Here is a 64,073-nt window from a genome sequence, read left to right as displayed (position 1 = left end):
TACATTCCATCTCACAATATCTTATTTGTGATCACCCAGACACCATGATTTCAACATCATTAGTCCCCCCTCACCTGTTTTTCTTTTCTCTCCCTCCCCACTGCTTTTTCTAACAACTTGCCTGATGAAGAGATCTGGAGATCCCAAAAGCTTACATATATTCTGTGAACTTTTGATTGGCTAATAAAGGTATTACATTAATATGGATTTTGGAGTTTTGCTTCCGGCCAACATGGCTGGCTACCTTTGCTTTTTATAAAAAATCTAGACAGCTCTGTTAGAAAGTAACTCTTAATTTTCTTTTCTCTCTCTGTCTCTGTGTGTACATTTGCATGGCAAAGAATTACTTGCAAAGCAAGGAGTTCATAAATAAGATGTGTAAATACAGCCTGACACAGCACGTCCCAAATTTACTATATAATATGAGTTTCCTTGTTGTTTTCTTCAACTGAAGTAATGCAGTCTGCTCAAAAGCTCTTACAATGAATCCACTGTTAAGGCAAAAATGGACAGCTCTTGACACGTGTTTCCCATACCATCTACTGCAACGAATGGCTGGCAGCACAAATAGCGGTGATTTGTGTGTATATGAGTTCTTCCTCCCCTGAGGTTTTTACAAACTGAAAATTGAAAAACAAAGGAAATTTTGGAGCTATAGATTCTTGGAGTGTTTTTGAAATGTATTCTCAAATTGGGCGCATACCTTTTTTCCTGTCATTCAAATCAAAGGTATCTCAGAATTAGGGGCATTTCCACTAGGAAAAAAATCTTAACACTACAGCAAACAAGCCATTTTGTCTTCACTTCCACTACCCTCTATTCTGCACAGGAAGGAGAGTTTCCTGAACCCGCTGGAAAATTCCAGCCTCCTACAGGCAGAAATAGTGAGGGAAACTATACATGAAAAACAAATTACCTAACACACATGGAATTATGTGAATATTTTGAAATAAATGAAGGGACTGTTACATCCAAAACCACCCTATGAGAGTCAAGGAAGGCCTTCATCAGACGCAGAGTTATTGCCTATGCAGCATATAAAAAGAAACACAGGGAGTTTACAAAGTGAGTCTTCGGGGAACAAATGTAAGCTGTCTTTTGCTTTACTTCACCTCCCACCAGTCCCCACAATAATATCAGACCCTGACCCATATGAAACATGACCTCAACCAAACTCTATGGCTTCAAGGTTGAATTTGCTCTTGCCAACTCTAGACGGCAACACTGGGCATTAGGAGAGCAACAAAACAAATATTTGGCCTTCTGGTTGAAGCAATCCCAGTCCAGAAATAGCATTATCCTTATATGAGCTGCTGCAAAAATAACCCGAACCACACCAAAACCAATCAATCACCTATTGGAAAACAAAAATATTCCATGGGGTGCAGTGGAGGCTGGTGGCTCCGATGTCAGCAGGGGTGTGAATCCGCTCCAGGTTTCAATCAGAACTCTAAAATACCTATCCAAGGAGCTATCCAATCTATCATGGGCATGATAATGGACTGGATGAGGGACAGCAAACAGACTCAATCCAGAAAAGATGAAAGTATTGTTAGTGGGTGATTTGTCTGCCTGCCTAAGTGATGTTCAACCTGTTCTTGAAGGGGTTGCATTCCCCCTAAAGGATTGGGTTTGTAGTTTGGCGGTGTGTGTGTGTGTTTAGATCCAGAACTGTCACTTGAGGCACAGGTGAACTTAATCAGGTTAGGCTGATATACCAACTATGCCCTTATCTGGACAGAGATGGCCTAGCTACAATTATCCATGCTCTGATAACCTCTCGTCTGGATTATTGTAATGCATTATACGTGGGGCTGCCTTTGAAAATGGTCTGCAAACTTCAGCTGGTCCAAAACCAGGTAGCAACGTTAAAGGGGACTAGCCAATGAGTCCACATTATACCAGGGCTTTTCCAGCTGCACTCGCTGCCAGTCAATGTCCAGGTACAATTCAAAGTGCTGGTATTAACATTCAAAGCCCTAAATGGCTTGGAGCCAGGATCGTCTCCTCCCATATGTTCCTGCCTAGACCCTAAGACCCTAAGATCATCTTCAGGGGTTCTTCTATGTGAGCCCCTGCCAAAGAAGTGAGGTGGGTGGCTACCAGGATGAGAGCCTTTTCTGCTGTGGCACCCCAGCTGTGGAATGAGCTCCCTAGAGAGGTTCACCTGGCACCTATGTTGTATTCTTTCTGGCACCTGGTGAACGTTTTATTTTCCCAGTATTTTAACATTTTATCATCCTAGGTTTTTTTAATTGTGCTGTTTTAAATCTGTATTTTAAATCTGTAAAATCTCTGCCTTGCTGCTCGGTTTTATTCTAGTTGTACTTTTATATTGTGGTTTTATATTGTGATTTAAATTTCCATATTTTATACTTTAAGCTATACTCAATGGTTTTAATTTTTGTGAACCACCCAGAGAGCTTCAGTGATTAGGCAGTATAAAAATTAAATAAATAAATAGAGTTCTGATTGAAACCCGGAATGGATTCACAGTCCATTCCATCCATTCACAGTCACCAGCCTCTTTCGCTTGGTGAGACTTGAACTTATCTATATTAATAACAGAAATAACACTCACCATTAAGAACACTGTGACTCTGTTCAGACGGCATGGTAAGCCATGGTGGTTAAGCATTTTGAGTTAAATATTATGGCTTAGCATGTCGTGTGAACCATTCATAACCATGCTGGTTACATAACCACAGTTTAAACACATTCACTAACCATCTGCTTCAAAAGGATTAGCAGCCTAACCATGGCTTAGTATATTGTCTAAATAGGCCCTTAACATGTTATCTGAACCGGACCAAAATGTTGGAAAGAGCAAGGTCCTGACGACTGGACCTGTTTATACCTCTACATAGACTGGTATAAACAGTGTAGGCAAATCCTCATTTCACCCACCTATATTATATGAAGCTAACATATCACTTTGTCACAAACCAAGTAAGGATCTTATCAAGGATAAGTGGATTTTCTTTTTAACACTGATCTGAAAATCCTAACCACAGGTTCAGCAAATGGGATGCACAAGATCATTGATACAATAAATACTAATTGAACAGGCTTCCAATAACACCAGACTTCCTAAATTCAAACAAACCAACTGCAGAAATAGCCTTAGATGCTGAGATTCATAATCTTAAACACTTTTGCTTCCCTGAACAACATTGGATTCAGATTCTGTACAATTCTCATCAGTCTTGAATGATTACTAATATCATGATCTCCAACCCCATTCCACTACAAGGGAGTGCAAGTTCGCATTACTTATTTTGAGTGTACTCTATAGCAACATGATAAAATCAAAGAATGCAGGCTATGCAAATAAGTTCCCAAACTCCTGCTGTAAGCAGATGGCACCCTCTTTTACATTGATGACCCTATTAGATCCATACCAAACCTGACTAAGTTTCTTAATTGCTTCCAGCACCTATTGGGATTCATAGTTAAGTGAACAAATGTGGAGGTCATACCTTTGGGACTGTGTTCCTTCCAATGTGGACTTCCAGTGGCAGCCTACTAAAATCACTTATCTAGGCATTAGGATTTCCAGGTGTGTCACTCAGGCTTACAGTTTGAGTGTATTCTTGGGACTCAGCCCTGAACCTGGAAGTCCAGGTCTCAGCAGTGGCTAGGAGTGGTTTGCACAGCTGAGGCTAGTGAGCCAACTGCACCTGTTCCTAGAGATATCTTATCTGGCCACAGTCACACATCTTATAGCATCTTTCTTACCCAGGGCTTTTGTTTCTTCATTCTTTGGTGAGATTGTTTTGAGCTGCATTACACAGGTGGAGAGGGGCAACTACGTGCTTTGAATTTAATACTTCCTCTCTCTTCACTTCTATTGAGACAGAGCCATCTAGTGGCAGAAGATCCCGCTCCCCCCACCCACCCCACGCTATTACCTTTTTAAAAGTGGTTCTTTTTATACCTGGATTTCCAGAGGATACCATGGGAGACGTCCTGGTCATGCACGACATCATGTAATGGACCCAAAAACCTCTGTGAATGGCCAATCAGAAGGATGCAATAAATTACTGGTTTAGAGAAGCCCATAGTTACATCCTGTTTGGACTATCGTAATGCATTCTATGTGGAGCTGCCTTCAAAAACTGTTCAGACACTTCAGCTGCTTCAGAACGCATTTGACTCCTTTGTTACAGCAGCTTCACTGGCTACCAGTCTGTTTCCAGGCAGAATTCAAAGTGCTGATTAGGATCCATAAAGCCCTATAGAGCTTGGGACCAGGCTACCTGAAAGACCACCTTCTCCTATAAGAGCCTGCCCAGTTCTTAAGATCTTCTGGAAGGGGCCTTCTTCCTTCAGACGTGTATTTGGTGATGACCTGAGAGAAGGCCTTTTTGTTCTCAGGCTGTGGAACTTCCTTCCGTTCCCTCTTTGCTGTCCTACTGCCAGCAGGCAAAGACTGCTTTATTCAAGAAGGCATTTGGCTTGTACGTGGGCCTGGTGGTTTATTGCTGCTTTTTATTTTATTTTTATTCTGTATTTTTTTTTGTATTTTAATGTATTGTTTTAATCCATTTTAATTGTGCCTGTAAGCCAACTAGAGTGGGGTACAAACCAATCAATCAGTCAATCAAACCCAACCAACCTTCTTTTTGGTAACATCTTGCCTGATAAAGAGATCTGGAGATCCTGAAAGCTTGCACATTTTTTGTAATCTTTGGTCGGCCTAATAAAGATATTACACTATATGGATTTCAGCATTTAAAAACTTAACTTCAGGAAGACACTTACCATACCAAGTGACATACACAGAGAACGTTGAGAAGTATTTCTTCACAGAGCTCCTGACCAGGACCTGAAATACAAAATATCATGTTAACCTCACTTACAAACACTGATCCTTCCCCCTTTCCTTCCAATACCCTCTCATTTTCCCATCCTTCTCCAACTATGTGTTACCCCCTCTCACAGCAGACATACTCTGCTACACATTTATGATCCTGTTTGTAACATTTTTGAAGTAGCAAGGAACACTCCAGGGGGCTGCCTTCACGGTACCAAGTTGGTGCCCCCTTCCCGCAAAACCCCACAGTTTCACTTACCCAGGTTGGTGTCAGGTAATCCCTACGCCAAGGAGGGAGCACGGGGTTTCTGGTGTGCATCCGAGTACTAGAGCCCCCACCCCACACCCTTCCTGGTTTCCGGAGACCAATCCTCAGTCGCCTTCTGCCAGGACTGCTCCCCGGATCAGCCACTGAGCGAGGTCAAATGACAGAAAAGCTGGGGTGACCTCGCTCCCATTGAAAAAGTCCCTGTCTTTTTTTCTGCGCAGCTTCACAGGAAAGCCTGGTGGTGGCTGCAAAACAGCTGCATCATATAACAGACGCAGCGCAGATTTGCAGCCACCGCGGGGCTTTGGGCGCATACACTTGAGAAGAAGGCAGATTCTAGAATCAGTCTGTCCGGCTTGTTATCAGACAGCCATTCCCCAATTTCATTTCTTTTACCCTTTCAGTATCAACCTAATTTGGATCACCAGTTTTGCACAATATAACAAGGCAGAAGCCTTCTATCCATTTGTAATAGCAATGTTTCTCTCTACTTGTTCAACATGTTATGTTCATGGGTACAATTGTTTACTCCAAAAATGCTTCCTACATTTTATTTACTCATTTTATTTCTACCCCAGTCTCTTCCATGGAACACAAGGCAGTATACACAGAGTCTCTAGGCAGCCTTCAGAGTCCCATCCAGTCATTAATAATACCCAGACATGCTGAGTTTCAGCAAGGTATGCCTATCAGCTATGTCCTGAGACTATGCTGATACGTATTATGGAGATATAAGATACAGAAACAGTCATCCAAATCCATAAATGGGAGCCCCTTCACATATTACAGAATTCCTGCACAGAAGGCTCACTCTTGCATGTTGGAATTCATGTGAAAACCAAACGTAAAATATAATGGGTTTTTTCCCCTGTGTGCACATATGAGATATATGTACAGACAGCAACTAACTAAATAACAGATAGATAAGCAATGATTTTATGTAACTATATGCAGTTTTCACATTAATTCCTACAAAGAATTGCATGTGTAAATGGTGTAGCAATTTCAAAGTACTTCCATGTGGCTTTAAGTACTCTACCTGCTACTTTCAAAAACATTGGGATACATACAAAACTCTTCTTTTGCCTGATTTCTAACAGTTGATAAATTAACAGTGTTATTATATACATGTCTACTCAGAAGTAATGCCCATTAAATTCAAAGGGGCTTACTCCAAGATAAGTCTGCAGAAAATTGCAGCCTAACGTTTCACTGTTTCACTGTTGCTGTGTGTGTGTATGTGTGTGGAGAGGAGGGAGGGAGAGAGAGAGAGATGGGGAGGGAGAACAGGCCACTACTGAACAACAGTTCATTCAGCTCTCTTTTCACTGCACACACGCATACCAAGGAAACTCACAAGATTCTGGTAGGTGAAGTGTTTTCATCCCAGGATTTTCTTTGCTTTTCCAGCTATACTTTACGTTCCCCAGTCTTATTCTCAAGGGAGAAAGGAAGCAGGTAAGTTATGGGTACATTGGGAAAAGATAAGATAAATTTACTTTTCAGATAAGAGATTGTCAGTCATAGTTTAGGTTTACTGTTCATAAACCCCTTTCACTGCTAAAGTGAAACATCCTGGTTGAAGAAATCAAGACTGTTTCATTCCAGACTGGATATTTCTCCACATCATGAAAGTAGAAACTAGGTAGTTCTAATGTTGTAAAATCAGTTGCTGGGCCTGAGGTCAACCTGGTTGTGTGAGAGATTAATCAGCAACTTGTATATTGGAGTGTCCAAGGCTTTCAATATTTGATGGAGAACTTGGAGGGCTTATAGATACTTTTGTGTCCTGCCAGCTGCACTGCTCAGACAGACAAACCAGACACAGTAAATGTGTGACACAGGAGGTGAAGGTGTTGAGAACGAATATCACCAAGAGCATTGGGTCTCAGCTCAAATTAAATCCCAGGAATTTCAGGGAACATTACCCTGTTTCTATGCTCAGAACAGAGCAGCATTCTTCATTAATATAGAATTCCAGCAGAAGTGGCAGCCACTAACCTGGGTGGCTTTAAAGGGGGCTTAGATAAATTCATGGCGAATAAGGCTATCAATGGCTAATAGTCAAGATGGCTATATAATACCAGTTGCTGGAGAACTTGGGAGGGTGCTATAATTGTGCTCATGTCATGCTTGTGGGATTCCCACAGATAACTGGTTGGCCACTATAGGAACAGAATGCAGAACTATACTGGCTTTTGGCCTGATCCAGCATGGCACTTCTTCTTACCAGGGCAAGTAAATCCTCTGGACTTGGAACAGGCAAGAATACTCAGAATGGAGGTTGCAATATTCATGAGTATTTAGTTCAACTAAAAGTAAAGGTAAGGTTAACTGTTTGCTGTGGCAAAGAGCACAAAATAATACCAACAATTCCCCAGGACACCATGGAGAAGACAAAAGGGAAGTCATGTGTACATTTAAGAGGCATGTGGTGAAAACTGGCCTGAAAATGGTTTGAAGGCACTCAAAGCAATTCTTCTACTGAAGTTAAATTGCTCTTATTGAGCATGCTACATGAATGGGAGGCTGACTAGCACTGACCAAGTGGTTTTGCATGGTGAGTGACATCCCCATAGAAATGGTGTGTGAGGCATGAAGCCAGGTGCATAGCTGGAGGTGGGAGGAGGAGCTGTTCTTCTCAGCACTGGCTAAATCCCTTTCTCTGTGCTGAGCGAGGCACGGAGCTCTCAGCACAGAGAAAAGGAAAATGGGAGAGGGGATGATGTCAGTGTACAAGGCCATACCCACTGATGCCATCTGGCCCATGGAGGACCTAAGGGGAATTCCCTCTCCACTCCCCAAATTCTGATTCTGCACCCTTGTCTAACTACACATCCTTCTCTTTAAAAAGAAAAGAAAAAGATGTTGTGCGTATCACAACACTTTCCAGGACATAACCACTACTATATTAAATTATGTTTGTCAATAAAATTATACTCCTGCGATGTAACAGAGAGTTTGCTAAAAATAAGTAATAAATATTTTTAAGTTTCCACTTATTCCTTAGCAAGCTGATGTTGCATTATCAAGGCAGCTAGTATTAATTACTCCCAGTGTAGAACTAATGAGGAAGAAGGAGGAGGAGGAGGTGATTGTGGTGGTCTGTGTAAAGATTCTCAGATTGTAAAGAGAAAGCAGAATGCCAATAGAGGGAGGCCTTAAGCCAGATAATAGAGGGAAGTTAAAAGGAACAGAAAATAACCAAGACAAGATGTTGTTTGAAAAAGGATGGGCGAAGGGAAAGCAAAGAAACAAACTCCAAGCTATGCCATTCTAAACAGGATTTTATTATTTAAATCCCTTGTGCACTGATTATATTTTGTTGCATTATGTGAAATACCCTGAGCATCAGTGGAAGCAGTGATGGATGAAGGGGAAGTTGTATAAATTACAGTACTCTACAAGTGACAGATTCTGTATTTCTGTTTTCTTGTGTTCCATTTACGTAAACTAGTCTGCAGAGATTTCTTCCTCCATTTTAATTTGGTCTAAACTTCCTTGTTGCTGCTGCCTCCCATCTCCACCGCCACCTCTTCATTTTCTCCCTCCTTCCCACCCCCTCTCTCAACCCCTGCTGTTCTCTCCTCTTTAGTTAAGGGGCCTGACTAAAGGTATATTAGATTCCCTTCTAAGAAATGGGACCTTCACTTTTTTATTTTTGGAAAAGACAAATGTTAAGATAAGCAGGAAGCAGCAATATTAAAGCAGCATAAACACCTTAAAGCTGCCTTCTCAAAAAAACAGATGATTTTAATAAGTATCAGTTCACAAGAAATACAAATCACCTTCATAACCGTAATTTCAGATGGGGTTGGGGGGGGGGAGGTTTCAGGGGACGAGAGTGACTTTAATTGGATAAATTAAAGTTATACTACTAAAAAGGCAGAGCAATTTAAAAACATTTATTGAGGTTATACTTTATTACACCTTTGTATTAATAGTGAACTCATTCTCTGAATGTGGATTCTTATGTAGTCAAAATGGCACTGTCCTCACATAAGAGGGAGGGTTGCGTGAATCCTAAGGTTTGCGGAAGTACACATTATTTTTAAGGAAAAAACTTCTCAAGGATAGGAAATGCTTCCAAACAACTCAGTGAGGACCCTGCATGCTCAGTGGGCACAAAATGTTGGCTGGCTGTTGGGCATGAGGGGAGTGGGGGAGGGGGAGGATGAACGGAGTGGAATATCAAGGAAGAGGACAAATCTGGCTGGCACCCTGAAGAGGGGCACTCCACACTGTAACATTTTGTTGCAGGTCCCACTTTTTACTTTATCGTGACAATATCAAGGTCACCCATGCAGGACTCTCTTTTTTAAAAACAAACAAACCCCTAAGCGAAAGGTTTTATGCCATCAGCATGCACACCATTTGTTTAACTGTTATTAAATAAGTACATTGGAAGCATATGCTAACCATTCACCTTCTGTTTTCTAACACATTTGTGTTTCCCAACACAAATACGTAATTGCCTTACTAAGTCAATATTGGACTGCCTGCTGTGCATTTGTGATGACTAATACTAATAAAAGAAAGTTGAAACTTCAAGCCAGTATTATAGCTTAGTCATAAAACAACCCCATTCTTTTATAATACTTGATTTAATCTTCTTTGGTCTCTTTTATACTATTTCAGAACTACATCTTCTGTTGACACACAGAAGTTCCCAAATCCATGTTTGCTGAAGGAACCTGAATGCAGCTGTGTGGGGGAGAAGTGGGGAGGAAAATTTACAGGAGAGAAAGAATGATCATGGATGTGTCACTTAATACTTTCCCCATCTAATAATTCCCAGCAGGGCTTATTTTGAGTCTTGGCCTTTGGGATCCTTGTTGAGAGGAGGAAATAGGTGAAAATGGTTGGGGGAGGAGGAGTCATGGGGGAGAATGGGCAGGTGGCAGAAAAATTAAGCAGCTACTGATTCTTCCCTACAAATGCAGACTTCTGTGTTAGTGTTCTGAGAGAAACACAGATTTGGGAAGCTCAGGTTTTCCTTAGAACAATACCACTTTAGTCCTTGGCCATAAGAGCAGAGACATAGAGAACCTTGTGCTCATGCCTCCCCAGCATCTGATAGTAATTAAGCTCAAATAATGGTAATTTATGTGTGATTATTTTTATAATCATATCAAGGCTGAAATGTTACAACTTCAATCACCTTAGAATCCATCACTGTAAAAGCATATTTCTGATACGTAAAGATAGGAAGGCTTTTTCATTTGTTAATGTTTACAAATAAATATTACAGGATACATTTTAATTTAGTGTTTTAGATTTTGTAAATGGCACATATAGCAGCTTATTGTTAAGTTAGGATAACAAAATGTATCTTTCTACACTGGCGATTTGGTCTAGAGTAGGGTGACCAACTGTCAGGATTTCCCCGGATTTGTCCTGGTTTTTGTTCTTTCCATGGTGTCAGGGGGGATTTTCTATAATTTTCAATAATGTCCTGGAATGACACACCTTCCTCTTTAAGGCTGCCATTAGCATGGCAGGAGGGAATGACATGCTTTCTTGAGGCACATCATTCCCCCACCCCGAGCTCCAATTGAGGTCTTAAAGGGGAAAGTGGGTCATTCGTGGACATTATAGAAAAGGCCCCAACTGGAGTGGATGGTGGTGGTGCAGAATGAAATCCTTTCCCCTCCTCCACTCCAATCGGGTTCTTTAAGGTGGCGGGGGAATAACGTACTTTCTGCAGGACTCAGAAATCTCCTTCCCCCCCACACACTAGGTGTCCTCCTTTTGGGTTTCCCAAATATGGTCACCCTAGTCTAGGGCTCTGGTTCCTATGCACTATTAAAATGTGTTAGTCTTCATTATAAAAATAAAGTGTCATTGCAAGTATCCCATTTTGTTTTTCTAGTTCTCCTCACATATTGTCTAGCATATGATACAAGTTGTTTGCATGCTCCCTGGTTCAAGGGTCAGACCTCTGACAAATTTTATACATTGTAATAAATGTATAAGGCCCCCAAGAGCTTCTCTGCCTCAACTTCTCTGAGGTAGAATTCGGCCCTCAGGCTTAAAGAGGTTCTGCAGCCTTGGTCTAAGGACTTACTTCTTTTCGTTTCATCTTTCCCACTCAGCCACTTCCCAAGATGTGGGCCTCTGTGAGCCTTCTCCTGATTTCATCTCTCCTCACGGGAAAGCTGCTGGCTGAACGCTGCCCACGGATCTGCATCTGCGATAGCATCAAGTATCAAGTTGTGTGCTTGAAGAAGAACCTCACCGAGGTGCCTGTTAACATCCCACAGGTCAGTCTGTAGGAAGCACTGAGGCAAGTGCAACACGAGGTAGTAAGCATACTTCTAGAAAGTAATTATTAGCTTTTGTGATTCCTAGATTGAACAAACTGGTCAGATTGGTTCAGGTGTTGGAAGTGTGCAGTGGATCACTCTGATTTTGTCCATTTATGATGGAACTGTTATATGGTTCATGGGTACTGAGTGCAGGCCTTGGATATAGAAATGTCAAATCATAGGGACTAATCCTCTTGACATCTCACTTAATAGTTTAGTAAATTTATTTAAGATGTCTTTTTTTGAACTTGATTGCAATTGCTGAGAAATTGCCTTCTCCAGGATAGGCCTCCCCGATCTCTACATTCTGATGGGGATGTCTTGCTTACTATACACGGTTTGGCCATAGTGCAAAGGAAGGTCTTCCTACCATGTGGAATGATCTCACTGAGATCAGGTGGGCTCCACCAACAACTAAAGATACATTTGTTTGCCCAAGTGTTTCCATTGCCAGCTATCCCTGTTTATTTTAATGAGATTTTATTGTTTTATCACTGCTTTATTGTTTTAATTATTGGTTTTATTGTATTTTATCATGCAAACTGCTTTGGGATTATTTTTTAAAATGAAAAGTGGTATAGAAATTCTCTAAAAAATAATAATGAGATTGTTCTTCCCAGATACTGGAAGATATAAACATATTCACTGGGCCTCCTCCAAATTAAAACAGACCAAAAAAGTTCTAATAAAGTTGTGAATGACAAAGCACTTTCAGAGATGTCCAAGAATTCAAGACTCTGTTCCAAGTTATTTTATAATAGTCCTTTTCTTCAAAACCACATAACAGGTTATAAATCTGTGAAATCACCTGTTTATTAAAAAGTACAGTGCTGTATAAGCACTTTCCCAAGTAGTTAGGTGATGGAAGTTTAAATTAAATCTCTCATTTGAAGATATTGGTTTGGGTCCAGTTTTAATCATTTATAAGAGTATGTCCATTGAAAACAACCCATTAAGTTAGTAATTTATTCGAATGTGTGTTGGTCCCAGATGTATGACTAAATCTGAAACCAACCTCATGAAACCAAGAGAAACCCCAGTTTTGTGATTTAGCAAAAAAAAAAGATTGACCAAGTTATCTAAATTTCCATTTGATATCAAGTACATCTCTCTCTCTCTCTCTCTCTCTCTCTATCTGTTATCCTTTTTTCATCTGTAGAAGGTTCCTAATCTGTTTCTTTTTCTGGGATTAAAAATTGAAATTTGTTGGTATAGGCTCAAAAGGTGAGACCTTTTGGCTACATTTTCTTCCTATATTCCAAATGTGTGATAGTTTTAATAAAGAATTGGCATATTACTACACTAACACACTGGGAAACTCTTCAGTGGTCTTGAGCCAAAGAAGCAAATAGGGCAATAAATTGGGGATAAAACGAATGTTTTATCTGTGTAATCTACAGGTCACTCAAAGATTGGACATACGAGGTAATGAAATCAAAGTCATCCCTGCGGGAGCTTTCTTCCCTATTCCATACCTCACCCACTTGAACCTTCAGAGATGCAAAGTAGAAAACATTGATGAAGGGGCCTTCAGAGGATTAGGACGGCTGGTCTACCTCAACCTGGCTTCCAATAATATAGCTTTCATCTATCAAGAGTCTTTCGATGGCCTGTCTTCTCTCCAGCAACTTATTTTAGAAAACAATCGCATTGAAGAAATAAAGCCAGGGGCTTTTGGACAACTGGGCTTCCTCAGCTTTCTTAACCTGGCCAGAAACTCCCTGGTTTACTTACCAGATATGGTCTTCCAGGGACTTCAGCTGATCAAATGGATCAATTTGTCCCATAATTTGCTCCATGTACTTGCTAATGAAGCCTTTGGTGGATTACCGACCCTTAGAAGGTTGAGCCTAGATCACAATGAGCTGCAGTTCCTTCCAACTGAATCACTGTCTAGACTATCTGGCACAAACCGCCTGGACTTTGGACACAATCCCATTGCCTATATTGGGGAGGAGGCCATTGAGATGGCTTCCCTGAAACAGCTCTTCTTGGACAACATGGCCCTTCAAGACATTTCATACAGAGCTTTCATAAAGAGCCCCGTACTACATACACTCAGCCTGAACAACAACCAGCTGTTTGTGCTGCAACCACTAACAGGAATGACCCACCTTAAAAAAATCAACTTAACAGGGAACCCTGTGCTTTGCACTTGCTACATGCGCCCCTTCAAAGAGTGGGCTGCAAAAGCAAGAATCCATGCTGACGTGGTGTGTGCTGGCCCTGTTGCTTTCAGGGGAGAGCACCTAGAATCCCTGAGGACATCAGATATGAAGTGTACAGATCATGCTTTAGAAGAGAAGTTGCTTCCCAGCATGGCCACGGTCACCAGGGAACCAGAGGAGGCTGCAATAAAGTGCCCAGAAGGATGCAACTGTTCACCCGATTACCAGCATGGAAACTGTGACAGCAGAAATCTCAAGAGCATTCCCAAGGGATTTCCTAGTAACACCCAACTCCTGAACTTGAGGCACAATGAGTTCCGGTCCATACCAAAAGGCTCCTTCCCTGGCTTGAAAAACCTGACATCACTCCACTTGCAGAACTGCAAGATAGCTGAACTGCAGCCTGGTGCTTTCCAGGACCTGAAAAAATTAGTCTATCTTTACCTGTCCAACAATGACATCTCTTCTATAGATGCTGAAGTTTTCAAAGGGATCACCCAGCTTGCCTATCTCTACCTGGACCACAATGGATTCATCCACATGCCCAAAGGGGCCTTCAGTCTCTTGCCTAACCTCTTCGCCCTCCATTTACAACACAACCGCATCGGTCAGCTGCCAGATAATGCTCTGGCTGGGATGGAGAAGTTACGCTGGCTCTATCTAACAGGAAACCACATTGCCCAGGTGTCTCTTAAGGCTTTGAGTCATGCCAAGATGCTGGAGAAACTGCACCTAGATGAGAATTCTTTGCAGGAAGTTCCCACCAGGTCCCTCAGAGGTTTGTCCATGCTTAGTGAACTGAAGTTGTCCAAGAATCCCATAAAGTACATTGGGAATGGTGCCTTCCTTCCAGTGGCAAGATCCCTACAGCACCTGTACCTAAATAATATGGGGCTAGAACAGGTAAGCTGGTGTGGGGAAGACAGAAATTAAGATTTGCATTCTGATGCTGTATTTCTAAGAACATCTCTCTACAGCTATAGGAATGTTCCTTTGTTTAATGTTATTAAATAGAAGTTAAACTCAGAGAATACATAAATGTGTCACAGGGTCATAATCAGACTGTAGGCCATAGTTTGCTACCTTATCCTAAGTACAAGCCTCACTGATGGTGTAAAGCTTAAAGGGGATAAACATAATCAAAGAATAGTTCCCTGTAAGGAATATTAGCCATGCTGGCTGGGGATGATGGGAATTGTAGTCCAAAACATCTGGAGGGCACCAGTTTGGGGAGGACAGGTTCACACTGACTGGCCATGGCTCTCTGGTGTTATCAGATAAATTTTTTGGTGCCCTACCATGATGATGCCAGGGACAGTTGTTGTAATGCTGACTTTGATGGACTCGGTATAATGCAGCTTCCTAAATACAGCTTGCATTCAAAGTAGATGCACAATATATAAATATAATCCCAGAATTATTGCCACTTTTCTCCTAAGTAAGGACACCATCAACCGAATGATTTCAAAGAGATTGGGAGAGGATGCAGTGCTAACCTTTTTGTACGAGAGAGATTGCACCTGGATGAGAAAAGCTGAACCTAGAGCTAATTCCTTCACTCTCTTTATGCCTATAGGCTAATCAAGCCCAGGTCTGGGGAAACAATTCCATTTTTTCATCCCACAAAATTAAGTTTTGTTTATATTATATAGCATCTATAATTTGAATGGTCTGGAATGGGATTGGGTACCTAAGATATTTGGATAAGTAGAAGAGCAGCTTACACAGGTTTATGCTGACACTAGTTGGATACACAGTAGACCAGCATGAACTGTAGTTTTGGATAACTGGACAAGATAAGGATGCTAATTCACTGTTGTCATCCTTGAGCTCCCACACATCCAACCTCTTATGTGTTCGCAGATTTCTCCTGGTACCTTCGCTGGCTTGGGTCGAAAGATAAAGAGTCTGTACCTGGAGAAAAACAAAATGCACAGCTTGCCTGACTTACATGGTTTTACAGCTCTAGAAGTCATCAACCTGAGTGATGTACCTTTCAACTGCAGCTGTCAACTTCTCTTGCTGCGCAAGTGAGCCATGAATTTCCACTACTGCACATGGGCCTGTAGAAGATCAGTGGGTGGAGCGCTTGTCCTCCTTATTTGGCAGAATTTAGAACTCATCCTAACAATGTGCACTTGCCAGCCATCTCAGCAAAGCGATTAGGGACATTTCTCTAGCTTTTGCTGCCCAGTCACATAATTGACAGGATTCTATCTCTACTTATATGGTTGCGTTTATTATTTCTCCAGTACTATCAACATACATGGCTTTTTCAGAGTTGGAAGGGACCTTGGAGATCACCCCCTGTTCAATGCAGGTTCTGCAATACTGGATGCAGCTACACCATCCCTGCCTAGGCTCTGTTTAATTACGTCCAGTGCAGAACCTCCTGAGCAAGTCTGGTCTTCAGCTTATACGATTAGATAGCTTACCTTAATGCAGGGATGAGCAACCTCTTTTGGGCCAGGGGCCAGCTTTCTCCACTCCTGGACCAAGGGGACAGGGCCGGATTACACCAAGAAGGCCAGCCCCCTCCCATGATGCCATCCAGCCCTGCCCACTTCCCCCTTTTTGCCATGCAGAAAGGCATGGAGCTCCTTTCTGAATGGGGAAAGGGACTTGGCCAGGGTTTGCAGGAGCAGGCCAAGTCAAGTTCTTCCTTCCCATACTGGTCATGTCTCAATAGGAATGACAAGCAGTATGGGAAAGAACTGAGTTCAGGCTTGTAGGAGCCAGTCCTGGGGAATCCCCATGTTTTCTCTGACCAGAGATTGGAGATAACATGGGGTTCTTTCTCCTCCACTTCCTTCCCAAGCTTCCAGGCCAGGGGGCAGGGCTCAGAGTGGGCTGGATTGGGCACTTCTGTAGGCCAGACAAGGCCTGCAGGCTAGAGATTGCCCTCCCTTGTCCTAATGTTTAGACAAAATCTGCTTCCCTGCAATTTCTAGCTAGTGTTTCTAGTCCTGTCCTCTGGAGTATCAGAGAACTCTGCTGCATCTTCTGCATTACAGCCTCTCACATATTTGAAGACAGCGATCATGTCTTCCCTTGCTATAAAAACAAAAAACTGGTTCTGGTTTACAACCTAAATCTTATAGTTGCAACTGCACATGATTTGAGAGTTCTGATGTTGTAAGGGATCCTGGGATGTACCACTTGAATTTTATGGCACAGCCTCAAAAGAGGCTAAAGTGGCTTGGGCCAACTATGTGAAAGAGTAATATGAGAGAAGTATCAAGAGTAATTGGGACATGGCCCTCTTTTTATTGCAAAGAGATGAGTTGGGGGAGGGGGGAAGCCATGACAGGTTACCTACCCAGAACGCTGCCCTTAACAAAAAAAGGTGGTCTCTCACTAGCCTGGTCCAAAACTCTATTGAAAGGTAGGGGATATGCAACGGAAGTTGATGGATGGTCCAGTGGTTGTGTCAAGCTGATCAGCTGCATTACGTACTTGCCTTAGAAAATTATAATATGCTAAAAATAAATTGGTCTAAATCAGAGATGATGTTGTTTAACTATACTAAGAAGGAAGAAAAGGATTGGGAATTTAAGGGAATGGAATTGAAAGTTAAGAATGAGATTAAATATTTGGGAATTAAAATTACAAAAAATCTAGAGAATCTAGAAAGGGAAAATTTAACGAGGTTAAAGAAGGAGGTACTAGAGAAATTGGAGAAATATAAAAGATTAAATTTATCTTGGTTTGGGAGAATAGCTTTGATAAAAATGAAGATATTAGCTAAAATTAATTTTGTATTTAGGATGCTACCTATAAAAATATCAGAAACCGAGATAAAAAGTTGGCAAAATATTATTAATAAATATTGTAATGGAGAAAAGAGAGCAAGAGTGAATAAAAATAATTGGTACCTAAGCCAAAAAAAGGGGGGAATGGGTCTCCCAAACATAAAATTATACTACGTAGCAAATAGATTAAGACATGTTGTAGAAGCAATTATGGGAGTAGGAGATTTATATTGGATGGAAGAAAAAATCATAAGTAAGGTAGAGATGAATCTGGAGAATGTTTTTTTTAAAGATGGAGGAAGAAAGTGGGTTGGAAGTATAGATAATCCACTCCTGAGGACTCAATGGGAAATTTGGAGTAAATTTAAAGGGAAGCTGCTTCCGAGCAACTCTCCCTTAGCACCGATAATAATGTTAAAGAATTTCCCAGAGGATCTAAAGGGCAGATTATGTAAAATATTAAAAGAGAAAAATAAAATAAAATTAAAGGATTGGGTAAGAGATATTAAAACAAGAGAGGATATGGAAAATTTGTTAAAGGAGAAGAAGCTATCTTGGTTAGAATATGGTCAATTAGAACAATGGAATAAAAAGTGGATTAAAGATAATAGAATGTGCAGAAAGATGACGAGGTTTGAAGAATTAGTAGTAAGTAAGGAGAAAGGAAAAGGAGGTAGTATAGTTTCAAAAGGATTAATGAGTGAAATATATAAAATATTGTTAGAGAAGGAGTTTAGAGAGAATACAGAGAAAATGATTTGGGAATCAGATTTGAAGATACAAATAGGGCGACAGAGCTGGGAGGGACTATGGAAACAAAGAGTGTTGAGAAGTTTATCAGTAAGAATAAAGGAGAATTATTTCAAAATTTTATGGAGGTGGTACCTAACCCCGGTTAGATTGAATAAGATAAGTGATCAACATTCAGCAAATTGTTGGAGAGGATGTGGGGAAAAAGGAACGTATTTACATATGTGGTGGCAATGCAAATATGTACAAAGATTATGGAAGATGGTGTTCTCAGAAATTGAAGAAATAGTGGGAATGAAAATAGAACAAACACCAAAAATAGCATTGCTGTCACTATTTGAAGATATAAAGTGTGGAAAAGGAACTATAGAGCTGATATCGAGTTTGTTGGTTGCAGCACGATTGATGATAGCTAGGAACTGGAAGATCCAAGGGGAATATTCTATTGAGGAATGGTATAAAGTAGTATGGGACATAGCCATTAATGATAAACTGACATGCAATATTAAGTGGAGAAAAGGTGTAACTAAAATAAATGAGTTCGAAGGAATCTGGAAACAGTTCCTAGTGTTCGTGTTTACTAAGGGAAGTGGGAAACCACCAGCAGAAGAAATGATTAGATTTTGGACTCAAGAATGATCCCGAGGTGGGGGGTGCACTTTTATGTTAAGAATGAAGATGTTGTAGTGTGATAAGGCATATGTAATAGTTTTTGATATTTGTACTCAACAATTATTCAATATGTATGCAGCAGATATTTGATGTATTTTTTTTTCTTATTGTGTTTGTTTCAGTTATATTTTGGAAATGTTTATCTATGTTTATATAGTGTTGAAAATGAATAAAAATTATTATAAAAAAAAAAGAGAATGTAAATCTTAAGTAAAAAGGTAATTGAATGTAATAGCAAACACAGCACGCGGGCTATGTTAATTTTAGCTCTTCCCCTGGATACAAGGGGCTGTATTAGTGTTTTATTACCATTTTGTTTGCTCTAATAAAATAGTAAAATTTAAAAAAAAAAAAAAGAAAATTATAATATGGGTTAAGTTAACGGAAACATCATATCCAAACAGCTTTCTTACCCATTACTTTGTGCATTTCACAATAATAGAAAGAGCCCTCAGAAATTTATGAAAATGTACGCTAGTTGAGTGACTAGATGTGGGCTCGGTGTCAAGTAGATTATAATTTCTTACCTCTGTTTTTCAGGTGGCTTGACAAGCTGAACCTGAAAGTAGGAGCCACCTGTGGCTTGCCAGCGGATGTACGTGGCCAAAAGGTGAAGCTCACAACTGCCTTCCAAAACTGCCCAGGGTGGATTACCAAGAAGGCCAAACGAACCAGCTCAACTAAAGCCAAAACTGGAAGAAACTCCAATAAGACCCAGCGAACAGGAAACATGCAAGTTAGGAGAAGCAGGAAACGCAAGGCTTGAAAAGAGGGAAGCAAGGCTACTGCAAGAACCATGGTTCTCATCTTCTCCGCTATTAGAAAAGCAGGGCTAGAGAGAGAAAAAGAGCGTATCCATTGGTAGATGCATTTATGGCCTGTAAATCTATATCACTACAGTAAGTGCATTTTCAGTGGAAGAAAGCAGACCCGATTTTACCAAAAGACAAGTGATCTCAGGATGTTAGAAGATGCGGTCAGCAGAGATGTATGCAACAAAACAAAACACACATTCAGAATTCTACACCAAGTATAATTAAAATCCATGAGGTGTTCAAATTAGTCAAATATGCATGTTTAGTGTTGTTTTTTAATTATTATTCTGCTCATTGAGAGGCAGTGCAAGGAGCTGAGCAACTCTCAAATGTGTCTCACACTTTCAGGCCTCTCTTTATACCCTAAAAAGGGCTTTTCTAAAAGATTAAAGTTAGCTTTAAAAAAACCCAGCTTTGATCATCATGATTGCCAAATTCTTTGCCATTACTGAATTCTGTGCTGCTGTCACATTTGCTGAATAGCAAAGTCCTGACTAGAAGCATTTTGCTGGATGAAGTACAAAGGGCAATACGTTCCTTTTAGGAAGACAGCAATAATCAGTAAGGAAATTATATGTAGTATCTTCACCATTTATAGTAATGACTTTGTAGCCCTTTTCTTAGGCATCAGAACATTTGACTGCACTGCAATTTGGCTACTTGTTTTGCCTCCTGCCACACAACATATTGTTTGCCAAGTTTATGCATTGATGTAGCACCATTTAAGCTAAGAGATGGTTATTCCTACTGATGAGCAATCAGCCTTTAGGCTGTATATTTTTGCTTTCAAGTCGGTTTTATTTTTGGTTCCTTTCCTAATGATCCCCAACATGGAATTCACCTATTCAACAGCTACCACACCCACAGACAGCCTCAATATTTTTATCCACCAAAACATCACTGTTTCTTTCCTGATCAATTACTGTCTGCTTAAGCTCCATCACTGTATGTGAAGTTAATTTTTTCTTTGCTACAATACTTTACCTTATACATGCTTACATTGAATTACCTTTGCAGTTTTAATGCTGAAATGTCTGTTCAGGCTCAACCCCAAAATATGGCTGATGTGAAAAAGGCAAACTACATGTTATGCATCATTTGGAAAAAACAGATCAAAAATAAAAATGCCAATATCTTAATGCTATTATACAAACCTATGGTGTAACCATCCTTATAATCCTGTGTACAGTTCTGATCACTGCACCTTCAAAAAGAAAAGGGCAGCCAAAATGATCAAGAGGCTGAAACATCTCCCCTAATAGGAAAGGTTACAGCATTCAGGACATTTTAGCTTAGAAAAAAGGCAAATAAGTGGGGACATGATAAAGATATATAAAGTTATGCATGGTGTGGAGAGGGAGAAGTCTGAAAGTGGTAAATATTTTATGGAAGATAAATTGTAGAGGATTCAATGCAAAGAAAAAATGTAATGGGTTTTCAAGGCATGTGAGATGGAAGAAGTTGAAAACATGTTGAATTTGGGAGAAATGAATAGGTCATATGATAACTTCCAAAGAATTAAAGTTTCCAAAAAACAACTTACAGGGGAAAACACAAGCAGCATGGGTGCAAGCTATAGCACACCAGATTTACAATCTGATCCTAACCATGCTTAAGTAGTTGAAAGCCACTTATTAAGAAATGTCTTATTGCAAGAACAGACAGACAATGGAGCAAGTTGCCCTGGAAAGTTGTGGAATTTCCTCTGGGGTGGATGGGTTAAAACCAGGGTGGTGGAAGAGCATATCTAGTAGATGGGGTTTAAAACTAGGGAAGCTGCCATTTGGCATGAAGCTGGCCTTAAGTATTCCTTTCTTTTAGTTAAATCCTCTTACAAGTGATAAACTTAGCACAAAGACTGGAGATTTTAACTATAAGTTTTCAAATGGCAGCCATCTTCTCTTGCCTGTCTTTTCTGCTCCCACTGTACTAAATGTTAAGGTTGCTTCATGTGTTATAGTGGCAAGGTGGTTGCTACTGTGAATATAAGTCATGTGAGTGTCTGATAAGGTACTTGCCAGAACAATTCCCAAGTGGTTTGGGCTGATTTTAACCACACTAGGAAAACTCCCTTTGCCCATCACCAAAAGAGAAAGTTGCTTTGCATTAAGAATTTATATTCTTAAATAGGAAGCACACCAGCCATGTATCATATGATGCAGACCTTAAATTCAACCTTAAAAGCAACTATGTATGCACGTCTGTGAAAAAGTACAAAAATGAAGCCACATTGAAGTCAAAACAGAAAAACCAGCACACTGTTTCAGTCTTTTGCCCTACATGTAACAATTCTTACAGTATAGGTCACCCATTTCTGTTGTTTATAAGCTCTGTATTTCTGGTTCTGTTATAATGAATATAGTTTTATAAACAACAAAAATGAAACAAGCACAAGTGCAGCTATAGCATTCTTTATTAAAAGAAAATACATACAAAATACACCTTATTTTGAAGGAAATAACTGCACAAGATTCCAAAGATATTTAAGAACGGAGGTGGTAGAAGAGGGATAGAATTTTTTCAAAAAATTCAGTCAGATTTGGGAGGTTTTCTGTGCCAGTGTAAACATTTATTTTCCGGGAAATGGGGATGAATAAAAGCTGCCATCACATTGGCATTAGGCCTGAGAGACTGGGAAGAAAGCATAACTTCACTGGGCAAGTCCAGAGTTTGGGGCTGTTGTAAGTCCCCTAATAGCCTTCTTTCAAATCCCTTGTCTTGATCAAATTAACACACTTGATGAATAAGCCCATCAAGATGCCCAGTGGAAAGAGTGTTACAAGGATGTCTGAGAATCCACTGCTGGTGCTTTAAAAATAGATGCAGAATAATAGTACAGTCCAATCCCTTTTGATTCCAGAAATCCATCTGAACACTTAAAAAGCTCAGTTTGGGAATGATTGCATGAATCTAGTGGGAAATGAACAGGAGGTAATTGAGAGATTCAACAGCAGTGAGGAGCATGGGAATTCTAAAGCCTACAAGCCCCACTCAAGACTTCTAGTGTTTTACAGCACATTGTCAACAGGTCTTCAAGCTTCTCTCAAAACACCACGAGCTCAGCCCCTGAAGAGGAAAACTAGAGCCATGCCATGCACATGGTTCCATCCTGTGTTCATATTGTATATGCTAAAAATGGTGTTCTAATTTTAAAAGGCTTACTTTAAAACACATGTGATGTGGGAACACAATGAAGACCTTTCAGCAGCTGTGGCTCTCTGCTACATCTACTGTTCAAACTACCAGATTCCAAGGGACACAGGGTTTTTTAACTCTTGTGGCATGGTTATGACTCTAGGAACCATTTCACCAGTCACCACTTGCAGACAGAGGATCTTTCAAAGAGTGAGGACAGGTGTGCTTTAAAACTTGCAAACAATGGGCATCTTGCTTCTGTGGGGATCCTGCCCTTCGGAACCATATTCTCTTAACTAGAAAAGACTTTAAATTTCATTCAAAGATGCTTTATTTACAGTTTTCATCAATTTTTTTGAGTTGATACGAAAAAGGGGCAAAAACAACACACAATCGCAATGTCCATTTAAAAAAAGTTTACCAGTAAATGTTTTCCTCCCCTCAGTCAAAAATTTGTTTTAGTTCACAGTAAGGAGAGAGAAAAAGCAAATGCCCACTAATAATTCCTACTCCGGCAATTGGTTCCTCATCTCCTTCTAGTGATAGGCCATGATTAAGAGTCTTGGATATGTGGACGCTTTCCCTTTCTTCTCTGGGAGGCAGGTTCTTCCAGGGTATAGACAGGGGTGGTGCAAGAAGTCATACTGCCTGAGGGGGCAGTTCTTCAGTGTTTATTTACAGGCTCAATCAATATACATCTGAACTGCTGATAGCTGCTCCTCTCTTTCGTATAGAGTTCTGAAACACAGACAGTCATCCCCAGTTTGTCATCTATCAAAATAAACTATTATTATTATTTACATTTATATACCGCCCCATAGCCGAAACTGTCTGGGCGGTTTACAAAAGTAAAAAACAGTGAACATTAAAAACAAATATACAATATTTAAAAACATAAAAAGCATAAAATACAAACAAAAAGCAGACAATATCCATTTAAAACAACTATTCTGGGGTCAGTTCAAAAACTCAGCATCTGCTGTTAAATGTTGTTAAATGCCTGGGAGAAAACTCTTGACCTGGCACCAAAAAGATAACAATGTTGGCGCCAGGCAAGCCTCGTTGGGGAGATCATTCCATAATTGAGGGGCCATCACTGAAAAGGCCCCCTCCCTTGTTACCATTCTCTGAGCTTCCCTCGGGGTAGGCACCAAGAGGAGGACCTTAGATGTTGAGCGTAGTGTCGGGAGAGGCGTCCCGTCAGGTATTGTGGTCCCAAGCCATGTAAGGCTTTATAGGTTAAAACCAGCACTTTGAATTGGGCTCGGAAACTAGTTTTGTAATTTACAGCTCAAGTTCCCAAATGAGGCCAAATCATTTCTTCAAGGACTACCGAGTCTTTTTGCTCCCTGAAGCTTTAATCCACATCCTCATCCTTTAAGCAGTTTATCAGTACAGGACTTGCTGGAGCTTCTGGTACCATGTCCTCATCCTTGAAGCAACCGAACAGTAGAGGGTTTGTAGGAGCTTCCAATTCCACCTCTTCGTTCTTTAAGCAGCCAATTTGCACAGGACTGGTTGAGGCTTCCGGTTCCATGTCCTCATCCTTAAAACAGCTGATTGGAACTGGAAGCTGTGGAGCTTCAAGTTCCATTGCTGAGTCATCAAGGATTTCTTCTTTCACTTGCACAGCAACAACTGCTAGGAAACAGAGAGAGGGGCTACATTCACATCATAAGACACAATCCTCTGAAATCTCACACAGTCAAGTTGGTGGTAAAATACACAGTCGCAAAATCCCATCAATAAACCACATCCATATATACGCAATAGTTGCTACTGACAATAGTTACTGGGCAAGATTACAATGGTTTCCTTCGCCATTACAGTGATGGATCCATGCTATGTTAGAACGTCACTTCATATGGGCTAGAAACTACGTGAAAGCAGAGGTTTTCTGAAGCAGCAAACAGGTTCTGCACTGGAAGTCATATTTCATCGTAGCATGTTTGCTGCAATGCTGGTCTCCAAACTGCTTGGGTATAAGCAAAGTTGCAAAAAATCTCCAGGTCAAGATAGATCTTAAGGGCCACGACATTTAGGATCTACATGGTTACTTATCGAAATATTGATACTAATGCAGGATGCAGTAGTTCTGAAATACTAAGTCTGACTTAAATGAAAACTAGTACATGGTTCCATACAAAATCTTGGAAGGACTTGGGGAAGTTGTCTTTTAATGCTTTGCTAATCAAGGTGCATGGTCATGGAAGAATTTCGCTACTCAGGAAGTAGCACTCTTTTACTTTGGCATTATATGCAAGCCCACAGGCTGGTTGGACACTGAATGGATGCCAGTGTTCAACCAGCCCACATAAACTGTGTTGTCAGTTGGGCACTCATGCATCAGATGTGCAACTACTCCTCACAATCTGGATTTCAGAGCGGTCTGATCTCTGCAATGCTCTAACAGAAATTTTGTTAGGAAAAATAGCAGCATGGGACCATCCTACATTGGACAATTCCTTTTTAAGAAATCCTCCAATACAATTGCTTACACTGAAGCACCACTGATGGTGTCATGGGTGCAGTCACACCTTGGTGAAGGTCCCTGGCTCTTTTGCCCTTGCCTTCCAATATTTGAAGCCAAAACCCTCCTGGCACTAGCCTATGAAAAGTAACTGGAACGACAAACAAATAAAACCAACACTACCAGGCAGTGCAGCTAAACAAAAACATATGCATCACGTATATACATTTATACATCACTATGGCCCATTATGGAGACACATACAAATAATAATAAAAATTCATGCAGAACCATATTGTTGCCTATTGAAAGGGAAGGATGTTTCATTACATAATTCATCCCAAAGGTATAATCTGAGATTATTGGTACAGGAACTCCTGCTTCTGGCAATCTATTCCACTCCAAGTAATAGAAAGCCTCCAACATCCCTAGAACTGATACTGCATCATTTTCCCAGCCCACAGGAAACTCTTTGAGCTAGTGGGCCTGAGTAATCTACCTATTTTCCTAACACCCTCCTCTTGCTCTGCTCTGCAGATTGGGGTGGGTGGTGGTGGTGGTGGTGGTGAACAGGCATGATTAAGTTTCTTACTTTCATCAGAAGCTGGTTTTGGTGCGGCCTTGCTTGCAACTTGCATTTCCTGCTTCGCTTTTGAGGCAGCCGTGTTTTTGGCAGCCTGCGTTTCCTGCTTCGCTTTTGAGGCAGCCGTGTTTTTGGCAGCCTGTGTTTCCTGCTTCGCTTTTGAGGCAGCCATTTTCTTAGCCACTTGTGTTTCCTCCTTCGCTTTTGGGGAAGCCATTTTCTTAGCTGCTTGCTTGATAGAACGAGCTTTAGCGGTCATCTTTTTTCCTTGGGATACAGAAGAATGAACATCATATATCCACTTTCCTAATGATTTTTATTTGCTGTCATATTCCTATCCTGTTCTTCTTTCAAAGAACTCAGAGCAGTAACAGTTGCTGAACAAATAAACCTGTGCCTGGATTGCGCCATTTCCTCTGCAAGTAAAGTACATATAACTAAATAGTCCTCATATATATATATATATATAGAGAGAGAGAGAGAGAGAGAGAGAGAGAGAGAGAGAGAGAGATCAGGGAGAAGGGCTCTAAGATAACCTCCTTGAGTTGCTAGTTTTAAGAACATAAGAAGAGCCCTGCTGGATCAGACCAAGGGTCCATCTAGTCCAGCACTCTGTTCACACAGTGGCCAATCAGCCATCAGGCAGGGATGAACAAGCAGGACATGGTGCAATAGCACCCTCCCACCCATGTTCCCCAGCAACTGGTGCACACAGGCTTATTGCCTCAAATACTGGAGATAGTTTTGTATTTGCAGGGATGTTTTGTATGGCAGAACACTCAGTCAAGTGAGCCCCCAATTGCAACTGAAGTGCCACAGCTCAGGCTGGACTCAATGAGAACCTAGCCTCATAATAGTCTTGTGAGGTACATTAGGCCACTGAGTGGAACAATGCTTTGTACTTATATTCTTACATCCAATCCAAACATTGACCACCGTTGTCACCACATTGACACAAATACTATTGAATGTGATTTTTTTTACTTTAAACTACTGGGAAGTCCCACGTACGTTCAACCTACCTCGCTGGACAGTGCAACAGAAATATAAGGAGTTAGCAATCAGATCACCGAGACATTCAGGCAGAGGGTCTTTTTCCACCATTCTAACAGAGACCTTTTCAGTGAGAGATAATCAATGCCGTCAACATGCAAAGTTTGTAGCCTGCCACTGATAGCTCATCTTGGGTGTCCCTTCACGGTTTAGCTCATGGCATCCTTGAGGTGCTCAAGCTCCAGCACCATCGATCTCCTTTGCTGGAGTTCAATTCCTAGTATCTCCCATTAAAAGGAGATCAGGAAAGCAGGACTAGGAAAGAGTTCTGCCAGAGTACTTGGAGAGAACCTGCCTATCAAAACAGAAAGTTCCCATTAACTGGCAAATGCTCTGACTGAGGGTGCTTCCAGGTGAGACTTTTACTGTGTCAGCTCCCTGCCTCAGTCACAGAATTTTACAGTGGGAGGAGGGGGCAGACAACATTGTCTTCCATTTTCAACTCTCCTGTTTCCCCCCCATATTTTTTCCTCCAAAAACATGGAATGGCTGCACAATAGCTTCTAATTCGTAGCACTAGGAGGACTCTGTCTGGAAGCACCTTGAGACTAAAGTAACTTATTTCTTGATCCCTTTCCCCAGCCTACAGGCACATCATTTGCAGAGAGCAGTTTCCCAATGAACTGTTACCTATGATATAGTAGAGACAAGCCCAGAACGAACAACTAGTGGCCAACCCAAAGTAAGAGAATGAAGGTGTAAAATTCAAGTTATCCTGGGATCGACTGCCAGTGTAACAGCCTGGATAACAGCTTGTTAACAGAGGTAATACTGTAAGGTGAGGAGCAGTGTGCCCTGCAGACTCCTATATTCCTTTCCACTCTCTCCTTGCACGGGCATCCCCTGCCACACGCATGTCCTGGTTCATACAGTGGCAGTTTTTAGCAGCATAACATCTACACTGGGTTTGTATCTGTCTGTGTCAAACCATCAATTTTGCCTTGATGTTAAGACAAAACGAAAAGGCATCATGGGAGAAAAAGTTGGTCCAATGGCCACTTACTTTTCTTTCCATATGGCTTTCGCTTCCTCTTTGGGACCTCTTTGGCAGACGCAGGTGACATGGGCTCTGTCACCAAGAAAAGAGGAGATCTATCATCAGAAGATATACAGATATAGGGGCATTAAGCAGCAGCAACCAAGTTCGGAGACTTGGCTACGTAAGTGTCCAGGTGAGAGCTTCTGTGATTAGTTCCCAACTATGAACACTTGAAACATCTAGTCTAAAAAGGCAGAACGCTGTGAGAGAAAAATAGGAACAGTCCTCTCAATCATGTCCCCACCACACATCCAAAATATTTGCTTATTTTGTATATTTTATTTTGGAACCTGATACATTAATTTCATTTTGCAAACACCAACAACAACTGCAACTGTGGTTCAGAGTAAGGGAGTATACAGATGGAGAAATACAAACAGAAGGCCAGTATAGTCCACTTTCAGAGGGCTGGATATCTGTGTAGCTGGTCTTGCTTCCCTTATGACAGCCAATTGAATGAAAATGACCATTTGGGTTCCTCCTGGCTTGTAGCAGGAGGCAGAAGCTTCCCCACCCCACTCTAAATCACAGGAATTTTCTCTTGCAGATATCAGCTGTCTTTTCAAATCGGTCTTATTTTATCAATTTATGTATTTATTTACTTATTTCAGGGAATTACTATACTGTTTTTCTTTTTAAAAATCCCTAGTGGTTTACAAGATGAAATCATGAGAAAACACAATAAAATAAAAATCTCATTAAGATAAACAGTAGATGATAATGCTAGCTGTCAGGGAAATGCTTGAGCAAATAGATGTATTTTAAATTGTTAGTGGAAGCACTCCATGCTAGGAGTCTAGAAACACTGTTTACATTTTAAAAACTATATGCAAATATACATTCTAGAAAGTGAACAAACCAGGGAAAATGGTGTCAAGGTAGGTCACTTGTAATGAATTAAAGGGGAAATTAGGATTTCTCCGCACTGACCTCTGCCTACTACAGAAGAGAGGAACACTTGAAGTGATACTAAAACTTATCCTCTCCTAAATAACTGGGACACGATAATGAAGACCAAGAAACATGGGCTAAATGGCATCTGCTAGGGGACATCTCCCTCCAGATCACCAAAGAGAACTGATCTTGCATTTCATTTTATCTGCAGTTCTTGACAAATTTGTCACGATCTAACTGCTCTAGCCCTTGCTACAGTTCTGAGTCTTTAACGTGCCAAGGTTTTCTGTACAGAAAAAAACATAGGGTGGTTCAGGCAGAAGGTTTCTCTCTCACTCACAAAGAAAAGAAGAGAAAAGGTGATCAGATTAGTCTACTATACAGCTTGAATTGAACTGGTAATGCTGAAACAAGAAGTATCCTCTCTTACCTGGGACCACTGGTGGCTGCAGCTGGTAGCCTATCAGTTCACACCAACCCACAGGATAGATATCTGGAGACTCGCAGTCCACCCACTGGTCATATTCGCCATCCCAGCCATCAAAGTGGATTCTGAGGAGCCGATGGACCACCCGCTTCACTGTGGCCACACAGATAAGCCGAGGCTCCATCAAGTCTACTGCTTCTAGTTTGGCACCCACTTTAAAACCATGGTTTGGGCAATCCTAGGAAGCAAAGAAACGCAGTAAGCCCAGCCCTCAAGTATCTGAGGCAGTAAGCCTTTATACACCAGTTGCTGGGAAACATGGGTGGGAGGTAGCAGTTGCACCATGTGCCGGTTGGTCACTCTTGAGCAGGGACCTCTGATACTGGAGGTAGCACATAGCCATCACAACTAGCAGCCTTTGGTAGCCTTCTCCTCCAGGAATTTATCCAACAGCCATCCAAATTGGTGGCCATCACCACATCTTGTGGCAGTTAATTCCAGAATTTAACTATGTGGTGTGTTAAGAAGTACTTCCTATTAACTGTCCGGAATCTCTCACTGTGTTGAGTTGGGTTCTGGTTCTGCCAGGTCCAAGTCATCAATCAGGTTCTTTTGCTTATCAAGATGGAACAAGCCACTTGTGCAAAAAGATGACAGTTTATTGATAGAAAATGGATACAGAATATATACATGCAAAGAAAGTTAGCACCCAGCTAATCAAGCTTTCATAGCTGGGTATCTATCAGGAGGCCCAAGATAGACAGAAGCCATTCCTTTGAGACACAGCCGTTTCTCCAGGCTGGTAGAGCACGCAGTTCCTCCTGAAGCGAAGCTAGAGCATGAGGCCTGTGCACTGGATGTTATAGGCCTCCCTGCAAGCTGCCTGCCTCTCTCTCAGGAGCTGACAGGCTGCATCCCTCCCCTGTCTCAGAAGAAGCAGCGGGGCTCCCTCTCTCAGGTTCCCAAAGCATCTCAGCTTGGGAAATTAATTGCCTTTTTAGTGCCTTGTTAGGAGTGAAAATCATCCAGCTCATCTTGAGATAAGACTCTATGAGAAAAGGATGACATAACTATGAGAGGCCCATCCAGGGAATGAGGCTTGCTCTTGTCAGCTAAAACCTGCTCGCTGTGTTAGGCTATACATGTCTCTTAGCAGCATTTTGGAACTCTGTGAAGTCCATATTTCTGCTCACTAACAAACCACTACACCCTCCAATCAGGGATGACCCATGATTCTAGTATTATGGGAGAGGGAGAAAATGTCTCCCTATCCACATTCTCCACACCATGCATAACTTTATACACCTCTATCAGGTCTCCTGTTAGCCTCCCTTTTTTCCAAGCTAAGCAAGACCAGCTGTTGTAACCTTCCCTCATAGGGAAGATGCTCCAGTCCCTTGATCATTTTAGTTGCTCTTTTCTGCACTTTTTCCAGCTCTACAATATCTTTTTTTAGGTGTGGTGACCTGAACTGTACACAGTGTGGTTGCACCATAAATTTATATAAAGGCAGTAGGATACTGGCAGTTTTATTCTCAATTCCTTTTCTAATAATGCCTAACTCAGAGTTTGCCTTCTTTACAGCGGCTGCACACTGGGTTGACATTTTCATTGAACAGTCCACCACTACCCCAAGATCTCTTTTTTGGTCAGTAACTGCCAACTCAGATCCCATCAGGTTACTTGAAGTTGGGATTTTTTGTCCCAAAGTGCATGACTTTACACAGGTTTCCAAGCTCTCGTCAAACAAATGGCCACACCTTGCAATAGCTGAGAAACTGAGGGTTTGCAAGATGGTGCCTTATTCCCTGGATGTCAACTTCTGTACCAGATTCCTCACAGTTTTGATACCAGATAACCCAAAGCCATGTGTATTTGCTCCACTCCCAATTTTTAAGATTGTTACTCTTCTGTTCTTAATTTTGCTGTAGATGATGCTTAAAATTCCAAAATTGCTTTACATGTTTAAACTGTCATAGGGGGCCTTTTGGAGCTGAAGGGTGATTCAGAAATTATCTTAAAAATAAACCAAGAGCTACAAAATTGCAAATGGCTGGCACAGGCCTACTTTTGGAATAATTCTCCGCGAGCCCCTGCCAAAGGAAGTGAGGTAGGTGGCTACCAGGAGGAGGGCCTTCTCTGCTGTGGCACGCCGGCTGTGGATTGAGCTCCCTAAGGAGGTTCGCTTGGCACCTACATTATATGCTCTTAGATGCCAGGTGAAGACCTTTTTATTCTCCCAACATTTTAAGTCTATAAATAAATTTTAACTTGGTGTTTTAAATTTGTAATTTTGCATTGCTGCTGTTTTTATCTGGTTGAGCTTTTATATTGTATTTTATATTATGGTTTTATACTGTTGTTTTATACTTTGAATGTTTTTAATTTTTGTGAACCGCCCAGAGAGCTCTGGCTATTGGGCAGTATAGAAATGTAATAAATAAAATAAATAAATAAATAAATAAATAATAAATAATGGAAACAGTTCTGGTTTCCTTGCCATGGACTTGAAGATACAGAAAATAGTGACCAAAATGATCAAGGGATTGGAACAACTTTGCTAAGTGAGAAAGCCTAAAGTGTTTCATGCATTTTAATTTCAGGAAAATATACAACCAGGGGGAGGGAGATGTAACATAATATGGGTCAGCCTTCCTCAACCTGGTGCCCTCTAGATATTTTGGACTTTAACGCCAGAGTGGCCAATGGTCAGGAGGGCACCAGGCTTGGAAAAAATGATATTTATAAAATTATGAATGGTCTTGAGGAAGGGAGGAATTCTACATCTCATAATAGAGTAGAACTTGGAGTCACCCAATGAAGTTAATCTTGCCATAGATTCAGGGCTGACAAAAGGAAGCACTTCTACACACACTACAATATTTAATGTAATGAATTTGCTATTGCAAGATGCAGTGATTAGAATGCACTAATGCACTAGATTAGAAGGGTGTTTTTTTTTAAAAAAGGAGCTGGACAAATTTGTGGAGAACAGCCTTATCAATGCTCATAATATGGAAGCTCCACACTCAGGACTTAGTATATTTCTATACTAATATATTAGTATAGGAACATACTATTTCACCAGCATAGTCACTGGCCTGGGGCCATGCATATGCATTTGCTTGATCTTGCCCCTCCATGTGGTATTCACCATGTTGAACAGACGTGCTGGTGCAGCTTTTGAGTTGGTCTTTTCCAGATAACTTGCCCAATTGAAGGTCTTGGCATCATATCCTGAAATAAGAAGTTGGGATGTTACTGGCATAAGACAGCAGGGTGGCGGGAGGGATGGGACGACACCAACCCCACTTCCAAGAGCACAAGAAGGAATAGTGGCAACATGCAAGACTGATGGTCTATCCTCTTGGGCCCGTTTGCTCAAAGAGAAGCACATGCAAGCTACAGCGGTTTGGAACAAAACCAGCATTGTTTGCTTTTTGGAATGGAGACAGAACACACTGTAATAATTATTAGAAAATCAAATAATTCTAGCTTCCAGAGGAGCAATGAGGCACATAAAAATGAAAGTATGGACACAAACATTTGTGCACGGACCCACACCCTACCCACTCCTGCAAAATAGAGCAGCGATGAAAACAGCAAGAAAATAAGTTTCAGGTCAGGTATCCTATTTAGAGCATCAAGAGAGAAACCAAATTCTAACCAAGCTCCATTTTCCTAAAGAGAAAGGGAGGATCGATAGTTCAGATTCCATCCTTTACTAACTGAGAATGCTATCTTGATGCCAAAGACAAAAAATAGTTTGGACGAGTCAGTTACATACTCTAATGTAAGCAATGTTTCCTTCCCACACAGTCTTGTGGGAAGGGGATAGAGTCTGCTTGCAACAAGAAAGAAAGTTGTTCGGGAATCTTGCCTTTTGGAGGGGTCAGCTCAACGTTGTTCTTCTTGCAGAAAGTGGCAGGGAAAATCGAGTGCAACGAAGCGTGATAACAGAACCAATCAGAACCATCCTCTGAGGCTGTGCCATCAATGCCAAGCATGAGATAGCCATCCAAGAGGACCTGGAGAGAAGGAAAAGGAAGTTTGCATCCAAGCCTTCTCACCCTGGAGGCCCCTCCACCCAATAATTTTACAGCAGTCATTTCCAACCTCACCAGAGAGAAGCGAAGTAACCTGAAGCACCCACATGGTGCCCAAGCTTATCATATTTCCCTGCTCCCCCACAACTTTCTTCTTACTTTTCAAGTATTTATTCCTTGCTTTTCTTTCACAAGAGAAACCAAGGCAGCAAATAAAATCTAAACACACACAAATATAACATCCCATCAACAGTACTGTAAGATCCAAAACAGCAGACTCTTAAATCTCCATTAAAACTGCAACATTTTCAGACTCCTCAAAGATCACAGGGCCAACTCTGGCATGCCACTTTAGGAAGGAAGTCCCACGGACTCTGCACCCTGCTCTGTACCCCAAAACGCTTCAGATCTCACATCACAGTGGGTGGAAGCTGGTGATCCCCAAGATGTAGCCAGAACCAAACCCCTTCCTTCCAAAACTGTCCTCACTATGAATCTGAAGTCTAACTCCCAATTCCTTCAAAGGCCAAAGAGGCCAAGAGTCTGCGCATGCAAGAGGAGTTTGTCTTTTGACTGCTATGGCTCGGATCTGTGAATCTTTTCTTAGATCAGCATACCTTCCGGATAGTAGCCACACAAATGTTGCCCAAATTCAAGGGGTCAATGGCTTCCAATTTCATTCCCTCCTCAAACCAACCACCTTCTGGATAGACAGCACGCACCTAGGACAGATAAAGGTGTGAATGCATGCAGGAACGTGTGCAGCTAACTGGACAGACCATAAGATCATAAGAAGAGCCATGCTGGATCAGGGGTCCACCTACTCCAGCATTCTGTTCACACAGTGGCCAATCAGTTGTCAAAAGAAAACCCAAAAGCAGGACCAACTCTGGTTCTCAGGATCTAGGAGCTCTGGGTTCAAATTTGCTTTTCAGACTTGGTTTCGCTGATTGGCCTTGGGAATGCGGCACTCTCTCATTCCCGCATCGTTAGCTCTTATACAAGAACAACAGCAATCTACATTACAACATAGCTGCAAGGACAAACTTCACTGAGAAGGGTTAGGAAGGCAACATCACTTATCACTTACATTTCCTCTAAGGTTTACTCTAAGCCATTTCCCCAGCTTGGTTCCCCCCCCCGATGTTTTGGACTACAACTCCCAGCATTCTTACCCACTGGCTATGCTGGCTAGGGCTAATATTAGTTGAAGTTCAAAACATCTGGAGGGCACCAGGCTGGGGAAGGCTGCTCTAAGTGAATAAGCAGAGAACGGCTGTTTTCAGTCACAGAAAGCCCTCCCCATGTTTTTGGAGAAAGCCTTTAATTTTGTTTTTCCCATTCCTGTCTGCCATCAGCTCAGTCCTCCATCCCATCCCATCCCATCCCCAGATCAACTCTAAGCTCTTACACCAAGCTCTTTGGAAGCTACTAACTCCTATCTCCCTGCAGGGCAGGAGAGAGAGAGAGAATAAATGTCAAAAGCTCTACAAAATACAATCTGTTTCCTACCCTCTTGAAGAGATATGGAACAGCATCGCAGTAGATCTTCCGGAAGGTAGGGTGATTTGCCATGTCATTACACTTTTCTTCCAATAAAAAAGACATAAAATGATATCAGTAGGAAGAGAGAACAAAGAGACCCCTAGAATTTGTTAGCTGCTCATCATCTTTAACAAGGAAAATTAAGTGATATTAGCAACTTCACATCAACAATGCCTTTTTCTGACTGCAAGAAAAAGATATACATAAATTATTGGAATGGAGCTCTTACAATTCACATTTAGACCAGAAGAAAAAATTAGGTAATAGGTGGGGAATCAATTAGGTCCAGGAATGAAAATGTTTAAATGTTTAAATGTTGAACCCAGGCAATTCAAGATAGAGAACAGATGCTGGTGAAAATGCCTCTTATGCAGGTGGGAAACAAAGAAGGTGCTGCTGTTTCCATTGCATTGATAAGTATGAATAGCTGCCCGTTTCCCTCTCCCAAGCACTTTCCTGCACCATCACCAGAAACAGCCATCTCAGAGTGAGGTCAGGCCAGGTACAGATTCCAATACAGGCAGGCAGAGAGGCCACTTAAAAGTCAATGACTGATCAGCTGCCTCACTCACGCTGAAGGTTTGGCTGGTGATCATCCAAAAGTGAGACTAAACATCACCCCACCCCCGTGTGTCTCTGTTGGGACCCTTAATAATCACACCAGAATGAGAGAGTAGGACGTAGTGGGGGAAATCTGAAGTGCCTGGTTTCCAGAGTGACTGGGTATATTTCTGCAGCCACCACAGGCCTTCCAGAAGCAGCAGGAACATCTAGAGCACAAGAAACGAAACACCAACATCACCTCCCCCATCTCTGCTGGAGCTTTTAAGAACTGCCCCAGAATGAGAGTGGGGAAATGGGAGAGTTCAGCTGTTGCAGGTTGTAAGAAATCTGCTTTGTTTTTCTGGCATTTGGCACTTTGGGGGGAACTGGTTGCTGATTGTCTCATTGTACTGGGAAAGTTTGGTGTATCTGGTTCTGGCTTAATGATATAAACTGTGTTTTAATTATTAATATTATCTATTTTGTAAGGAATTTAAAATGTTATAATGTTAGTATTAATGAAATGAATAGTTTGGGTTGTTATTATTTTAATAGTGTATTATTAAAATTGATGTATTGATATACGTTCCTAGTTTTGTACTGCTATTCTGTTATGAGCTGTTTTGGGCATGTTGTGTGGAACGCAGCATACAAGTTAAAGTATTGATGCTGATGATCTAAGAAGCTGAGGGTGGGAGCGGTCTTTTCTTGATGGTTCTTATCATTGTATTTTTCCTTACTGCAATCATATCCAAATTTTGCCAATCCAGAAGCTTTAGCCAACCACACACTATTCTTGATACATTATAGAGGGAGCTAAAGGTTGGTTGGAAAAGAACCAAAGTTAAAGGAGAAAGGTGTGCACAGACCGATATCCATTTGACTCCTGACTGCTGTGGACTTCAGGAACTGATCCCCTACCCAAAGCAAAGTGGTGGCTATTACTTATGTTAGGCACCAACAAAAGAAATAGATTAGTGTAGTGTAGAGTTAAGTTACTCTGAAGCACTTTGAAAGTTTAATGTTGGGTCATTAAGAGCTGTATGAGACTTATGCAATGACTACATTGAACACATTTATTCATTCATTCATTCCAACAACTAAAGGGCATTTAAACTTAAGTCTGACCACGGACCAAGTTCACCTTTAGCAATATCACCAGGTCACTGTCCTAAACAAGAACACAATTGATATACAGCAGGTTGGCTCCAGCCACTGAATACAAGCTCCATGAAATGCTGAACAAGTAACTCGTGTCTCATATGAAACCTCACCTGTTTTCTTTATGCTATGGCCAACCCTTCTGGACCAGCCCACCGGGTGGATTAGGGGACTCCACATGTGGCACCAGAAATCATCATCACTGTCCCCATCCTCATAAAGAAGCCGCAGCCGGCCACCAATCACAGTGTCCACTACAGCCATCCGTGTGCGAGAAACACGGCTCTTGTCCACCACTTCCACTCTCATGCCTTGGCGGAAAGGATACTTCATGTTCTCAGTCATCTGAGTAAACGAAAAGAGGGACACTCTGATGTCTTTCATGTCACAGAACCGTCTTCCTCAGGGGCCAATCATCATCTATGATCAATACTTCTTCTACATTTCCACCTCCAGAGAGCAGCCTGGCAATTCTTCTTGAATGAGGACTGCCACACGAATCCAGAAACTTCGATGTTCAGGCAACACGATAACCTACACTAAAGGGTTGAGTATGGTTGTTGTTGAATCATGGGATATCATGTTGTCTGAACGCAGCCACAATAATAAAGCATGGTTTGTTAACTATGAATAACCCAGGAAGAGAGCCCATGGTTTGTTGCTGGGTTGCAAACTGTGAGTTATTCATGGTTAACAAACTGTGGCTTTTATTGCGGTGGGGTTCAGACAATATAATAACCCACATTTCAGTAACAACACACAATTCAGCAACAATCCGCACTCAACCCTTGAGCGTGGGTTATCATGCTATCTGAACCTAGTCAAAGTGCTTTGCAATCTATTCAGATTTGATTTTTCTAACACTTAGATTGTCCCTTTTGTCTCCCACAGAGCATTTAGAAAAAATAGGTCATATTGTAGTCCCTCTCTTAAATTTTTGTCCTGCCCTTCCTCCAAGAAGCAGAAGGCACTGTACACGGTTTCCCTTATCTTTATCCTCACAACAACCTGGGGAGGTAGGTTAGGCTGAGAGTATGTAACCGGCCCAAGGTCACTCAGTGGCCTTCATGGCTGAGTTGGGATTTGAATTCAGGTCTCCCAGTCCTAATAAGAAACTATACCCACATATCACACTAGCTCTTTTGTTTGGGAAAATGAGAAATCCAGTAAAAACTCCAGAACAACATTCCCTATGCAGGCCTATGTCTCTTTTCTCCAGCAAAAGCAGTCATAGCTAGCCTGGTGCTGTAACTGGGAAGCTAAGCTCTAAGCCAGGAAGTCCTGGTGCAAATCTCATCTCTGGACCTCTGGCATGAACTCATCACATGGTCTTAGACAAGCCTTCTCGTCTCCATTTCCCCACAGTCTGCAATATGGTGATAATACTGAACTACTTTACAAAGATATTTTAAGGATCACAGAGATCCTTAAAATATTAAGGATCTGAAAAATATTAAAGATTATTATAAAACAAGAGGATTTCAGCCTGATCATCCTACCCATGCTTATTCAGAAGTAGGTCCAACAGACTGCAATAGGATTTACAATTGCATAGGGGTTGCAGCTTTTATGATATAGTTCAGGCCCAGCTGGCTACAGCAACTCACTGAGCCTCCACCAAGAGAAAGTCTTCTTGCTGCCTAATATCCCATCTCTAAGCATGGCAGTCTCTTTCTCCCCCCCCCCCGCCAAAAAAAAAAAAACACCTCCAGAGAAAGAGAGGAAGGCATAATGAAGCAGGTTTCCAGCGCTCTCCCCACAGCCTCTAATCAACTTCCCAGAATAAACGTCTAGAAGAGAATGATCAACACTGCCAGCGATTCCAAAACAGCATTGTTGGTTAGCACACGTTTTAAATTGGGAGTCTGAAACCCGCAAAAGCTCTTCCTTCAATCCGCCATCTCACTATTCAGAGGCAGAGATTATGAAGAAAAATCCCTTCCGGCCAAGGATGCTTTCTAAAACATGCCACCAGGGGGAGCCGCTCTCCCCTCTCCAGCAGTGAATATAGCAGAGTTTTATACTTCTGAAGGGAAGAATGGAGAGTGTTAAGCGAACCAGTGAAGACAACGTGCTAAAACAGCTGGACTCTAGTTACTCTTTATTAGAAACTCTTTCAGCCAGAGCACATACTGGCAGGCACATGGGAGATTACAGCTAATATATTCTAACTACCAATGCATTAGGCAGCACCCAAACATGTAGAAGGAAGTTCTACCAACTTTGCACCATATTACATTTATTTCCAAAGAGAGATCATCCTTGCAACATATATAACCATGTGCAGAGTGCCTTTCCTTCACCACTAAGTTAGCTATAAATCTGCGCCTGCGAGAGCTTCAAGGCAGACATGAGCTCTGAAAACGTACTGTGCAAATTAAGCATTGCTTGCCAACTATATCCAATTTGAACAGGCTAGTGGAAGATTGGACAAGTCAGCCTTCTGCCATCTACATGCAGGGAGTTTTCTTCCTCACCTTTATATGGAAATCCACTGGGATTGTCCTGGCTCCCACAAGTTTTTTCATGAGGTACCCCTTCCAGTTTGTGTACTTGGACTGGATAGCTGCACAGAAAGGGAAAAGAGAGTTAAAGTAGTGTGCCTTCCGTGCCTGCAGGCACATGCAGTATTAAACGCAGCAATTTTTCTACTTCTCTGCTTAAACCTAAAGCCTCCTTTAGGTTCATGCTCACCCCAATGATCACCCTAAGCCACTTGCACTGCTCCTTTAGAAACGCTGTGGAGCCCTTCAACACAAGCCTCAGCTGCATCCAAGCCTCAACACCCACTGCCCTGAACAAGTGCGCAAATCTTCCAACCATGACCTAACTCTGGACTTTGAATGGAACTTTTGGACAGGTGACTGTGTGTCACCTTGAAATTCAGCCCCTACTGTGACCAGGGCATGATCTGTCATATTCTGCAGTGTGCAACAACTTATGCAATTCTTGGTTTGTTTTGCATAATTTGTTTTCAATGCGCTAGCCATGGTGAGCGACAAAAGCTATGGAAGGCACTAAAGTCTGGCCTGGCCCCTGGAAACTCTACTTCCAAGGCTTTGGAGGTTTTACACAAGGAGTAAGGAGGAGAAAATAAAAAGTGATGAATTTGAGCAACATTGGCACAGGAGTGAATTGATCCATGTTGATCTTTCTTTTACCTAACTGCTCTCACAGTGCATAGGCCTGTGAAGAGTATGATGGAAATGGAAGCTAAAATGAGTGGCTATGGAGAAAAACAAAATAGGCAGCCTTTGCTAAAGGCTTGAATACAAGGGAGGAACCAAGTGGGGTTTGCAGAAGACAATTTCAATCTATGGATGTTCTTTTTCCTTCAGCTATCCCAATCCCCTGAGCAAAAAACTCACACTGTAGGAACTCTAAAATCTGCAAGCGGACATGCAAATTAAGTAATTTATGCTAATGTTCCCAATTTGCCTAATTTATCCCAAAGCACAGAATTCAGCATTTATAGTCACTAGATCCAATGTATATGGATCCACCTTGAGTAGGTAACAGACAGACGATGCAACTATGAACTGGGTGAGACGCAAGACACTTACTCTGGGGTGGCACCAGGATTTTGCTGTTAATGGCGCACCAGCCGATAGGGTGCACATCCACAGTGCCCAAATTGACCCAGAAGTCATGACTGGAGTCATTCTCAAATCCTTCATAACGTAGCAGGGCCTTGTATCCTGCCATGGTTTGATTTTTGGAGACAGGAAAGGGGAAAAGAATAAAAATTGACTATTAAATCTTGTACACTGTCACCCTTCTTTTCTGACAGTTATAGCAATTATTTCTGCAGGGCAACATCCATTCTCTCAGACCCACAGATACCTCCAGCCACTAGTTTTAAGAAGCTATTTTACAGCCTAGTGAACTTTGCTATGTGGAAACATAGCCTACTATTCTAATTCAGCTCCCCAAACCTTTTGAAGTTCTTCCCTTTTCAAATTACTAGGGTTACCTTCAATGTCCATCCTGAACCTCTGGCTGACTTCCAGCACAGCATGGCAGTTCATCTCCTCATGGGTGTGGGAGCTTATCTGACCAGTGTTCTAGCACCTCTACTGTTTTCTGGGTATGGGATCAACACTGCCTCCAATCTGTCCTCCTCTTTTATGCCCCACTATTACAACAAAGATCACCCAAGGTGCCCAGCTAATAACAGCTCACTTGCAAAGTCAAATGACTTCCTGTCAGTGGTTGATTTTTGGAATACTGACTTGATCAGGTCCATTGACACAATTGCTCCTAGCAGCGCCAGAATTGTTCCATTATTTATTTATTTTGAAAGCTGTTCTGCGAATTCCCCCCATCAAGCCTCCAGGCAGAGGCATATACGCATTCAAATAAAAACAAACAAATAAATAAATTCCTACTTTTTTCTGATATCCCTTTAAAGAGACCCACCTGCAATCTTAACAACAGAGGCAATCCAATACACACGACTGGGAAGCACAGCATCACTGTTCAACACTTCCACCTTCATCCCTTTTATCACATCGTCCCATTGTTCATAAAGGGGTACCTGTAAGAGAAGGAAGTGATGCAGCAAAAGAGGAAAATAAAAGGCACTGATAGAAAGAGTAGCAATTTATCAGCATCATTTATATCTGTGCATGCAGGGTGTATGCAGGTTGTTGGGGGAGATGCACCAGACATTATAGAGAGTTGTAGGCTATATATGGCCTAGCTTTGATTTTTAAAATACAGCACCTTTCTAGTCTTCATGGTTGAAGACAAATCTGGAAGAGGGAGCAGGGGACATTTATTGCTAAAGGCTAAGAAACCATAGGACAAGGGCCCCCAATAAGAATGAGAGAAAGAGGGGCCTGAATACATGGCCACAGCTCAGTAGTAGAGTCATAAGCTTTGCAAGTAGACAGTCCTATGTTCAATCCCCTGCATCTCCAGGTAGGGCTGGAAAAACTCTTGCCTGAAATTCCGGAGAGCTACAGCCAGTCAGGTGTTGTTAATACTGGGCTAGATGGACCATTGGACTGACTCCGTATAAGGTAACTTCCTATGTTCCTGTGTCTGGAATGGGCTACTTTCATGCTAATTTTCACAGTCATGAAGAGCCTATTTTTAATTAGACAATGTAGGTTTTCTATTTTTATAGAACAGCAACAGCTTACGGTTAATTATCATTATTACTGCAGTTTGTACTGATTTTAATGTAATGATTGCAATAGTTTGTTTAAAACTTCCCCTTTTTGACAATGCTTATTTAAAGTGTACTATGAGAACGCTTTGTTTATTTTTGCCCAAAAAGGGATTTTGATATGTCAAAGAATGGAATGCTTTTTGAAATTACCAGAGAAAATGGTAATTGCAATATATAAATAGCATTTATGAAACCACTACTTTCACTTTAGTGGCAAAATGTCTCTGCTTTTCATTTATTGTTTATATTTTAAAGTTGGTTGCTGTGTCTAGCAGGGATGTATTTAGGACAAGGATGGGGGAATCTACCTTTCTACAGATGTTAGTAGACTACAACACCTACCATCTCTAACCTTCAGTCATGCTGATTGGAACTGATCGGAGTTGGTAGTCCAACAACATCTGGAGAAAGATGGGTTCCCCACCCTCAATTTACAAGATGCTATTAAGCATTTTATTTTGTGTAACTCTAAAGTTTGCAGTTTACAATATTGTTAATTAAAATAATGTTTTAAATCCCTTCCTTGAATCTGGCTTATATAGAGAGAGCTCCTACCACCTCCCAGCCAGACACTGACTAAGTGCATACCTGGTCAGCTTCAACAATGCTAGAGCATCAATTTCTTGCAGGCTATATTCACTGGAATTATCCAGTGAAGAGGAGCATTACATGTTCAACACACATATTAAAAATAAATTGCACTGACTGTGCTTTAGAATCTGCCTTGTCTTAAGAATTATCTTGGGAAAGCATCTCCAATTTTTGCTTTAAAACAAAAAAAAACCTTCAGCTGCTCCTGTTCCTACTGGACTTCCTCACAGGTCTCTCTTATCTAGAAGAATGCATCAGAACCCAGGTCCTGTACAGCACAGCACACTTGGGTGAAATACAAAGCAGGGAGTGCTCACGTGTTTGAAACTGCCAACAGGTGCAGCCTTGCATCCATGGTCCTGCAGATATGCTCCCCAGTCAAAGCCTACAATGAGCGCTAAGAGGATAGAAGAGACCATCAGAATCATTTCAACACAAAGGGCTTAAGGATGGTAAACACATTCAATACAATAGATACAAGAAGAGGTATGGCAATACGTGTATCGGAGCAGCTTCCTGCTGGCATAAGAGCATGAAGGTTTTATAATCTGCACAGAAATCCAGCAGAAAGGGAAAGGTGGACAAATCTCAGGTATCCCAAGAGTAAAATAGGCAAGTTTTGAGTAGACAACCTACTCACAAACATTTTTAAGGGCAGCACAGATGTTATAGGGTCATTACTTAACCAGACAGCAAAAGCAGGGTTCCCTCATCCCCCCACCTTATCATGGTTAAGCATTACATAAGGCATCAATGTTAACCATAGATAAGGCTAACCAATTCCCTCTCCTTAACCAAGTTTGCTAACCTAGATTCAACCCCAGTTAAGAAATCAACCTGGTTAGCCTTAACGGTGGTTAGCACTGGTGCCTATGTAATACTTAACCATGATTAAGAGGGAAATTACCTCTGCATCAGTCCTAAGGCATTCACATTTAAAACATGCTAAGGTTATAAAGACTGCTGTAACAGCAAACCAGTCTGCCAGTGTATCCCCAAACCTTCAGAGACTTCCAAAACTTTTAAGTAAGAGAGACAGACCTGATGGACGTACTTTCTCACCAAGAAGTCACACATATAGAACTACCTGTTAGAAGAATCCCAAAAAGGCCTTGTAGTCCAACCTCCTGACAACATCCCACAGATGAACCTATGCAACCAAGACTACTATGTGCCACCAGCAGAGGCAAAGTACTCTACAGAAAGGGGCCAAATAAAGCAAGAGCATGAATTACATGATACACCCAAATGCTGCTGTTATGGGAGGATCTGCATTTGATGAACATCTAACCCTGCATGATAAATGTTTAAAGGACCAGGGAGAGCACGTTCAAGTGCACACATTGGCTGCTCTATCCCTCATCTTCATAAATCTATGCTGAAAGCAAGAGGTGAAACACGGTTAAAAGTACAGATATGAAGGTCTGGGGGGGGGGGGATGAGGATGACACTAGATTCCAAGGATTTTCAGGAAATACCACAGTTTTTCCAGGTCCCCCCCACCCCCATTGATAAAAATCAATGCTTTTTTAAAATTTAAATTGGATTTTTAAAATTTAAATTGGATTTTTAAAATTTAAATCGGATTTAAATTTGGGTTTTTTAATAAAATGCTTTTTGAGGAAAAGGTTATTCATCATGAAATAAGGAGTAGTTTATAATTATGTAGCACGAGGCTGTTTAATTTTTTTGGTAAATGTATTCCATTAATCCATTCACAATGTCATGCTCTTCCAGGGGTTTTTGTAAGATTATTTTTCTCCTTCCAATAAAGTACAGCAGAAAAGTTGTCCAAATATGAATGATTAACCTATTAAACTGGAGATAGTTCACCTTGCAATAATTGTATCTATCTATGACGTGTTTCTAATAGTATAACCAAATCAGGTTTTTTTTTATAACTGTAAAACTAATCTAAAAAGTTGCTATTCTAAAAATGAAACCATCTGGTTGTAAATATTAAGATTATACCAGCAAGAATGAGTCTTTGGTAACTCTGAGTTGTGTAAAATATAGCGAGGAAGAGTGCACTTTTGGGGCGGGGGGAAGTCACATGATGAAATCGAGTCTTTCTGAGTAGTGATTTAAATCATGATTTAAATCATGATTTAAATCAAATCCACCCTGACAGCAAGCCTTAACATCTCTACTTAAAAGCCATGGGGCATGTAATTCTAATATACTAGAAGGAGGTTGTTTTGGTTAACACTGTGCAGTTTGAAATACTCTAACTAAAGTGGGGACGTGGCTGTTGGTCCCTCTGCCTATGTATTGTTTCACCTTGCACTTTATATTGGTTATGCATTCATTCTTCTCTCCCAGTTGGGATATTTTATTCAATCAGAAATACTTTTATCATGTGCACAGTTCTGATAAGCTCTCAATTTAAATCAAACTGCAAAATGAATGGCAGTTTCTTACTTCCTCTGCCTGTAGCTCACACTTACCATCTTGGCCAGTTAATGTTCCATCCGCCAGCTGCCCTGTTCCCTGCGTATGGAGAAATGCCCCAATTTTAGCAGACCAGGCTGCCTTGTGCAAGACTTTGGCTTTTTTTGTAGGTGGTTTGCCCTGCAAAAGCGTAACAAAACAAGACACAACCAAAAGATGTAGATTTCCAGTAGCCTTCCAGTAGAAAAATAGACAGACAAATCTTGCTGCCTTGAAAGGGAGGATTTGAAGATGAAAACTATCAAACCAGAAGAACATATTTCCAGAAGAGTAGCTTCGGGAATCTCTTTTCTGCAAATATAAGAATCTCTTTTGGCACTGTAAACATTGCCAAAAATACTGCAGCCTTCTCAAGCTAAAAGTGAGTCTGACAGATGTCTTTGATGAGACATGGCGTGAGATTTTGTAATGCATTGGACAGAATCACCTCTAGGCTAGGAAAGCTCATACTACAGTACTTTCACAACTCTTTAAAGGTGCCAAGGGACTCTCTTTGCCATTCAAACTAAAAAGGAAGGTACACAATTCAGAGCATTCTACTACATTCACTAGAGAACCACAAGAAGAGGGAACTTTCCTTGCCTTTCGTACTCAGGTTCAGAACGGATGGCATGACTAAGTTAAAGACAGGGAGAAAAATATGGAACTCTACCTGAACGGCTCACAAATCAAAGCTATATAGGAAGAAACGGGGAGGGGGGATTCATTATTATTATTATTATTAACAGATACCTACACAATTTCTTCATTTTCTGTCAAAGAAAAACCTTTCCTCTTCCAAGCCACTCTTTTACTCTTGGATTATATCATACCATCAATATCATCCTTCCCTCACAGCTAGTGGGCCCATCCTTTTCCTCCCTACTGAAGCCTCCTCTCATATAGGAAGCATGTGGAAGATCATACCCTTTTCTCATTCTAAACTGGAAATAAAAAACGCCTCTGATTGTGTATTCATAATTTCCAAATGTAGATACAAATCACAACTCCAGGGCTGGGCAACCTATGGCCCTCGGCCTAATTTCAAAAGACTTCTGCTTGCAATCAGTTCAGATCCCTCTCAAGATTGATCCATCTTTTCCCTGTTCTTTGAAAAAAGTAATTATCCTTTAAAAATATATATAATTCTTAATATGCTTTTATTCTTTTATTCTTGTTGTTCAGCACTCTGAAGTCTTTTGGATGGGGAGCAGTATATATATATTGTAAATAAATAAGTCCATTTCCTCAGAAGGGTAAGGGAGAGAGAGACAAAAGGGGGTGGAAAGGGGCACAAGAGAGAAAAGGGGGTTGACCCATCCACTTTTGGCTCTGGACCTACCCACCACCATCTTCAGTCTGACCCACAGCCAACATGTGGCCCTCGACATATTACCCACAAAGGAATGTGGCCCTTGAATGTGTTGCTTATACATGTTATTTCCCTTTGCTGTGTGCAGTCAATCTGAAATAACCACAACTCCTAGGTTCCCTAACTAAAATCAAATAAGGATTTTAAAATAAAATCCTACTCTATAAAAGCATGCACTTAAGAGGAAAATCCACCTGCTTGTGGTTCTTCAATCACCTTATGATATGAAATATGAAATGATGGCTAAAGTGCAAATGAACTGTATTATATTGTCTTAGTAATATGATGGTGGATGAGGCTGAATGATTGTGAGAAGAAATCAAGAGTTTTCCTACCTTAACTCTCCTGTCCCTGAAAAAAGCTCTTCCAAATAACTAGAACTACCTAGTGTGGCCTTTGGCTAGATAGCATCATGCATCCGAAGCCCCTGCTTCATGGGAGAATGGCTTTACAAATCCAGGCATCCAGTTATGTTTACAGAAAGCAGCACTTTCCAATAATGTCTGCTCATTTACACCTAAATTTAACCAAGGTTGGCTTCATTAAGAGGGTGTTGCTCACCTGCAGCCTTGCCAAGATGCTGGCCTTCTTGGAGTTTGAAGAGTAGCTTCTGGAGCAGGAGACGCTGCAGAAACGTTTGGTCTTGGAGAAGAAGGCATCTTTTGTGCCCACAATGCCACACATCTCACAGACAGCTGAGGGGGCACAAATACAATAAGCCTCAGCAGTGGGAAGCAAGTCAGTTCCATTAGGAAAGCATAAGGCTACAAATGGGGAGTTGACTGGGAGCTTCCACCATAAAGATGGGAAGGACTGTCCTCTGCAACAGCTAACTAGCGCAAAACCTAGGAAGCCAGGGCAGATAACAACATCGGGGTGGGTGGGTAAAAGGCTTGCTCCCTGCTAGCTAACAGCAATTGTTCTTGTTCTAGCTTCTGATCTAGCAAATTGAAAAGAGAAGGGAGAAAGCAGAGCCTGCAGTGCACTTTAAGATCCCAGAGAGACAGCTGAAAGAGCAAAAGAGAACCAGTGAAAAGGGTTTATTGCACTGGCTGTGAGGAGTGAACTCAAGTGGGATAGAAAGCACAGACACAGCTAACAGTATTGCTGCAACTGGAAAGCAGCAAGCATAGCACATGTGTCTAGACTGGAACCATGGAGCACAAGAAAGAAACTTCACCTTCCAAATGTCATACATTCACACCCCATGTGGAGGCTGCCCCAAAGCATTTCAATATAGTGTTGCTCCCAGTAGTAGCTCTTACGTATGAACACTGCTTACGATGTGGATGGTGCTCAGCTGCAGAGAAATAGGTGGAACTTCATTTGCTGGAAGCCAGAATTGTATGTGCTATTTTTATTCCAGTAGCCACATTTGGGAAAAGAAAAGGGGTGGCAACAAATAGTGACAGGATCCAGCTCCATTCCAACAACACCAAACCACAATTTTCAAGACTAGTTTGCAGGCCATCCTGAGAATTACTGGATACCACCCAATATACCCCATTGTGTGTTCATAAACCATTTTATGGGACTGTAAATAGAGTTTGCAACTACCTGCTCTTCAGAATTTTCAATTATATCACCCCTACCTTTGTGAATTTGGCCCTCAGTTATTCCACATCTCACCTCACTACAACATTTCTTACTAACAATTAAACACTTTTCAGGATACAGTTATCGACATTGCACATTTTGGAATTCCACAATTTGGAATATATTTTATTTACTTATCAAATTTATTTGGAGTATAGGATTTGAATTTTCTGGGAAGCATCTTTGGTTGAGAAACAATAAATAAACAAGAATTAAATTCTGACAACCCGAATGTGTTTTAGTAAAAACACACACAAGTGCCTCAATTGCAGTTTCAAATCAAGCTATGCAAATTCAAATACAATTTAATACAAACGTTTTATAATTCAATATACTTCTACATACAAGATTCCATGACTGATGCTCTTTAAACAAATAAGCCAGATAGTTAAAAATGTTCTTTGGGGGAAAAAAGGCACCTCTAGATTTGAAACAGATCAGAGCTTGCTTGCAGGGGCACATGAAATTAAAGATTTGAATCCTTCCACATTTATTGTTTCTCATATAGCTGTTTTTTCATGCAATATTGTACAACTAGGCAGTATCACACTCCTTCACACACACCCATTTTTTAACTGGAAAGTTGGTGTTTTATTTTTAGCTCATTCTCCAAATGCAATATATTCCACCAACCAACTCCTACCCCACGCTAGACACATCAAAGCTGCCTTGTCTTCCCATGAACTACAGGCTTCCTTTGCCACAGAAAAGAACACCAGTACCTGGCTCAGATCCATTATCATCTGGCACTCGGCTGGTAGGTGTTTGGATCTGTGAAGGGGATGCAGGCAGTTCCCCAGCTTCACGATCTCCGGCTTCATTCTCACTAGAGTCGTCTAGAAAGGAGGTGCTGCCACTGTCCCCACTGCTGCTGTAACGCCGGAAACTATCATAACCCCCAAAGAGATCCAAGTCATCCTCCTCTTCTTCCTCTTCCTCTTCATCCATCTGCTCCAAGGATGAAGCCTTGCAGCGGCCAGGAGACTCCAACTAGCAGCAAAACAGACCCGAGTATGTTTGAAACACCCTCACAGGCAGTAACACAGCACAGCAGATGGGAAAGATGCATTCCTGTTCAAATATCAGCTGCAGGATCATCCCAGCTGGTCATAAGCAAAGGAAGTATTGGCCGTTCTATTGATGAAACCCCACACTCCCTCAATTTTGTTCCCTATTTATTTAAAACATTTCTATGCTGTTTTTCAGCCAAAGCTTCTAAGGCAGCTAACAACAACCAAAACCAGAACAATTTTAAAACAAATTAACCTCAAATATCAAGAGAAAATGCACACCAAAAACAAAACAAAACAAAATCAAATAATAACAGCAACAAAACCACGGAAAGAGCAAAAATAAATGATCCATTAAAACTCCAGGAGAAAAGAAGTGTTTTTAGCTGGCACTAAAAGGATAAAGTAGATGCTAGCCAAGTATCTCAGGAAAGGTAGGGTGAATAAATAAGATGAAATTGCCTTATTTATTTTGTTCTTTACGATCTTTAATTCTGAAGTCATAATTCTGTAAAGGATTAAATTTATTCTCATCAAAAGGTCATAATGTGAAGTATTACAATAGCCCAAGATTACAATCAGAGCATGGTGAAAAAAAGTTGTACTTATAGCAAGAAAAACTTAAAACAGATGAACATTAAAAAAACACATACAAACTCATTACTCAAGATGGAAGACTCTGAAACCCTATAAACATACATAATACCAGGTTTTCAAGAATTTAGTACCAGAGCTTTTCAAACTAAGCTTTTTTTCATATATTTTCTCGGAGTACACAGTCCATATCGACTTGCATTCTTAACATCTACTGTGGAATCATTGCACACTGCAGAGGATTTCGGGGAATGCTCAATAGCTCACCTTGGGTCCATTTCAGGTGTTAGCCTAAACTCTTGGGCCTTGCTGTCACCCCAACTAAACTGAGAAAATAACCTAGAGCAGGAGTGGGCAACTTTAAGGGTTCCAGGGGCCATTTTCATCCTCAAGACATCCACATGGGTTGCACTCTATTTGATGCTGGGATATATTGTCATCAGTATGCTGATGATACTCAGCTCTACTTGTCATCTGAGTCAGATGGGGCAGTGAAGGTACTGGACCAGTGCCTGGAGGCTGTAATGGGCTGGATGAGGGCCAATAAATTGAAGCTGAATCCTGGTAAGACAGAAGTTCTGTGGCTTGGTGGTTCCCGAGTCCTGGAATTGGGTAAATGACCTGATCTGGATGGGGTTGCACTCCCTCTGAAAGAGCAGGTGCATAGCTTAGAGGCCCAGGTAGACTCCGTGGCCTGGAGTACTTGGGGCCATCTTTGTCTGATCCACCAGCTATGGCCTTTTCCGGACGGGGACAACCTAGCCACAGTAGTGCATGCACTGGTAACTTCCCGATTAGACTACTGCAATGCACTCTACGTGGGGCTGCCCTTGAAGATGACTCAGAAGTTGCAGCTAGTGCAAAATGCAGAAGCTAGACTGTTGGCAGGCACATCTTACAGAGACTATATAACACTGGTCTTAAAGGAATTGCACTGGCTGCCTATATGCTTCTGGTTGGAATTCAAGGTGTTGGTAATGAAGTCTAAAGTCCTAAATGGCTTGGGACCTCAATATTTGAGGGAGCGCCTCTCCTTATATATGCCTGCTTGAGACTTGAGATCTGTTGGAGGAGCCCTCCTCCGCATCCCACCAACGCAACACATATGTTATGGTGGGACATGGGAGAGGGCTTTCTCTGTTGTGGCACCCCGACTGTGGAATGCCCTCCCCTTGGAAGCCCGACTGGCACCAACACTGACTTTATTCTGGCACCAAGTAAAAATATGGCTTTTTAACAAAGTCTTTAATGGTTAAATTCACCAAGCTCACACATTGTTTTAACTGTTTTAATTGTTTTTACTGCTTTTAAATTATATACTGGTTTTAACTTGATTAATGGTTTAATTTGTTTATAGCTGTGTATATTTATTGTTTTATATTGTATAATTTTATCTGTACGCTGCTCTGAGATCCTAGTGATGTTTTAAATGTTTTAAATTTATTATTTATTTATTTATTTATTTATTACATTTTTATACCGCCCAATAGCCGAAGCTCTCTGGGCGGTTCACAAAAATTAAAACCACAGTAAAACACCCAACAGGTTAAAACACAATTATGAAATACAATATAAAAAGCGCAACCAGGATAAAACCACACAGCAAAGTTGATATAAGATTAAAATACAGAGTTAAAACAGTAAAATTTAAATTTAAGTTAAAATTAAGTGTTAAAATACTGAGTGAATAAAAAGGTCTTCAGCTGGCGACGAAAGCAGTACAGTGTAGGCGCCAGGCGGACCTCTCTGGGGAGCTCGTTCCACAACCGGGGTGCCACAGCGGAGAAAGCCCTCCCCCATGCCCTTTATTTATTTAAAGCCCTCTTTAAATAAATAAAGAAAGAAAGAAAGAAAGTACTTATAAAAATAAATAGCCATGTTAATACTACAGAGAGCTAACTGGGACAAATGTAGCTTGTTACAAAGCTAAACTTGACCTACATAGCGCTCCATAGTATCCCTAGAGCATTCTTGGTCCTGCCACCTCCTCCACAGCCTTATATTACAGGTGATGATCAGAAAGTGTGGGCATATTACATTCCAAAATGTTTGCTTGTCATGATCAGTCTTTTCATTGAGGACCCCTGACAAGCACCCAGAGTTCTCAGGAACAGAGTTTTAACACTGGAAACTTAGGACTAAAGTAGATGTCATGGTAAACACACAGCTGCTACTAAAAATGGCAGCTCTATATCTAGAACCCCCTACCTCTCTGAAACATTTAGCATAACTTGTTTCATGTTGTGAAATCATTATACAACCATATTTCCTCACCACTGGCTTCCAAGGATGATGAATGGGGGCAAAGAAACACGGAATGTCATGATACAAGGTTAAGTTCTATTAGACATTTGGAGGAGGGGCGTTTGAGGAAATTGAACACATGGAGGCAGTAACCAATGCTGCCCACATGCCTCCATTCATTCTGTTGCACCTGCAGGACTAACCCACAGAAACAACCCAAAATTGTCCAGGAACAGGGCAGGTCAACAGAGCTCCCTTCTGAGATCTACCCTGTTCCAGAAAGTCGCATTTCGGCTCATTTCCAGAAGCTTTAGGAACCACTAGCTTCCTATGTTTACCTACATGTCTACTTGGCCCTTAGAATGGGAAAAACTGAATTGCCCAACACCAGCCATTGATGTCCCTGGCCCAGCTAGAATTCAGAGGCTGATATCCAATCCTCGACCCACTGCTACATATAGCTTATTTCATTCCTCCCTACCAAGATTGCATTTTCTGTTTACAATGCAGTCCCTGGAAAGGACTGACAACATTAAATGTCTATGTTTAATGGGTTATACAAGCCTCATAAAGGAGATCTTTTAGTTCACACACACTCACTTCAACAGTGTGCACATATTGAAAAATTTGGAAGACTTCACCAGGGTGATTTGAAACAAACCTCTCCTAAGAATGCCAGGACTTTTGCAACACAGGTTGCAAGAGTGTGACGCCCATTCATCCTAATGACAAATATCTTCTTAAGAAAGGACACGAACTTGCCAAGTACTGGATTCAAACAGTGACAGAGCAATGTAACAGAAGACAGTACTTGTTGCAACAACAGTGTTCTAATAATGATCACAAAGCATTATAAGATTTTAATGTTGTTAGTCTTTCCTAGACCTGAGCTGTTGGACAAACAAGTTTTGCAAGACATCTACACAACATTCTGGTCACACACAGCAGCACTATAGAAAAGTGAGAGAAACTAATTATGTTCAATAATTCTATGCATGAGTGAGACCATGACCAGTCTTGGAACAAGCTCAGGAAAAGTATTGTTAAAATCCGTTTTTGCAGCATCACACCAAATATTAAGATACTCTCATCTTGACACCAGCATTCCTTTCCCCCATTTAGGAGTGTAAGTAAACACAATCTAATTGTCGGAATAGTAAGTAGTAGCAAGGAATGTTTCTGTCATTACTTATTATGGCTAATGTACACACAATTGTCCAGAAATATACTTTTCAAGCCTCATTTCTATGGATTTGTCTTTCACAAGTAACAACCACTGATCCTTACAGATCTGCCTATCAGTCACCAGAACGGCTTACAGGGATGACTGCTCAGGTTCCTTTGTAATTTTAGAATATTACAATGTGAGATAGTTAGCAAAGACCTTTTGGGTGGCAAATAAGATACTATTCTAGCGATAAACATTTAAATGAAACCCTACAACTTGGTTCTCATAGATACAAGATAGGCAAGTGTACATTTAGTCTCACATACTTATATTAAATATGGAGGGGATTCACATTCCATTTCTGGCACAATAATTATGACGTATTTCTCATTTCAAAATCATAACAAGGGCACAAACTTAGGATTGTGTCAGACAGGTTAGCTTGATCTTAACCACCTTGTCATACTCAAAAAACCAGGGCACTTTTTCCTAACATTCAATGCACACTTATTGAGGTTTGTAATCTGTATTAGTCTTTGCGAATATGAAACCAGAGCAGGTAGTTCTAGATTAATCAACATGGAAGATATATACATGTGATCTTGCATACAAGGTCTGAGGGGACAAGAAGAATGTTACACTAATTATATATTGACTGAATCAATTTACCCAAGAAGCCACCAATCACTACTGCACCAGTGGACTGTTTCCCAATAATCCCAATGTTCATCTAGTTCTGATTCTTTCAAATTTGGAACCATTTCACCATATATGTCTAACTTCATTTCCAGTTTTAACTCCAGCTTCTTCCACAAAGCATTTCCTCAGTTGTCACAAAAGACATTTTCTATACTTCCAACCCAACTAATGTCCCTCCAAACCTTAGGCAATATCCAGCTATGTCATTCCACTAGCACAAATGATGTTGCGCTAGCAGAATCTAGGTTCTGAACTAAGTGCAAGAGAAGAATCCATCTAAAATTACATTTGTGCCAGCAGAATTTCATAAATGATTGCAGAATGGTTTGCGTAAGTGCAATACACAACTGAAAGATTTGGAGGAGCACTATTTCAGTTTGCAGAATGAAACCATTCAGTACTGCCCTATATTCCATTATCAAATCTTACCCTCACTCCCATCTATTACGCAACCAGATCTTATGGACACTTATTTCAGAAGCTGTTCCACTGAGTTCAATAGGGCTTATTCATTTGTGTGCATAGAATTGCACTTTGATGAATTATACTATTGGCGCTTCATCTTTAAATACCAGTAACCGGGGGGCGGAGCTGGCCGCCTGAGCAATGGCGGGTTTCTTCTGAGGCTCTAAGCGGCGTTTGCCGGAAAAAGCAATTATCTCTCTTCTAATGGGCATAAATCTTTGAGCAAACGACAGAAAATGATTATAAAAGTCACAGGAGCTGGAAAAGCGGAGAGATTTGAAGGAGGGAGGTGAGATGATTGATATTTAATACAATGTCTTGTAAGCGGCAGCACTGTCGAAACCGAAAGTTAAAGAGCAAACACTGACGCAGTTTAAAAAGAAGGAATTTGTGCTTGCTGGACATTGATTTGTGTTACAACCTTTCATTCTTATCTCACATGGGAACGATTGAAATGCTGGCTTTGTAAGGTGGAAGTTGTTGATTGGATTTATTGGCGTGGTGAGAAGGGGGGGAGAGAAGGTGGAAGAAGCTGCATTCGGCATTCGGTGAGGGAGATGTGGGAAGCTGAGAGGCTGCGAATGATTAAACTGATCCCCTCTAGTGAATGCTGTTGTGAACTGGATATTCCCCCCCCTCATGAAGAAAGAAAAAGTGTTTGATATATAACAGAGAAGCCAGCATAAGTTGCTAAGGAAGCGAGTTACACTCTAAGATTTATGCCCTACCCAGAAGAGTCCCATGCCTAACGTTAAAAGAAAGATCAAAAGTTGGGCAAAGCTTAATATACAAAAAAAGAAAAAGAAAAAAAAAAGAAAAAAGAAAAAAAGAAAAAAAAATAAGAAACCTTCAAATTATATAAAAAAAGGAACTTTCAAATCATAATTTGGCATGCCTCTCCCTCCTGGAAAGGACAGCCCCTGGAGTTGAGCAAGAGGAGGAAGATAAAGACCCAGTCCCTTTGGATACAATACCAAATAAAGAAAAAATATGACTGAAGGAGGAGAAAGTGGTAGTAACCCTCCCTCGTTGATGGAGATCAGGCCCATTATAGCTGAAAATAACATTGTTATATTTTAAAAAAATGGATCAGCATATGAGTGAATTTAGACATTAATTGTGTATTTAGCGGATAAAAAGGTGGAAAAGTCGGATAAGATCAAAAAGATAGAGGCTAAAGCGGACTTGGACCAGAAGGAATAAGAGGCTATTGAGAAATCAACTAATATACAATTTAAAGAATGGGTACTGTGATCGATTGCCTCGGAAGATTAATCTAGTAGATCTACTTTTTGAATAAAGCAGCTAAAGGAGTCGCAGGGAGAAGATCTTAGAGAAATCATCGTGAACTGGTTCAAGGAGCTGATGCCTGATATATCAATAGACGGATTGGATCCGGATCGAGTCCATCGTGTGGGGGGGCAAAACCACAAAGGGGCAAGAGACATTTTGGTGAAATTTGGTAATTATTATAAAAAAGAGCAAATTATGAAAGAATTGAGATTTAAGAATCAGATATAATATAAAGGCAAACCAGTGTAAATTTACAATGATCTTTCTCAACGTACATTAAATTGGAGACGTAGTCTTAAACTAATAATGGAAACATTAATGAAGAATGAAATTCCTTATGCATGGGGTTACCCGGTTTTTTTAAGATTTACATATGGGAGGAGGGAACACAGAGTAACCTCATTGGATCAAGGTAAAGATTTGCTGAAGAGGCTGGGTCTGGATGGGGAAGCAGATGGGGCTGGAGTGGGTGGGGGAGGGAATGAGGCTGGGACATCTGGAGAGTAAGAGAATTGTTAATTATGTTTGGAGATAATTGCAAATAAATATGTTAATATAGAAACCTGCCGGCCAGGCACAGCACTGCCTCCCCCCTCCCCCTTTAAAGTAGATGGCTGGAGTACTAGACTCACGGGGATATGGGGGGGGATTAGAGTGGGGGGGTGGGGAGGGGGGGAAGGTAGGGGAGGAGGGATTGGGGTAGGAGGGTGGGGGTTTTATGTATGGAGTTTGTGTTTTTATGTAAGCAAGTTTGAACTGCTGAGCACAAGGGATCGGAAGAGATTTCAAAAGGGTGATTATGGATAAAAAGATAAAGGTATCAACACTCAATGTTAAAGGTTTAGGGGCAGTCGTGAAAAGGAAGAGAATAGAACAAATGCTTAATAAAGAGGGATCAGATATTATAATGATCCAAGAGACACACCAAGGCTCCGAGAATTCGAATATGATAAAATTAAAGTGGCTAGCCTATTATGAAAAGTCATTAGGGACATCAAAAAAAAATGGAGTGGCCACTTTGATTTCAAAAAAAAGTGGGTTTACATTAGAAGAGGTAAAAAAGGATGATAAGGGTAGATATCTTATGTTAAAAGGTAAAATTGAGGGAAAGGTTTATACTTTGATTAATGTTTATGCCCCAAATGAGAGGCATAGAGAGTTTTTTATAAAGTTGTTTAAAGAAATAGAAGAATTTAAGGAGGGGTATGTTATATTAGCTGGGGATTTTAATATGGTTATGGATAATAAAAGAGACAGGTCAAATCCCACTAATGTTGAAAAGAGAAACAATATGACTATATTGAATAAATTAGTAAAAGAAAATGATTATTTAGATTCGTGGCGCTTACTTAACGGGAATAGGCCTGGATTCTCATATTTTTCCCCAGTTCATCATACATACTCCAGGATAGATCATATATTTGTTTCAAAAGACTTTGCAACGAGGATTTGTAAAATGGAAATGGGGGTAATAAAAGTAACTGATCATGCCTTGTTAAGTTTAGAATTTACAGTTAAGAAAGATTATAAAGAGGCATATAGATGGAAGTTGAACACAAAGATATTGAAATACAATAAAATAGTAGATAAAATTCGGAAGGAACTGTCGGAGTCATGGGAAATTAATGAAAAAGGAGGAACAGCTGGGTCAGTCATTTGGGACACCATGAAGGCTGTAGCAAGAGGAATCTGTATTAGAGAAACATGTAGTTTAAAAAGACAACAACGTGCAGAACAGGAAAAGTTAGAGATAGAAATTAAAAACTTGGAGGAAAGATATTGGCGAAGTAAAGATAAATATAAATTAGTGGAAATACAAGCTAAGAAGAAACAATTAGAAAATTTAAATATAGAAGAGATTCAAAAGAATTTAATGTATATGAAAAGGGAATATTTTGAAAACAGTGATAAGAACTCGAGGTTGCTTGCCAAGCTCACACAAAAAGAAAAGGGGAGGAATGGGATAGAAACGTTGAAAGATAGCCGAGGGAATTATTGTCATGCAATGAAAGCTAAAATAAAAATTTTTCAGGAATTTTATCAGGAATTGTACAAGGGTAAAGAAATTCAACAAGAAAAGGTGGAGGAGTATATTGGAAGGTTTATAAAGAAGGAAATAAAATCAGAATATAAGGAGTTAATGGAGTCAGTAATAACTCAAAGAGAAGTTGAAGAGGTTATTGATAAGTTAAAAGTGGGTAAATCACCAGGAGCAGATGGTTTGGGTCCAGAATATTATAAGGTCTTCAAAGATTGTCTAGTTCCAAAATTAATGGAACTTTATAATAGGATATTATCAGGAGAGAAGATACCTGAATCATGGGAACATTCAGTGATAATTCTGATCCCAAAACCAGATAAAGATTTGACTAATCCCGATTCTTATAGACCTATTTCTTTAATAAATCAGGATGCTAAAATTTTTACATCTATTATGGCCAAACGATTAAATAAATTCTTGGCAGAATATATAGGAGCAGATCAATGTGGGTTTGTGGTAGGAAGACATATGCATAATTTAGTGGGTAGAGTTTTAAATGTAATAAATGTAATAAAAAAAGCAAATATTAAGGCAGGTATTATGGCATTAGATATTTTTAAAGCTTTTGATTGTGTGAGCTGGCAGGCACTAAAGAGTATTATAGATAAATTGGGATTTGGAAATAAATTTAAAAATGTAATAGAACAGCTATATTCCCAAAATACGGCGGTAGTGGTGGTAAATGACGGACTTACTGAAAAGATACGACTAGCCAGAGGAACAAGACAAGGATGTCCGCTCTCGCCGGTCCTTTTTGTAATGGTTATGGAAGTTTTGGCGAAGGCACTAAGGGAGGATAAAGAATTAGAAGGAATTGGAGAGGTAAGGGAAATAAAGCTAAACATGTTTGCGGATGATACTTTATTGACCATTAAGAATCCATTAAGAAAATTAGAAAGAATTAAATATCAGTTGAGGGAATTTGAGGAAATTACAGGGTTAAAAATAAATTGGTCTAAATCAGAGATGATGTTGTTTAACTATACTAAGAGGGAAGAAAAGGATTGGGAATTTAAGGGAATGGAATTGAAAGTTAAGAACGAGATTAAATATTTGGGAATTAAAATTACAAAAAATCTAGAGAATTTAGAAAGGGAAAATTTAACGAGGTTAAAGAAGGAGGTACTAGAGAAATTGGAAAAATATAAAAGATTAAATTTATCTTGGTTTGGGAGAATAGCTTTGATAAAAATGAAGATATTAGCTAAAATTAATTTTGTATTTAGGATGTTACCTATAAAAATATCAGAAACCGAGATAAAAAGTTGGCAAAATATTATTAATAAATATTGTAATGGAGAAAAGAGAGCAAGAGTGAATAAAAATAATTGGTACCTAAGCCAAAAAAAGGGGGGAATGGGTCTCCCAAACATAAAATTATACTACGTAGCAAATAGATTAAGACATGTTGTAGAAGCAATTATGGGAGTAGGAGATTTATATTGGATGGAAGAAAAAAACATAAGTAAGGTAGAGATGAATCTGGAGAATGTTTTTTTTAAAGATGGAGGAAGAAAATGGGTTGGAAGTATAGATAATCCACTCCTGAGGACTCAATGGGAAATTTGGAGCAAATTTAAAGGGAAGCTGCTTCCGAGCAACTCTCCCTTAGCACCGATAATAATGTTAAAGAATTTCCCAGAGGATCTAAAGGGTAGATTATGTAAAATACTAAAAGAGAAAAATAAAATAAAATTAAAGGATTGGGTAAGAGATATTAAAACAAGAGAAGATATGGAAAATTTGTTAAAGGAGAAGAAGCTATCTTGGCTAGAATATGGTCAATTAGAACAATGGAATAAAAAGTGGATTAAAGATAATAGAATGTGCAGAAAGATGACGAGGTTTGAAGAATTAGTAGTAAGTAAGGAGAAAGGAAAAGGAGGTAGTATAGTTTCAAAAGGATTAATGAGTGAAATATATAAAATATTGTTAGAGAAGGAGTTTAGAGAGAATACAGAGAAAATGATTTGGGAATCAGATTTGAAGATACAAATAGGGCGACAGAGCTGGGAGGGACTATGGAAACAAAGAGTGTTGAGAAGTTTATCAGTAAGAATAAAGGAGAATTATTTTAAAATTTTATGGAGGTGGTACCTAACCCCGGTTAGATTGAACAAGATAAGTGATCAACATTCAGCAAATTGTTGGAGAGGATGTGGGGAAATAGGAACGTATTTACATATGTGGTGGCAATGCAAATATGTACAAAGATTATGGAAGATGGTGTTTTCAGAAATTGAAGAAATAGTGGGAATGAAAATAGAACAAACACCAAAAATAGCATTGCTGTCACTATTTGAAGATATAAAGTGTGGAAAAGGAACTATAGAGCTGATATCGAGTTTGTTGGTTGCAGCACGATTGTTGATAGCTAGGAACTGGAAGATCCAAGGGGAATATTCTATTGAGGAATGGTATAAAGTAGTATGGGACATAGCCATTAATGATAAACTGACATGCAATATTAAGTGGAGAAAAGGCGTAACTAAAATAAATGAGTTCGAAGGAATTTGGAAACAGTTCCTAGTGTTCGTGTTTACTAAGGGAAGTGGGAAACCACCATCAGAAGAAATGATTAGATTTTGGACTCAAGAATGATCCCGAGGTGGGGGGTGCACTTTTATGTTAAGAATGGAAATGTTGTAGTGTGATAAGGCATATGTAATAGTTTTTGATATTTGTACTCAACAATTATTCAATATGTATGAAGCAGATATTTGATGTATTTTTTTTTCTTATTGTGTTGTTTCAAATATATTTTGGAAATGTTCATTTATGTTTATATAGTGTTGGAAATGAATAAAAATTATTAAAAAAAAAATAAATAAATACCAGTAACCTGGAAAATACCTTACTTGGAAATAGGGGGCACTGTGCTCCGGTGGTTCCAGTCCTACCTCTCAGGTAGATTCCAGATGGTGATGCTTGGGGATAGTTGCTCCTCAAAAAAGGAGCTGTTGTATGGCGTACCACAAGGTGCCATCCTATCCCCAATGCTGTTTAACATCTACATGAAACCACTGGAAGAGATCATCCGGAGGCATGGGGCAGGGTGCTATCAGTATGCTGATGACACCCAAATATATTTCTCTATGCCTTCAATAACAGCATCAGCTAAGGATAGGGTTAGACAAAACAGAGGTGCTTGCTGTCAAGGGCTCTGACCTAGGTTTGAAGGTGTCAACCAGTTCTGGATGGGGCTACGGCCAAGAGTGCCTACTATCAGCTTCAGCTGATACGTCAGCTGCGCCCCTTCTTAGAGTCAGAAGACCTAAAGATAGTAGTGCACGTGCTGGTAACCTCAAGGCTTGACTTCTGCAATGCGCTCTACATAGGGCTACCATTGTACCTAGTTCGGAAACTTCAACTAGTTCAAAATATGGCAGCCAGGTTGGTCACCAGTACATCTAGGGGTGACCACATTACCCCAACATTAAAATCACTCCACTGGCTGCCAATTAGTTTCCGGGCAAAGTACAAAGTGTTGGTCATTACCTTTAAAGCCCTAAATGGTTTGGGTCCAGGTTACCTGCAGGATCGCCTTCTCCCATACAGTCCGCCCTGCACACTCAGGTCCTCTGGGGTGAACTTAATTCAGTCAGCTAAAACTAGGCTGACATCAGTTTCCCAGAGGACCTTTTCTTCTGTCACCCCCAGATTGTGGAATGCCCTGCCGGAGGAGATTCGTAAAATTAACTCTCTGTGTGATTTTAAGGCAACTTTAAAGACTAGCCTTTTCTGGCAGGCCTATCCAAATCAATGTAAAATCAAGAATTTTTAAGATGTATTGATTCTTGTTCTAATGTTGTTCCCCACCTCGATCCAAAGGGAGAGGCGGGTAAGAAATAAGTATATTATTATTATTATTATTATTATTATTATTATTATTATTATTATTATATACTAGCTATTTTAATGAGCACTTCAGTACGCAACCCATCTCTTCATTTTAATCACAGTGAGTTGCTAATTTGATAAGCAAAAAGGAACAAAAGTTTCGTAGACACACCTCACACACACACACAGAAAAAAGCGAAGAGATAACTGGCTAATAGACCAGACCCAATACTCTAACATTAAGTGTTAGCATCTAACACTCTAGCATTCCAGTACTAAAAGTAGCTTTTGTGTGTGCTGGATACAACTCAGAGTAACACCTCAGACTCAGCCGCATGGATGGCAACAAAAGGGAGAGGAAACTAAGACTTCCAAAACACATAAAATTCTATCCCCCACCCACCCCCGGCAGACTTCTAAATACTTTTGCCAAGATACAAAGGGAATACCGTTTTGGAACACACGTACACACACTTGAAAAGGGGAGGGAACAGAAGAGGTAAAGGACACCCCGAGGGGAGTGGGTTTTATTGTAGCATGGCTGGCTTGGGAAGGCTGGAAATGGTAGAACTTTTTCTGGGGCTTTAATTGCCATTATTTCAAATTGCCACGGGGGGGGGGAGTGGCAAAATGGGGAGGGGGCGAGCTCCTTGTCCTGAGGGGGGGGGGAGACTGCCTATGAAGAAACCCATTGCATTTCGACGAGGAACATTCCTTCACACCTGGTAAGAGCAGGAGCAAAGCAGAGGAAACACATATGCTCCTACAGCCCAAGAAGCTTCCTCGCCCGTTGTTAACCATGCAAATGCACCCCCGCCCCCGGTCAACTTTTACCTCGCGTCCTTCCCGTTCCATGGCGCTCTCTTGCCAATGCGAACCAGCGAGCTCAGCCAATTGACGGCAAGACACTGATAGGCGCGTGCTCCCGCCCCCCGCCACAACTCCCAAGCCACCAATCGCCATCTCAAACTCCACTGTCCTCCATGTATCTCGCAAGCCCATTGGCCTGTACGCGTTCCCGCCGCCGCCAATGGGAAGAAAGAATAGACGCCGACGGGAGAACTGGCTGGGTGGGGAAGAATCCACCAACCATGTTGTTTGCCCTGCCGCAAGGCTTTTGGGGAGTGGTAGTCCTCAGGTTTGCTTTGCAGAGTATTCGAAAGTCCTCCTCTCCCTATTCCATCCCACAAGCAGTGGAGGCTGGTGGCTCCGATTTCGCTGGGGTTCTGAATCCATTCTGGGTTTCAGTCAGAACCAGCCAGAACTCTATGCCAAGGTGCTGAACCCTAGCCCCCAAAACAGGTTCAGCATCTTGGATAGAGTTCTGGCTGGTTCTGACTGAAACCCAGAATGGATTCACAGCCCCACCGTAACCGGAGCCACCAGCCTCCACTGCCCGCAGGAGAAAAGGCATGTCCTCCCCTGCCATTGTAGCTTGAAAAGGCTCAGCCTACTGGGCGTCCACAGTCGGCTGAAAAGGTTTAGATAAAGAAGCGTTCAGCGCCAATCGCCTACTTTGTAAAATGTCTGTCAACAAAGGACTGATTCCGGTTTACGTTATAATAAGTAATAAGCTTACGTTATAATAAGCGTGCGTGAAAAACGGAGGGGGACAGACTCGAAGGGCCAGCTGGACCTTGCATTCGCGGTCACTCGCCTTTTAGCACGTAGCAAGCAAGGCGCCTTGAATGCGGGGCCAACTCCTCCTCCTGTATATGTGTTTGCTAGTAAGTAGAAAATCCCACTGAATTCGGTGGGGCGACTTTCGTCTCAAGTAAAATACTCGGCTAACGTTGCAAGCGAAACAGGCGCTTCAACACCAGATTTGGCCTTTGGCGTTCTCGCTGCATTCAGGCAGAAAAGGGGACGGAGTGCTCCAGGCCGGAGTTGTTAATTATAATCTTCCTTTTCAGAAAACAAATAAATGAGTAACCCGAGTACAATCAAATAGCAGAGTTCCGACAGTGCAGCAGTGGGACTTAACATGGTTTGTTTTTTTACTTCCAGGTTATTACAAATTTACCTTAAAAAAAGGACACTGCCCACTATAATACTTACAAATAACAAGAGAAGGAGAAGAAGAGACCTAACCAGTGCCGAATAGAAGGGAACCAGTACCTCGGGCGATTTGGAAGCTATACTTCTATTAATGCATTCCAAAACAGCATTTTCTTTTTTTGCAGCCACATTGCACTGTTGCCTCATATTCAGCTTGTGACCTACAACAATTCCAAGATCCTTCTTGCTTGTAATATTGCTGAGCTAAGTATCCCCCATCTTGTAACTATGCATTTGGTTTCTTTTTCCTAGGTGTAGGACTTGGCCATTTATCCCTATTAAATTTCATTCTGTTGTTTTCAGCCCAGTGCTCCAACCTATCAAGATCACTTTGAAGTTTGTTTCTGTCTTCCAGGGTTTTAGCTATCCCACCCAATTTTGCGTCGTCTGCCAATTTGATAATCGTTCCCTGCACCTCCTCATCCAAGTCATTAATAAAAATGTTGAAGAGCACTGGGCCCAGGACTGAGCCCTGTGATTCCCCACTTGTTACCTCCCCACATTGCTAAGCACTCTTTGGGTCCAATTCTGTAGCCAACTGTGGATCCACCTAATAGTTGTTCCATCTAGCCCACTTTTAGCTAGTTTGCTAACCAGAATGTTATGGGGCAGTTTATCAAAAGCTTTGTTGAAGGCAAGATATATTATGCCCACAGCATTCCCCCAGTTCACAAGGGATGTTAACCAATCAAAAAATGAGATCAGATTAGTCTGGCAGGATTTGTTCTTGATAAATCCATGTTGGTTTCTAGTAATCATTGCATTGTTTTCAAGGTGCTTACAGATTGACTTCTTTATAATCTGCTCCAAAATTTTCACAGGGATTGTTGTTAGACTAACTGGTCTGTAGTTTCCAGGTTCCTCCTTTTTGAAGATAGGGACGTTAGCCCTCTAGTCATCCAGCACTTCACCCATCCTCCATGATTTTGTAAAGATATAGACAGTGGTTCTGAGAGTTCGTTTGCCAGCTCCTTTATTACTCTAGGATGCAGTTCATCAGGCCCTGGAGATTTGAATGCATTCAAAGAAATTAGATGTTCTGTGACCATTT

General features: G+C 40.8%; 2 protein-coding genes across 3 annotated transcripts; one reads left to right on the top strand and one right to left on the bottom strand.

Moving 5' to 3' along the window:
- Window positions 1-6,442: 6,442 nt before the first annotated feature.
- On the top strand, window positions 6,443-19,717 carry CHADL (chondroadherin like). Its single transcript, XM_063134646.1, is given in 5 exon segments — window positions 6,443-6,542; window positions 11,180-11,347; window positions 12,793-14,463; window positions 15,424-15,590; window positions 19,275-19,717. Coding segments are annotated over 4 exon segments (2,319 nt in total). The 5' UTR covers window positions 6,443-6,542; window positions 11,180-11,191; the 3' UTR covers window positions 19,600-19,717.
- A 3,280-nt stretch (window positions 19,718-22,997) lies between these two features.
- On the bottom strand, window positions 22,998-61,807 carry L3MBTL2 (L3MBTL histone methyl-lysine binding protein 2). 2 transcript variants are annotated; one of them, XM_063133587.1, is made up of 17 exons: window positions 61,799-61,807; window positions 48,333-48,600; window positions 46,576-46,709; window positions 44,660-44,783; window positions 42,530-42,609; window positions 40,865-40,982; window positions 40,009-40,143; window positions 38,923-39,011; window positions 36,559-36,790; window positions 34,709-34,785; window positions 33,814-33,918; window positions 33,031-33,178; window positions 32,305-32,387; window positions 29,154-29,388; window positions 27,794-27,859; window positions 25,747-26,004; window positions 22,998-24,325 (listed from the first exon to the last, which is right to left on the bottom strand). In XM_063133587.1, exons 2-17 carry the CDS (start codon window positions 48,556-48,558, stop codon window positions 24,042-24,044), a joined length of 2,394 nt encoding a protein of 797 aa, XP_062989657.1. In that variant the 5' UTR covers window positions 48,559-48,600; window positions 61,799-61,807; the 3' UTR covers window positions 22,998-24,041. The 2 variants fall into 2 exon arrangements, with proteins under 2 accessions (XP_062989657.1, XP_062989658.1); XM_063133588.1 differs by lacking the exon at window positions 61,799-61,807 and having other exon boundaries at window positions 22,998-24,322; window positions 48,333-48,684.
- Window positions 61,808-64,073: the final 2,266 nt, after the last annotated feature.

Source organism: Elgaria multicarinata, chromosome 9 (genome assembly GCF_023053635.1).
Source record: "Elgaria multicarinata webbii isolate HBS135686 ecotype San Diego chromosome 9, rElgMul1.1.pri, whole genome shotgun sequence".
In the NCBI taxonomy this organism is placed as follows: Eukaryota; Metazoa; Chordata; class Lepidosauria; order Squamata; family Anguidae; genus Elgaria; species Elgaria multicarinata.
Note: the sequence above shows the minus strand (reverse complement) of the source record. Positions and strands in the feature narration are given on the sequence as shown.

Excerpts from the sequence above, each read along its gene's own strand:
- L3MBTL2 (XM_063133587.1), bottom strand. The coding sequence starts at position 48,558 with ATGGATGAAGAGGAAGAGGAAGAAGAGGAGGATGACTTGGATCTCTTT. Across the intron at positions 44,784-46,575 it reads GCATCTTGGCAAGGCTGCAG|GGCAAACCACCTACAAAAAA; the intron begins GTGAGCAACACC and ends ACGCTTTTGCAG. Across the intron at positions 24,326-25,746 it reads AAAACCAGCTTCTGATGAAA|CAGTTGTTGCTGTGCAAGTG; the intron begins GTAAGAAACTTA and ends TCTGTTTCCTAG.